Source organism: Melospiza melodia, chromosome 6 (genome assembly GCF_035770615.1).
Source record: "Melospiza melodia melodia isolate bMelMel2 chromosome 6, bMelMel2.pri, whole genome shotgun sequence".
NCBI classification, from domain to species: domain Eukaryota; kingdom Metazoa; phylum Chordata; class Aves; order Passeriformes; family Passerellidae; genus Melospiza; species Melospiza melodia.
Window position 1 is genome coordinate 18,083,833 of NC_086199.1, and position 72,089 is coordinate 18,155,921.

The 72,089-nt window shown below is 39.7% G+C and overlaps 1 protein-coding gene across 3 annotated transcripts; it reads left to right on the plus strand.

Moving 5' to 3' along the window:
* The first annotated feature begins 3,244 nt into the window (after positions 1-3,244).
* Positions 3,245-57,751, plus strand: KCNK10 (potassium two pore domain channel subfamily K member 10). Of its 3 annotated transcripts, XM_063160153.1 has the most exons (8): positions 3,245-3,316; positions 4,179-4,236; positions 27,173-27,513; positions 32,902-33,019; positions 35,983-36,143; positions 48,097-48,283; positions 50,329-50,471; positions 52,693-57,751. In XM_063160153.1, the coding sequence occupies exons 2-8, from the start codon at positions 4,185-4,187 to the stop codon at positions 53,323-53,325; spliced, it is 1,635 nt and encodes a 544-aa protein (XP_063016223.1). In that variant the 5' UTR covers positions 3,245-3,316; positions 4,179-4,184; the 3' UTR covers positions 53,326-57,751. The 3 variants fall into 3 exon arrangements, with proteins under 3 accessions (XP_063016223.1, XP_063016224.1, XP_063016225.1); XM_063160154.1 differs by lacking the exons at positions 3,245-3,316; positions 4,179-4,236 and adding an exon at positions 15,233-15,379; XM_063160155.1 differs by lacking the exons at positions 3,245-3,316; positions 4,179-4,236; positions 27,173-27,513 and adding an exon at positions 31,568-31,999.
* The last annotated feature ends 14,338 nt before the right edge of the window (positions 57,752-72,089 follow it).

Consider the following 72,089-nt stretch of genomic DNA (forward strand, 5'->3'; position numbering starts at 1 on the left):
AAATTATAAAAGGTTTCTACACTGGATCACGTCCAAATTAATACTACTGCAGGATGGGTCAATAGAATATAAAGAAAAGGATGCAATTCACTTGAGTTGCTCTCCTGGTCCCAGTGTAAATAACAGCACTCCTGTGCCAATCAACTGAAAGAAGAATAATCTTCACAATTAGAAACACCAGATTTCAAACAACTATATAGATAACCATAAACTGAATATTTATATACACAAATGAGTACAATGTTAAGTCTAGAACAAGACTGTCTAGGCTTCCATCTAGCCCTGCCTCATTTCTTCAGAGCTTTTAAGAAATGGAATGAACAAGTTACACATGATTTCTGTCTACTATCAAGGATCAAGTTATTTTCTCATTCCTGCTCATGAGATTTAAGTAGGTATAAGAGGTATTTATTCATCTGTTTTTCTGTGGCTTTCTTTGAATTACACCAATTTCACTTCTAAATCACTCACCACATTAATGAACAGTAAAAGGGCACTTAGCATTTTATTCTTTTGTCAATGAGATGGCTTGTAATAGAAGGCCTTTTATCTTTTCTGTTGTGATTGTCACAGGCCCTGTCCTGTAGAGTGCTGATTTTCAACTAACTTCAGCTCTGAGGATTTTGAGTCTGTACAATAAACCCTGAATGAGAAGTAAGAATTTAGGAAGCCTAGTCAAATCCTGAAAATTCTTGTCCAGGTACTAAAATAGGTTTATTTTTCTTGGTGATCTTTCATTTAAACATTAAATACTATTGAATCCACTTAGCTTATAAAAGTTGACAGAGTAACAGCTTGAAACATTATAGCTTCAAGGCACCAGTTCTCCCTGTCATAAGAATATGACATCACTGAGAGGTGAAAGGCCTTTTATTTGCATAAGATAATAGTTACATTTCTATGCAGCAGCTGTGCTGTCAGTGAAAGATGCCAAATTCATCTCTGGAGTAACCCCATTGATTTTAAATGAGTTACTTTGGGAATAAATTGGCCCACTCAATAAAATTGCAGGTTTGAGGCATTGAAATAATTGAGCAAGTTTTCCATGATCATAACATGATTAAAAAAAATTACAAAACAATTACATGATGTCATGCATTTAGGTACCTGATAGACCACAACTGATTTGCCACAAGGTTTCTCAATCATAAAGCTAGAGCAAGTATGTGGACCTTACAGATATTTTTTGGGAGTATGGGATAAAGGGGATACAAGAAACATAAATATGGTATTGTGTCCTTATTGTGTCATTATTATCTATTTAGTTTTACAGTAAGTCAAACAATTGTGACATGTCTCCATCATGTCATTTTCATGACAATTCCTCTTCTTTAGCCAGTAACAATCAGGATGCGTTTCTGGTAATACACCTGAAGAATTCACCTCCAGACTATAGACTTCTTGCATGTCTTAGCAGGAATTTGATGCTGTCAGCTTATCAGTGGACTGCTTCAGTTTGGCTGTCTTAGGTGAGTTCTCAGTGTACAGGTGTCTGTGGCAGAATACACTTCATCAGTTAACTGCTGATAGTTATGGTGGAGGGACAGGGTAGTGCTTGGGTTAAGGTTACACAGCTGAGTGACATTTGTCTTTATGTTAGGTTTTCCCTGGTAATATACAAGGAAGATGCCAGGAAGCTGGAAACTTCTGCATGCTAAGGAAAAGTTATTTACACACATACATATATTATACATGAGTGTGTATAAATACATGCATTGTTCTTTATTGATACATATTTGATAACTTGTCTTGTTGGGGGTTCAGAAAGCTTCTGAAACCTTTTAGGTTACTGTAACCATAATTCAAGTGATTACACAGCACAATTAGCAAAGCCTACCCTCCCTTTTGCTCCCACTCAGTTTGCAGAAGTAACGTCAACAGAAATCCCGAAGTGTGTTCAGAATGCATTGTGGTTTGCTTGCAAAGGAAATACCTTCTGCTACTGATGTCATCATTGCAATCATCTCAAATTCAATCTGACTGAGCAGGCTCATTATCATTCTCACCATGTCCTCCCTTAGAGCAGCCTCTCCCTCCTCCTCCTGTACAGCACAAAACAAGAGCCACAGGGGTGCTCAGATTAGGGGAAGGAGAGACTCCTAGCACCTCCCCCAAGAAAACTTGCTGCATTACTTCCATCTAGTTTCTTCAAACTACATGCTGCTTTACAGGACCTTGCACCCCAACCCTAAATGAAAGCGTGGATTCCCCAGTACTGATTTCCTTTATCCTGTTTGGTGTTGAACAAAGACTAGGAGAAAGCATGGATTTAGTTTCACAATGTGGATGTGAAAAGAGTGTGCCAGTCTTCACAGTAAGAGTTTCCTAAGGAGAGTCACACATTTTGGACTGCTTTGGGTTTGGTTTTTGTTTTTCTTTGTCAGGGCAGATTTCTCCTTTTTGGTCTTACAAGGTTAGCTCAGAGTTAACCTCGAGCAACAGATAGAAAAGAAAAACAGAAAGGGGCAGCTGAGAAAAAAATTACAGGGAAAAAAGCAGAGCACAAATTGTCACAGGCATCAGGTTTAGATCCCAACCACATTTCTTGAAAATTCAGAAGGTCTATGGAACTCTGGACTGATTCTGGTATGGGTCTCTGACCATGACATATGAGAATCTGTGGATCTGTCCACTAAACCATCTCCTGTAGGTGATCCCCTTCACACAAAGAGTTGATTTCCACTGTGAAAGAGAATAGGCAGGACAGGGTTAACTTCACACAGTTTTCCTTCAGGCCCCCAGAGGGGCTGGGGTTTTGTTTTCCTGGCTAAGGGAGGGGAGTTGGGGCATGTATTGTAACTGCAAGTGGAGACCTTTCTGGTGTTACTAGCCTGTTTTGGGTTTGAGGGAAAGCCTGGAGAACGAGGAAGAGGAGGGAGAATGCAGATCTGGAAAGAAGCAAGTGCCTGGTTATTGCACAAGTGTCCTCCGTTTCCCCGAAGGCCCCTGACAGCTTAGGGCAGCTTCGAGGAACATCCAGCCTCCTGCCCCCTCCCTGCAGCCTGGCCGCATCTCTCAGCCCCGCTGCGCCAGGCACTGCCTTGACGCCAAGTGTCTGTCTCTGTCCACAGTGCGGGTCGGGGACAGAAAGGGTGCAGGGGTCCCCTGGCTTTCGGGGTACCGTGTCTTGGTCCCCAGAGGCTGCGGGCGATCCCCTGCCCTTCCCCTCCCCCTGTGCTGCAGAGCCTCTGGATGCTGCCGTACTCCTGCCATGTGCTGCCGCCGCCGCTACTGCTGCTCGTAGCTTATCCGAGCGTGTCTCCGGCTGCAAACTCCGCCAAACAAGGCTGCATTCCCCTCCCGGGAAGGATTCCTCGTGAGTACCAGCCGGAGCCTGCCCCCTCCCTAGGCACCCGCACTGCCTCTTACAAAGGGACTCGCGGGCTCTCCCCACCCCCTTTTTCTGCCAGCGCAGAGAGGGGCTCCGTGAATTCCCTCCAAAGCTGTAGGGTGGCTCCCTCCTCCTCCTTCTCTTCTTCCTGCTCCGGCTCTCCTGGGCGAGCCAAGCCAAGCTGCTGCTGCATTGAGCCGGGGTGGTCCCGGCCTCGCCCCTGCCTCGCCCCAGCCGCGCTGCTGCGGCTCCCGCCCCATGGCTGACTTTTGCTGCCCCTCTAGAGCCCGGGGCTGAACCGAGGTGCGCTCATTTTTGGGGGATGGCTGGGGCCAGGGAGCTTGTGCACGTGTGGGAGGTGTCTCTGGGGGCGTGGGGGGCTGGACGAGTCCCCGATCCCTGCAAGCCTGCGTTGTCTCCAGCCCGGGTCCCCCTCGGGTGGGCGCAGCAGAGGGGCCGCGCTGCAGCGGGGACCCCGCCACCCTGACATCTGCAGGTGGACGGGGCGAAACAGCTGCGGGAGCCTCCCCAGGAGCCAGCAGCGCCCTGGACCCGCTGCCTACCTCAGTCTGCTCCGTTCCTGCTCCTCCAGATTCTCTCCTGTCCTCAGTCCATCCCTTATACGCCTCTCTGTGCTGGGGTGCCTGCAAACCCCTCCACTCCACTCCCCTGCCCGCCCCTCCCCACCTTCTTCGATTTATTTGTGTATTTCTTTCCTTGGCAACCACCAGTTTCCCTCTGTCAAACAGCGCAGGCTCCCTATAATTTGAAATTAATTTGTTTGACTGCAGCATCAGACAGGAAGGTTGGGAATTTATTTAATTCTTTTTACTCCGTTTGCAAAAAGGAAGCGATGAAATTTCCAATTGAGACTCCAAGAAAACAGGTGAACTGGGATCCTCAAGGTTGGTGATTCTCTATTACTATCATTACTCCTGTAATAACAATTATTATTATTGCTTGTGTCTGTTGACTCGTAGCAGACTATCTGATTCCAAATGGGAGGAGGCGTTGGATGTTTGTCTGCTTTCCATGAGCTCTGCTCAGTTTTTCTTGCTCAGTTCTATAGCAGTGCATTAGAAAATGCTGCTGAGATGTCGGGTTGGGTGGCTGCATGGCTAAAACCTCTTCTAGATATAAGTTTTACAGTTTTATATTTGATATCTCTCTTGCCTCGCCCTCTCCCTTTTTCTTGAGTATTTTCAAGGCAAACTTGGCTGGCATGTCAGTGATCTCTGGCTCACAGCATTGTTTGTTTTATCAGTGGCTCCTTTGTTGTTTCTAGTGATCATTGTCTCTGCTAAATGGGTGGTACAGGAGTGGACACAGATGTGAGTGCTTGTTCAGGGCTCCTCGATGGCATGTGTTAGTTGGCAGGAGCAGAATGCCGCAGCAATATCACCTTTAGTGTGGACAGAGCTTTAGTCTGAATGGTATAAAATGACACATTAAATAAGGGAGCCCAAAGGGACCTTTACACTCTTTACTGTGTCCTATTAACAGCTGATCAGCCCAAGTGGACAGTTTGATTAACTACATTGGTACGTTTGGACTCAATCTTAGGAAATGTGTTTGTGTGATGTGGAATGAGATTTACGCCAGTGCAGTGGTTTTCAATAAGATGATCCAAGTAGTATTTAAAAATAAACCATAGTCAAATACTCTCCTTGCCTGACATGGGGAGGAGGTTCATCTGCATCCTACAGAAGTGACTGAAAAAACTCTTTTGGTAATTTGTACACTGGTGTGTCATATTTCTGTGCATTGGTACAGGAGCAGAACAACTTGAAGCCATTGCTCGGGTTTGCAGCAGAACTGCTGGCAGCCAGTTGCTGTACAGCAGTGCTTGCAGGAATTATGAAGTGATAACATGGGCTTTGATTACTCCTCTTTATTCCACAGGTTTGGTTTTAGTGGTCAATTTGCCTGTCATCCTCCATGCCATCACATTTACAAAATGAAACATTAGAAACAGTTTCTCATGTTATAGAATGAATACAGCAGAACAATCTGCTGTACACACAATTCAGGTTTACTTTAAGCCTTAGTATTTCTTTAATTAGGTGAAGGCTGAAATCTATACATCAGCCTCCTCCGCCCTCATCTTTCTAATGAACACATGGGTAGTAGTGCTAACAGAGATTTGATTATTTAAATAACAATATATTCCTTATGCTAGGGTCTAAATTCTTTGTGGTGAAAACTTGGTCTACCCAGGTGCTTTTCTAAATGTGTGTTTGCTGAAGCTTAATTTAAATCCATTTTATGAATTGCAAAATGTCTTTTAATGAAAAAATCTTTTTCCTTCTTTTCTCTGACAAGGCGCATAGGAGGATGTATGATGGCATTCTGTGTGCAGCTTTTTGCTTGGCAATCAGCTTTAAAGCATATGGATCCAACAGGTGGTTGGCCACAATTTACTGATGTGATAAAATCAGGGTACTGTAGCAGTTAAAAGACCCAAACCCAGCAGGTTTCCTCTCCACCTGCTAAAAACTTCAGAATCCTACCAGTTATTTCCCCTCAGTGTATTGACTTTGTTAGGTAGACAGAAAGGATGCTGATGTATTGCTAAGAAGGAAGCAAAAGAAGTTATTTTCTAATTCTCCAAGAGACTCAGAGAAAGTAGATAAGATTTGGCGTAATAGAAAAAAGGCAATTTGGCAAGGAAAAGCTGTCAAAGTCCCAATCCTTTAACCAACAGAGGAACAGTGCAGTGACATTGTACTCACATAGTCCCACTGAAGAATTATGAGTGTAGAAGACAAAGTAGATCAGAATTCTGTTGTTTTTGAAACAAAAATATATTTACGTAGATATAAATGTTACCAATGATCTATGTGAAATAACTAAAAACTCTAAAATGAATTTGATTTACAATCACAATTATAGTCTGTTCTCTGCACATACAAGAATGATGTTATGGTTTGCATCCTGTGTGGTATCTCTGGAATGAAGAGCTGAAGTAGCTTTCCTCAGATACAACAATCAATGTGTAGAAAGTTGGGGTGAAGGGATGCAAAGAGCCCTAAGTATTAGAGCACAGCTCATGTACTAATACCAGGCTCATTTCAGAGCTTATTTTATAACAGTGCCCTGTTCTGTTTGTCAGCCAGAGAACATGCAGTTTCCATACTTTTGTCTGGTAACTGATAACTTGTGCTAACAGTATTTGGAATAGATCAACTGATGCTCCTGGCAAGCAAGATAGCAAGGACATAAGTGAGGGCTATGGCATCTCAAAGACTGTTTAGACTTGATTATTGCAGGCAATATTTTCTAGAAACTATCCACATTTCTAAAGGTTGGGATTCTTTTTTTGGAGATGTGACTGGCTTGGAATTGATGATATTGCTGGTTTGAACCCAGGTCAGAATGATAGTAATTGAAATGAATTAATGCTCAACGCCATAGTGCTGACTGAACTATAAATATTTTCATAGATAAATAGATTAGGTTTTGCTGGTGACTCTCTTCTGGCATAGAACTGGTATTCTCACTTTGCATCAGATCAAAGATCAATATACCATAGGAAGAGGTTGTTGGCCACAAAGTCAACAAAGACTTGGAGAGTGGAGAGAAGGTGTTTAAAAGAATATAATTGACATGAAGAATGGTCTGACATACAGCTGATGGGACACTGATCTCTTAGCCATTAAACTGGTCCAAGCAGGGCTTGGAGATGAAACTGTGACTTTATCATATTGTGTATTATCTTCATGTGTCTTGGGCATAAAGTATATCTCTGTGTTGCATGTAAATGCTGAGTGTATTTTATATATAAATCAAATATTTCATAAATCTGGAAGTGTTAAGTCTGGATTCCTACAGTGAAGTCCTCATACTAAATCAGGCAATCAAACTATATGAACCCCTTAACAAACAGATCAAACTAAATCACAGAAATCATTGGGACTTGGCCTCAACAATCCAATGTGAAATATGCCCTAGAATTTGATATATATTGATTAATATCCATGTAATTCATATTCAGTGAATGAATAGGTTAAGAAATTACTAAAAAAACCCAAGCAGGTACTTCAAGAATGTTTTAGGGAGCACTGGACATGTTGAGTAGGAATAAATGTTATCACAGTACCTGGTCTTACATTTTAAAAAACAAGCTTGCTATTTTGTGTTACTGGTGGAATCAGCATGTATGTACTCAATCAGAAAACATTTGATCTGCCAATATCTTATTGTCACTTCTCACATTTGGTGTAAATCTCATCTATACTTTCCAGAATATAAGATTTGATTTATAGCAGCACATGAAGACTTCAGTTCTCATAATTGTTGTTCATATCTCTCCTTTCTTGCAATCCTCCTGCTGTTTGTTATACCTACCTGTTTTCTGTGCTTGAATTAGCTCATGTCTTTGCACATGTATTTTTATATAGTACCTAAAACAAAGTGTGTCCCTCATCCTGTCTGAGACAGCTGGATGTTACAGAAATATAAATTTTTTTTCCCCTGAAAATTATCTGCTTAAAATTGGTGTTTCTTTGTAGGAAAAAAATATAGATGAGACAGCTTCAAATATGCTTAGAAATTATCCCCAAGTGTGACTATCTTTTAGGGTGAGGATGAGATGTCTTTTTCAAGGGAAGGATGTCTTGTGATGCTCATAGCAGGGAGCAAATGGAATTCAGTCTTGTTTTTTCCTTTGTGCCTGCAGTTTCTGCTCTCATTGTAGTGATATGGATTGTCAGAGCTTTTTGGATATCCAGCTCAATGTTTACCTCAACACTAAAGTTTTGGAACTCTGAAGTTTGCATTCAAGTTCCTGCATCCTTTCACAAATGCACTGTTTGCAGTTTGAAACTCTACAATCATGTATTTATTACCATCCTTACATTTAGCATGGGAGTTAATGGTCTGTGGGAAATAAAAACTGTGGTTGAGAGTCTGGAGTTCCTCTTCAAATTTTGCTACTGACTTACTGTTTAACCTTCAGGAAGCCACTTACCCTTTCTTGTCTTCCCTTTTTCCTAGACTGGAAAACAGGAATATTAATACATCCCTAATGCACAAGGGTGTTGTGAAATATAATTAACTTGTTTGGAGCAATCTAAAATCTGCTATTGAAAGAAGAGCTTATGCATTGCAATTAAATGCTAAAACAATTAGGAGGGAGCAAAACAGCCTGTCATCATACACAGATCGCATCAATTAAGAAATAAGGTTGTCTCTGCACTTTACAACTAGAGGAAACTAGTATCATTTATGCCCCATTAGAAGTACCAAAATACCTTTGATATTCCCCAGCTGCTGCTTTAGAGAAGCTCAAATCTTCCACAGGTCCTTTGTCACTGGTCTTGGGATTTCTCAGATCTGAGACACCTCAAGTAGCAAAGGACACCTATGTGTGGGACAATGAGCTGAGTCTCAAATGCCTTCATGCAGGTATCAGGTATCAAGATTGGACCATCCCTTGATGACTGTTTGAAAAATCTTCAACATCCATGCTCAGTACAAATTAAATTGATGCTGCTGGTGAAGTGTTACAAATTGCTGCAGTACCTGCTTTTTCTGTTCTTTTGTTTGAAGAGACCAATGATGAAGGTAAAGTTGATTAGAAAGGCAGAGATGAGTAGAATAAAGGTGCTTTTTTTTGTCCTCTGTTTTCAAGGAGAGATGTAAAAAGGAGTAGAATGCAACTGTGAGTTAGACAATATCCTTCTGCACTAGCAAGTTGCTTGTTACTAGCTCAGTAGATGAAGGCTGTTCTGGGAAGATGTAATGTATGAAAAATTAGGTCTGATCCCTGCTAATGACCCATGGTCAGAGGGTCCTGACCCTGTGCTAATTGTGCCACAAAATCATATTGGCTACTTACCCCCCCATCTGATAGACTGGGACTGCTGTGCCTGGTAAGTGTGGATTGTAGAACACTGCAGGGAGTTTATTTAAATGAGATATCTGAAGGAGGATATAAACTGGACAAAAAGGAGGACACCTGGAAGTGCAAGGTGTAGGCACAATAGTGCCAAATACAGTAAGGTGGAAAATTTGAAGAGTTTGGAAAACAAATAGAAGAGAATAAAAAAATCAGAACTTTACTGAAGGCTATGTGGAATCTGCAGAGAAGATGGATGAGTACTGTGGATGCCAGTGTAAGATAGAAAGATACAATTTAATTATGAGGAGAGAAAGAAAGACAGCAGACAGCTATTAGTTTTCTCATTGTTGTCTTTAGGGTGCCCTGGTAATGGTAAAATGAAGGATTCAGAAAAGTTAAATTAGTAGTAAGAAAGTGGCAGAGCAAAAGACTTGACAGTAGCTTTCTCAGAGTAGTGAAGAAAGACTGAACTCTAGTCAAGGTAAGAAATATGGAGGGTAGGGGATCATTGAGACGTCATCTGTAGTGTGAGGAAAAGGGAATGAAAAAATCAAAGGCAATAGGAAGCTGTAAGTCTAAGATAGGAAGAGCAATAGAATTGTCATCAGTGGGAGAGGTTAGGACAGGCTTTTGATTTCAGTGAAGAATACCAATGCTCTTTTTTGCTATGTACGTACAAGAGTAATCTGTTAATGGCTTTTGGACAGAAAAGTCCCTTGGGCAACTCTTGAAAAAACTGATGCTACCTGAAGTGATGGAGTTTGCTCTTAGGATGAAGATATATGATACCAGTTGTAATTGGGCAGGTTTTTGTTCAGCTTTTGGCATTTATGTGGATTTATGTAGCTAGTGTGTGGACTATATCAGCTTCAGACAGAAGAGTGCATATAGATGGCGACACAGTTTAATTCTTACCCTCCTTTTTTTATCCAGAGCTAGGACTTCTACCGCTCACTTCAGTGTGAGCAAAATGCAATTTTTCATTTTTAAAGAACTGTGTTGTTGCTGCAGGCTACTAAGAGTAAGGGAGTGCCTGGAATTACTGGGAAAACAGAGGCCCTAGATTTTGTGCTCTAAATAGGGTAAGCACCTGGAGTGCAGAAATGCGAAGGGAAAAATGAAGAGGTCAATATAAGAAAGGGATAAGCAACACACTAGTATTCAAGGTTGATTATTAAAGACCTCAGTGTGATGCAAGGGCCTAACCTTTATTTTATAATAATCTCAGTGTAATAGCAAAGGCCAAAGCAGAGAATATGAATGCTGAATAGGTGTCTGTTTTTTATATAGAAGTTTTATGTAAAAGAAGTGACATTCAGCAAAAGGCTAAATAATACCTTTTAAAATACCTTTTTCATAGGAATATCTCTGGTCTTTGTTTTCTGTAGGAGTTAAAAACATCCTGGGACCTGGCCTTTGTCAAACAGAGGCTGCTTATATCCCAGTTCCTGAGACATTGGTCATACTTCTGTAGTTTGTCTATTATGTAATGGGAAACCTGCTCTATGATGAACCTGCTGACTTTCATAAATGATGTGCCATGCAGTTCTCACTGGTTACCCCAATGAGATAAAATAACAGGTGAGAACAGCATATATCCTACACCCTTGTACTTCACTGTGGTAGTACCAATCCTTTTTAGTCCATGGATCACTATTATCCTCCAAGTTTACTTTCTGGACTGCTTTTCTCACAATCAAATATCAACTCAGAATATTCAAACAAAAATATACTTCAAAACTGAACTATGTATCTGTTATGACATTAGTGAGTCACAGAACTTAAGGACTGTTTCCTTGGTTTGGGAATGCTGAAACCAATAATTCAGATATCATCTTTTTCTTTAATTGCTAATCAATCCATATGCTATTACAAATCTTACTATTGGCAAAATGTCTCAAGTACATGTGTTAATATGGGTTATCCAGTTGTCCTAAAATATGATGAGCATAGGAGAACATTGGTGCAATTTTGAGGTTAGGGTAGAAATTTCAATGTGGGTATATCATGGTGTTGGAAGTTGAAATAACAGCTAGTAGGGTGATAGAATATGTTATCAAAATCTATATGAGAGAATAAAAAGGTGGAAGAGAATGCACAAGCCTGGCTTAGTTTTATTTTTATGCTTTTAAAATGTAAAGGAAACATCCCGCTGGAAACTGGAGTTGTGACAAGAGGTGTGAGATATAGCATATATGAAAGGGATTGAAATATGCTGCACTTAGGATCTGGAGTCCTGAAAAGGACTAGTAATCTGTTGCAAAATCTGGGTGTGGTTCAATTTCTTTTTTGAAATCTAGACTTACTTATTTCCAGCATTTTGTGAGAGTTTACTATTTGAAATTTTAGAAGGTATTTGAAAAGATATAAAGACCTGACAGGGAGAGACAAAATAAGTTGCTTCAGGAAATATGGATTACAGAAGAGTGGGTACAAAGTGTGACAGGGTCAAATCTGCTGACAGAAGTGCAGAAAATGCTGAATGAACAGAGTGTACCTGTGGTAAGGCTGAAAATGCAGTGAAAAGAAAATAAATGTGTAGACATAAAGATGAGTTTGTCTGCCTTCAACTAGAATTCACTGTTTTCAAGCACATGTTATTTCTGACTTTTAGAAGTAAGCATATATCATAGTTCATATTTTAAAAATCCCTGAAATATCTTTGTGTTCTCTATTGGTGCCACAGGCATGTATCAAGCTCTTCTGTGACTCAAACTAAATCACATTACAAATAATCTCATGGACATATTACAAAATATTTTTAGCTCATGAATTAAGTATCTATCTTAGATGATGATCTGTTTATTTCACTGGTCTTTCATTGGAGAAACATGCTTAATGTTTCTTCCTTTTGTTCCTCTATTTTGTCCCCAAATGGATGCATTTAATAGAACTTTAAATTGCCTCAGTTCTTTTTCTAGTAATCTGTGTATTATGCAAGAATGTGTGATACTTTTTTTGCTGAAGACAATAGACTGTTTTGCTAGCAGAGGATGACAAAAAACAACACCCTAAAAAATCTTCTTGGAAAGCAATACAAGTTATTATGGTATCACTGTTCTACAGGATCATCACAGTGCCTTAAGCACCAGGCTTTGAGTACCTAGGTTTGTTAGAGCCATATGTTCATATCTCAGCAGGACTGACTCATCTTTTCTTCCCTGGGAAGAAAAAACAACATGCCACTGACTTTACTGGATGAGGATTTTGGATTTTGGCAACTTCAACTTGTGCCACTGAGTTTTTGAAGATTCAGTGATATGTTGTTGAAGGGTGTTTGAATGATTTCCTACTTGATACTGCAATATAATAATATTAGTGTGATTTGAAAACAGAAAATACATACTGACAGCTTGTCCAGGGCTTTTAACCTCTCAAATTTCAGCTTTTCATCTTAGAGAAACAAAAGACAGTCACTAACTACTGTGTGTGAAAGACCTCATTGATTGAAAGAATTATGAAAGATGGTACTGCAGAAGCTCTGAGCTGAAATGCAGGAAGCAGCAGGAATATCTCAAAGATGTTCTTCTAGGTTAACCCAGATCTATCACCGATCACTTAAATGTTAACATTGCTAAGTTTGGATTGCACAGGAAAGCATTGGGCAGAGAGGCCTTGAGTAGCAGCAACCATGACAACTGCAGAAACCACCTCAGAGTCACCTCCTCATGATCCTACAGCCTGATTTGTCTTCATAGGAAATAGAGTCTGTTTATTGGGTTACAATGATGAGCTGACATGTGACTTGTGACCTGAATTTTTCATTGCTACCAGACATTTTTTTGTTGATTCAGTTTTCTAGAAATAGGCATCTGCTCATATTTAAGGGGCTTTAAGGTAGCTGACATATTTGTATAGGCCTGGTATATGTGATAATAGACATAAGGGTAGATAATAGACTTCTGCCCTTCTGGAACACAGCTTCAGGCCAATTTGGTTATCCCATAACCTCACACTTGGTTGTGGTATAGGCAACTGAATTACACCATTTGAGTATGACTTAGTTGGAGAATAAAACAGCCACATATAAGTAGGTATCTGAAATTCTAGGGTATTCTAAGTTTCTAAGGACCTTCTATGGTTTAGGGAGCTATAGGCAAATCTGGTTATTGGAGCCACGAGAATTTTCAGTTAATGTCTGGTTTAGGGTCAGCAGATTCTCTCTGGGCTGCGCTGATCGATTTGACCACATCTGTATTGACAGATTAATGGCATGTAATCCAAGTTACAGACAAGCAAAGAAATGAGACAAGGGTTGCTTCTGTTGACTAATACACTGAAAGTGTAAAAGAAAAATGTGTATATTATAAAGAATATAGAATAAAAGGATATAAAAATGCCTATGCTGAATAAATATGTTTCAAGCAGCAACTTTTTATTCCTTGTGGAAAATGTTTTTGACACAGATTAATCTTGTCCCATCTATTTTATATGTATTCTTCGTCCTGTTCCAGAATAGGTTTTTAAAGTATTGGGAACCTTTCATTCACTTTAACTAAGAGTATTAATGTATGTAAGAACTTAAGACCACAAAGTAGCTTGAATCCTCAGGTTATGCAAATAGTATAGCTTCAGTTAACTAAGATTTCAGACCATTTCCACATGGAAAGATTCACTTTTATTGGCGTTGCACAGAAAATTTGAGAAATTATCACTTAATTGAAATGCTAATGAGGTTTGCTTGAATTGGAAGTATTTTTCTATAGTTCCTATGCAATAGTCAGACTGGGGGACATGCCACTAGCCTGATGTCCAGTCAGTGATGCTGCTAAAGTCCTCTTCTCATGACTGAGATGATAAATAAATTCCTTCACTCCACTGTAAGGCTGTACCTCTGGCAGACAGCCAGTGTTAACTATATTTCAATGTAGATAGCTTCTTTCTAGGAAGGCCAGCACGAATCTTTGCTTCTTGTCTCTGCCACTTGATTGTTTTACCCCGAAGTTTCTTTTAACAAGAAAATCCCTCCCTTTGTACACAGGCCTTCTTATGCTAAATTCCAAGACTTAGGTTTCCTTGACTATCTGGTCTGGCCATGAGACCATTGGCTGAATTTCTTTTCTGACTCTGTGAGACAGAATATTTGGAAGATTCCAGCAAAATCCCTGACCCTAGATCATCCTGTGAGTACTTTGAAGAGGAACACACTGAAAACCTGTGGTGGGAGATTCAGACTCTTCCTAAATGTTGCTGGAATGCTGGGACACTTCCTATTGAGGAAAACTAAACAACTTGTTTCATACAAAGCACATAATGGTGTAATGAGAAATTTTGGTTTAGGCTGTAAAAAGAAGATTATGGATAAATAGCAGCATCATATTCAATCTGTCTGTTGTTCACTGAAGGGTGAAATCTGCAGAGAGCCTGAGAGCAGCTGTTTATTCTTTGGTGCTTGTACCATACTGACAAAAAATCAGTTTTTCTATATGTTACCTAGTGAGGAAAAACAATGGTATAGTAATTTCTTTTAACAGGAACTCTTTTTCATAAAGTCATCTCTACACCTCAAGATCTTGAGCCAAAAGCACTTGCTTCCTGTTTGGCAGAGCAGAGACCTGCGTGAACTAGAACACTCAATTTTAGCAGGAGCAAGAATTACCAATCTATTGCTAGGGAAACAAGTTTTAGCATGATCTATTGGTTTTAGTCTTATTTCAAGAAGAGAAAGGTGAGAATTTTTCATGGGTTTCTCTGTATTCAGTTTCTCTATAAATAGCCTCATAAAGCTGATAATAGCTCTGCTGCCAATGAGTGTGTTGGAACAAACACAGTCACCAATCTTGAAGCAGGATGGTTCCATATTTGGGACTTGCCCTGTCAATCACTTCTAATCTCCCCTCAGCACTTCCTGTTCCTCACTGTAATGCTCTTCTGCTCAATTTTTCATTCTCCTGAAGTTCATTGTTGAGTCCTGTCACACATGGACATGGGCTCAGGTGTCGGGGGCTGTGGGAAGGGTAGTGCTGAGAAGAGGAACTGAACAGGGAGGTAGGGGTGTGCTACCTCCCACGCTGCCAGCACGGTTGGAAAGAAGTGAGGGACAAGAGCAGATGGATGGATTTGGAGGAGGGCAGGGTAGAAGAGAGGTCAGGAGAGAGAGAAGGCAAAAGCAAGGGAAACAAAATCCAAACAGCCCTCCAGCAGTGAGTGTACAATCCAGCACAAGACAAACCTCTATCAAGTATTCGTCTGGACTTGGCAGCTCTGTAAGTAGTGCTACAAATGGTGTCAGCAGCAGTGCATCTTCCTGCAAATGCCAGTGCTAGCTAGGAACCCCCCTGAGGACTGCTGTCCTGAAGCCAAATGAGAAAAAACTCTGATGCTTTCAGCTATTCCTGGAGTTCATGTCCTGCCTTAGCACATCCATTCTTTTCACCAGTGAGCTGTCACGTATGCATTAGAATAGCGCAGTGCCTGGGAGAGGGAGGAGGGAGGGGAAAGTGTCCCATGACCATGACTTTTGCAGATTTTTTTTTTAATGTCAGTGGATAAGTCCTGGCAGATACCTGCTCAAGCCAGCCTAGGGCTTCCTGTTGTTTCCCTGACATTTGCACAGCCTCAGTAGCAGGAGCTCTAAGGCTGTGTTTGCAGAGACTAACTCTTGGGCACTCTGTTTTCAGTTCACGAGCACGCTCAGACTGCAGTTCTGACAGAGGAGAGGCTGGTTCAGAATCTGGAAGTTCTTGTAAATAATCATCTAGAGCAGCTTACATGTGGTCATCATATAACCAACAAAAGAAATAATCTGGTTTATGGCTGTCCATTAATTTTGTAACAGATAGAACGGCATTCTGTAATGCATAGTGGAAAAGAGGACATCCGCTAAAAGAACTTAAAAATTTGCTAACACATTGATGAAAAATTGTTGTACCTTCTTGATGCACATATGAAAAACAGCTTGTTTAATCAGCTTTTGAAATAACTCTTGAATTTAATTAATTTGCTGAGTTCTCAGTGGCAGTGTTTATGTGAGGCACACAGTGTTGTTTCTTTTCAGTGTCACAGGGGTTTATCTATTATTTGTGAAATGCTATGAGATTTGGCACAACTGATACAAATAGGAATGTTGAGGTGTGATTGACTATCTTACATTGAAAGGAAGGGAAAGGATTTCAAGAGCATTTTCCTGCTAGGAGTTGAGACGATTGAAAAGATTAATTATTTTTATTAATTTATTTTTAATATACCTTTAACATTTCAGTAGTTGGGGGGTTTTAACAGATTCTGGATGTTGAATATGAAAATATTAGCCTGTTTTTCTCTGTTACCCTTCACTGGTAACTTTTCTTGGATTCACAGGGATATGCAGGACATGAATAACACTGACAGTTTCTGGCAGGCGATTTTATGCCCTGTTCTTAGATACTTCCAATAAAGCTCATTTCAATATATTGATGGCTGTTCCCATGCTTAGCTCTCCTTGTAGCTAGACTTTTTTTCTAATATATACTCCCCTACTTCCTTGGTACAGATTAATCAGTTATTTCCTGCGCTGTTCTTAAGAGATCTAGGAAAGAATTTATCACTCTCTTTAGTTACTCAGTGTCTTATTTTTCTTATTTTTGTGAGATTACACTTCACCTTTTTACATATAATCTAAACAGCATTTTCATTTATGTTAAGCAAATACTTTGGAAGCTGCAATGGAAATTGATGTGGGGCGTTGAAAAGATGACTGCATTGACTATTAATAAGAACGTATACAAAAATTAATTTAGGAACAAACTTATTGGCATAGTGAGATTTTCTGGTGTTTATATGATTAAGGGCACTTAGATTTTAGCCCTTCAGACTTCTTATTTTCCTAGACCACCACTGTGAATTTTTCCTTTCCCTGTTTTGAAAGCTCCTGTGAGATGCTTGAACTGGCATTCTTCTGTGCTTTAAAACATTCACAATTAGAAATGGCACTGTCTTTCAGAAATAGAATAAGCATGAAAATGGTATTCAGACCCTCCTCTCTCACTACACTTTCTTGACTAAAATTAAATTTGCTGATGCATACATTTTTCTATCTCTTTAGGGACAGTAGGTTCAGAATTGCTAAATTATAGAATAGCAGAGTTTTACAACAGCCTCACAAAGCACAGGGACATGGCATAGCTCAGGGGAATGATAATTGCATAGACTTTTTAATCTTTTGTATACTTTTTAAACTGATTACAACTAGATTAATAAGTAATCCAACCTGTCAGGTTTACCCAGCACCCAATTTCAAGCCATTTAACATCTACAAGAAGACTGAGGTTTTCTTCCACTTTTTTAGGATTTTCAGAGGCATCACATTGTATTGGTACCTCATTGGTTACGTATGCGTGGACTTCCTGCCAACATGAAAAATTTAATCAATTTGACATTTAGCTTTATGTGAAAATGTATGCTGCTGCCATCCATTTTTCTTAAATGTGTGTAGAAAGTGAGTGAACTAAAATGCTTATGTTTGAGAAGAGAAAACTAGAATGAAAGGTAATAAAAAGTGAAAAATTCAAATCCACTCAACAAGACAAATGAATGTTTTTGTTCCAGATTGACCCAGCTCCAGTAGAGAAGGACAAAAATGCCTTATTGTTGGAAAGATGTTTGCTCCCTCTGTAGCTAACTCCTGTTCATCAATGTTGTTTAAATCCTGATCTATACATTGATGTTCTTAGTGCTTGGACTGATGACTTTTTCACAAAATCCATATGCAAGTAACTGGTGGGACTCAGAGGAAAAGCGTTGCTGAACAATACAGTCTGAGTTGTGTCCTCATCTTTATTGTGCAACTCTCTGTGGTGGGTTGACCTTGGCTGGCTACCAGGTGCCCACCCAGCCACTCTCACTCCTCCTCCTCAGAGATAGAGCCAGGGAGACCAGTTAGAGATTGCCATCACAGGCAAATGAGACTTGTATTGGGGAAAGTTTATTTGATTTGTAGCTAATTAAAATAGATCTGGGTGGTAAGAAATAAAGACAAAGGTTAAAATAACCTTTCCCTGCTTTACGTTTTCCTAGCAACTTTCTTGCTTCGTTCCTGACTGTTCTTCATCCTCCCCACCTCACATGGTGCAGGGGGGATAGGGAGTGTGGGTTTTTGGTGGGTCCATCTCCTCTAGACTGCACCTTTCTCCTTATACTTTTTCCTTGCTCCTGCATGAGTCCATATCGTGGGGCTGCAGTCCTTTAGGACAGACCTCCTCCAGCATGGTCTCTCCACAGGTAGCAGCACTTCAGGAAATATCAACCTGCCCTGGACTGGGATCCTCCACATACTGCAGTGTGAATATCTGCTCTGGTGTGATCCTCTCCATGAGCTCCAGGGAAATACCAAATCCATCATGATCTCTTCCAAATCTCACAGGCTGCAGGAAAAGATCTCCTACAGCTCCTGGAGTGCCTCTTTCTCTTTTGCTGACCTTGGTGTTTTTAGGATTCTTTTTCACACTTTTTTCCTCATGCTCCAAAGTCTGCACAATATTTTCCTTTTCTAAAGTACACTTTCACAGAAGTGCTACCAGCTTCCCTGATGGGCTCTGCTATTTTTTGTTGTGGGTCTGTGGGAATCAGTAGGAACTGTCTGTATCCAGAAAGGGGCAGCCCCAGGCCTTCCACAGAGACCACCACTGTAGCCACCCTGCTCCCATCACCTTGTCACCTAAGCCAGGTATTTTTTTCTGTCAGGCACTTGCTGCACAGGTAAATAGGAGCAGTATGTTCTGGTAGTAGGACAGTGGAAATTGGAGAAGATACCCTCAAGATTTGTTCTTTGGAAAAAAATGGTTTCAGATAGGAGTAATATTGTCCCTCAGTGGAAGGTAAAATTCATTCTCATTACTTACTGCATAGCTAAGTTCTTGTCTGACACTAAAGAAGCTCTTTGGGAAGAGACAAGAGGCTTAGGTTCTCCTTAGTTCTGATGATTTACAGTGCCACCAGCACCACCACTATGTGAAGATTCTCATCATTGGAAAGCTCTTTCTAAAGAGATAGCTTAGCTCAGACATACTGATTTCTTAATTTCTACCATGTTCCAATTTAGGCTGCTTAGTTTGTTTTTTTTTTTTTTTTTTTTTGCCTAAACTATAGTTTTCTAATGAAAAAGAATAAAAAACATTATAAAACAGTGCCTTTTTGTTTTCTCATAACAACTGTGTTCCAGATTAATTAAATAGCTGGGGTATTGCAAGAGCTATTAATTTGTAGGTTTCATTTATAACTGATACAGCAGCATTACGTAGATTTTTTTGTAAGCTTACCGAGAATCATTATTTTGAGCACTAGATGGGAATATATGACAAATGGTACAGAAATTACAGAACGCTTTTGGTATGACATACTTCCCAAAGCTGCTGCCAGGGATGACAAAACAATGGCCAAATACAATTCCCTCTGATACATAGTGCTGACATTTCTCTCCCCACCATCAGAGACAAATCAGTATTTTTTTTACTATTATGAACTTTTACTCTATTTCACTAACATTACCCTATAATAGGAAGAAAACGGTGCCTTTATTCCTTATGCAGACTTGCAACCTGACTTACTCCCCCTTTTTCACCACCCCACTCAGGGAAAGGGGCAACTGGGAGGAATCAATGGTACTTTTCTTCTAACAGCACATCCAATCTATTTTGTTTAATGTGCATTGCCCTTTCTGCCTCTACCTGTCTCTCATACTCCATGTAATGCCTTGCTGCTGATGACTGCATTTGCAGCAGACAGCTGAGATGTTGCTGAAGTCAGCAGCACTAATGCTGCATTAGAGAATCCTCTTCAGGGAAAACAGTGTTAGATTTAACCCAGGGGGCTGTTGCTGCAGTGAAAAGCTCTATGCTCTGAGCCACTCTGTGTTTTCCTAACAAACAATATGTGAAGTTTTGCTTTCATGAACAGTAAATGCAATAGTAATGCTCCTTACTTGAGTGGCAGTTCTCAGCAAAAGGCTGTAGAAGCAGTAGGGTGAAATTCCCCTTGTGTGGCAAGCTTGCCATGACTTCCACTGCTCAATTTGTGTGCCTTGGGGATAGGCAGAAGGACCAGGGCCAAGCTGGTGTAAAACCTGTCAGCACTGATAACAGTTTTCTTGATCCACGACAGTATGAATCCCATGGTCCCCAGACAGCAATTCTTTTTATTCTTATTCCTCAATCCAGAAAAACTGCCACAGGGATACCAGTGTTCTGTCCCATATGTGTAATCGTAGCCTGCAGGCAGGATTCTTCTCCCATTTCTTGATCACAGCTGTAATGTCACCTGTTAATTAGCCCACATCATGCAAAGATGCTGCACAAACACAAAGGCAAACATGATCATTTTCTACTGGGATTTTGTTCTAAAAGCCAGACTTTCTAAACCAGCATCAGATTTTTGAATGCCCAGTTATAAAAATTCAACATTCACTGTGCTGGTTAAATGGATGCTCCCTACAAAACCTGTTAGAAAACACAACAGAAGATGAATGGGGGATGAGGGGGAGTGGAATAACCAGCAAATCAGGTAGTGGAAATTATTTACCATATCCTCAAAATGCAAAATTTTGATGGTTTAATAATTTTTTGGTAACACATGGATAGAAACTTCAGTGTTTCAATACTTTCACCTGCTTCCTGTTAGACCATCCAATTCCCTTCATTCACTGATCTGCATGCATTTTCTGTAAGTGACATATTCTTGAGAAGTTCCTATAGGTGATAGCTTAATACACTGATTGCCTCCACTATTTCTCCAACATACTTCTTATACTTGCTATGATGTCCAAGCACAGCCCTGCTATCCTCACTCCAGCAGCCCTTATCTGAAAGAACCTGGGGAGTCTGTGGGAAAGATTTGAGATTGGAAGCAAATGCTAGATGCCCACATCCCCCAGGAATTTCTGTTTGGAGATGAGCAAGAGCCTCGGAGTGAAAGATTAATATTTTATCCACTGGTGGGCTGCTCATTTCCCTGCCTTCTATATTGTTCAGTCAGGAAGTCTTTTAATCTTAAATTCAGTGTGTGGCTATTTCAGAAGAGGAGCTGGGGGAGGAAAAAACCCTGTCCAGTTTAATTGAAATAAATGACTTTAAAATAATTATGGTCAGTGAGGTCCCTTCATCCCCCAGTCCTTTATGGTCCCTTCTAAAGAAGGTGGATCCACCTACTCTTAGTGGTCAGTTCAGGGAAGCTGTAGTGGAGCTTGTTAACACCTCACAGACATTTCTGAGCTTTGGTGCATGAGTGCTCTGTCCTCCAACTTCATAACTTGTCAAAAAAAATCGTATTTCTATATTAGTTCAGGAAGGAATGCTGGCTTATTAAGTAGTGCTACAGGAAGGATGTAGAAGTGCCAATGACCCAATGTAGGATCTTGTAAAAGCTGTAGGGAAGATTATTTGCTCCTGAATTTTCTCAGTGAAACTGGACTACATGATGAGATTATTTTATAATTCTAACTAAATTTCTAGTTTAATATAAACACAGAAAAGCTTCATGGGAAATTTTGGATGTTTGGCTATGAGCACGTCTGAAGAATGCATAATTTTCTTTCTTTGAAGAAACCTCCAGTTGTATTATGAGGATTTTGGGAAAAAAATGTTGGTACGTACCCTTAGACATGCATCAAAAAACCTTTTTACTTGAGCTATTTTGTTTCCTTCCTTTGATGGCACCACTAAAATAGGAGATGAAATGTTGAGTTTCATTTTTGATCAACTAATATTTCAAGCTTAAAGCCTGGGCCTGAGTTTATGAATGTGTAAATGCATATGCCCTCTATGTAATTCTGTGTTGAATCCTATGAAAGCAGCATTTTTATTAGATGTGTCATTAGTGTCTCATTAAAATGCACATACATTGCTGTGTGCCTGTGTAACACAGGAATGTAGAAGAAAATGAGGTACTAAATAAGACACTGTTATACCTGACTTACATTTTTTCACAATAGAAATTGTGACACCAATAACACAGAGAAGGGTGTATTTATTTAAAAAAAAAAATTATTTGGTTTAAACTATTTAAGAAGCTCTCCTGCAAAACCAGTTTTCTTTGTATCTTCTATCTTCTTAGCATATTGAGTAAGATAGTTGCCAGGACAGAGGTCACTGTGGCAATGCCACTTTTGATATTTTCACAGTCAAAAGTCAGTGAAGACTGAGGCAAAAAAGTTGTTGAGCACCCCAGCTTTCTCTTCATCTGCTGTTACCAGTTTGCCAATGTTGTTTATCAGGGGGCTTGTTTGACTTTCCTTTTCTGGTTAACATACCAGTAGAAGCCCTTCTTGTTATTATTGGTGTCCCTTGTGAGGTTAGGTTTCAGCTTTGCCATAGCCTTCCTTACCCCATCCCTTCATCTTTTACCAGGTTATGTGTCCTTGTCTCCACTGTCTGTGCATTCATCTCTTTACCTTTAGTTCGACCAGCAGTTCCCTACTCTGTCTCAGCTACACCAGTCTCTTGCCTTCCTTGTCCAATGTCTTGCTCCTGGGGATTGCCAGGCTGCCTTCCTAGAGGAATTATTGCTTTCAGATATTTCCCTGGTGGCTTCTTTTAGGACTGCCTGGCTCATCTCCCTCAGACTGCCGGTATGGTCCAGGATGGCTGGCACAGTTCAGAGTCACTGCGAAGAGCCCTGCCTAGCACCCTGTCCCTCCATCTGTCTATTTTTATATCCTCTCATGTTTGCCAGGGACAAGCCTCACATTGCACCTCTACCCCCTCACATCTAGTTCAAAGCCTTGCCAGTGAACCCCACTATTTCCTGAGCAAATACTCTCTTCCACCACTGAGAAGGGTGAATCCTGTCTGATGCCAGCATTCCTGGGGCTGTGTAGAGCCATTCCATTGCCAAAACCCCCAAAATTCTGATGATGACACCAGCCGTGGAGCCCCAGACTCAGTTTGCCCATTTCTTCCCAGGTTGCCGCCTTCAACTGTAACTAGAGAGCAGACCATAACCCCCACCCCAGATTGCCTCACCAAACGTCTGAAGGCCCTGAAGTCCTGTTTGATCACCCTTGGACCATGTAGGGGTCCATTTCCTCGCCCCTTCGGTGGCAGAGCGGGACGGGCAGCAGTGTGAGGGCCGTGCCAGGCTGGAGGTGCCCCAGTGATGGCTGAGCCCCAGGCCCCAGGGCCGGTGCGCCCTGCCGTGGGCTAGGCCTGGTCAGCACCCTGGGCCCTTCCCAGGAGGGAATTGCCTGCAACTTTAACCAGTAAAGATGTACTCATCTTGATGAGGAGTGAGAGTTTTGCTTCCTCAATTGCCATCAATTTTAGCAGAAATTTGAGGCATTTAAGCTCCTGACACGTGAGACCTAGCAATGATGTACGCCAATAGAAGAACAGGTAATGTGATGATCTCAGATGTGAACAACTGCATAGATCCTAACATTGCAATTTCACTTGTAACGTTAATATCTTCAGTTGTTTAATTTTGAAGGTTATTTAAAAAAATCAAGAATACACCTTTCTTTGCTCCTTGGCATCCTTTTACTGGGATAAGGCCTATTTTGAAATACTGGAGTGCTCCTTTGAGGGTTCTTGTACCTATGAGATTAGCTATCAGCTAATATAGTGCATGCATATGAATGGATATCTGTCATGGCTTTCACTGGGGCTGATTAAGTCTTCTTTGATATGATTTAACAAACATATGGATGAGGCTCTGTTTGGGGAAAAGCCTGTTCTGATAGCAGCTTGTTTTGAAAAAACATGAACAAATGAAGTAGGGATTGTTCTGCATTTATTGTAAACATGTCCTCTTCTCTTTTGCTCTATGATTGTCCTAAACTGTGGTGTAAACCATCTTTACAAATGCAAGAGTTTATGTAGCCCTTTATTTTTTTAAGCTTTAAGGTATAAACCTCTGCACATTGTTGAATTGCCAGTGTAGTTCATCCTTTCACTTTAGTAAAACTACCTGTTAAACTTCTGGAATTTTATGTAGCCCTTATTTCAGAAATGGACTCTCCCAGGGAGCTTGTAGAAAAGTAAGAACTACTTTATTTTTTGCAGTTGATGACACCATGATTTAAAGGTAAATGGCAGCACTTTTGTGAGAGTTCAGGTTCACAGAGACAGTGAAAATAGAAATTAGGATTTATGACTTCTTACCATGTGCTGAACTAACTAACTTAGTTTGCAAAGAGTAGGATATGATTTAACAAACATATGTGAACTAACTAACTTAGTTTGTGCTGAACTAACCCCACTGTCTTGTAAAGAGTGGGATAGCTCCTAGATGGAGTATCTACAGTGTTCTTCCAATATCTAACTCCTGCTTAAAATCTCAGCAGTATTGACTGCAGCTGTGCTTTGTGCATTGGCTTTGTAAGACCATTTCTGTTACACATCAGTTGCTTAACTAGCTGCTTTAGCACAGTCTTCCTGTGAATTCATTTACATAACATAAAATACTTTAGGATCAACAGTTCTACATTCACTCAGGATAGCTATTACTAATAGAAGAAAATGAAAAACTGAAACAGTTCTCTTCTTTTTAGAGATAAGCAGGCTGAGCACAGTAATCCACTAAGCTCTTTAAGTGACAAAATATTTATAAGAACGTTTTGTGTTCTCTACTGTGAACTTCCCATCTTGGTCTTAAATTAGTACAACACATTCTCCTTAGAAGACAGAATCAAACAGGCCATGATTTTACTGTAAGGCTGTTACTAACACGTTGCCAGAAACATTATTTGAATAAGAAAAAATATTTTTACTAGCAGACAGAAAAAGGAAACTCACTAACACTGTTTTAATGGTACCAGCTCTTTGCTTCTGGCTTCTTGACTTGTGTTATATCAAAGGCAGGCACTGCTTGCCACTAAGAGGCTCACCCAGTTCTACACTGGATCATGCCAGTTGTGGTAAGGTGGATATCTGTTTAAAAAAATCATAGCATTGTCACATGAACTCTGCTCTCTTCTTGCCATGTGAGCCTTGGATCCTGATGCTGAGTAATCTGAAGCATGAAAAATCAGTCCTCAGCCTTGCAGATTTTGTGTTGGTTTACAATATACACGGTAGTTATGGGCTCTAACTAATTAAATGGTATGAATTTTATGGAATCTATGGAAGCTATGCTACACTGAGTTACATCAGCTGAGCCACTTCTGTGAGTACTCAAATTTAGTTCACTAAGGAGATGCTGTGACTCAGGTTTAGGATACTTGTCTATGGAGAAAGGGTAGTTCTAACTGCTTCATGCAACCTCAATATTTTATTTTTCTTCTGCATACTTTTCTGGTGTTTCCTGTTGAAATTCACTGTATTTATTACAATAATACTTTCAGGAGACTTAGAGAATAAATATACTGAAATTCTACAAAAAATGTGACTTTTTTCTAATACTGTCGCTCTTCTTCCTATTGTCACATAAAGTTCTTAATAGTCACATGAAATACATCTGGAGGTAAGAGAAAATATCCTTTTAAGTTTGATATTACTCCATCCTAGTTAATAAGTGTTGGGTACCATAAAGACCTTTTGATGGTCAAACTGAACAGCTATGCCACAGGGTGTTGCAAAACAAACAAAAAAGGAATCAACCACAAAGGCTTTTGCCCTGATCCTGGATCCTTTCTAATCTATTTGGTGTCTGGAACCTCTAAATCATATATGAAATGAAATATTAACTGTAAGTATAAAGCAACTATAGATTTCTGTAGTTTATTGATTATCAAGTGAGCTGGAAACTTACTCCATGCAATGCTTCAGAGTTGTATTGCTTGCAGGAAAATACGACTCTAGTAAATGCCCAAGTCCTGAAATTATTCAGGATCATAAAATGGTTTCTGTTGGGAAAGAGTTGTGGCCCACCTCAGAATCAAGGTATAATCACGTTGTATGTTTAAATTTTAGAGAATGCAGTTACAATGCCACTCTGATGGGATGTTGTAAATCTCTCTGCTTTAATTTCTAAGTGAAACAGCACAGACACATTGTGAATAAGTTCAGAGAATGAACCTAAAGTAGCTGTATTTTAACTGTAATCTGATTTAGGTCTGATATGTAAAAAATTAATCTAGTTTCAAAGAAATAACAGGCCAGTGGCAGCTGCACCATGGCAAGATTACACAGGAATTTGGTTTAAAATGAATCTAGCATCTTCAAATCCTACATGTGGTACCCTTATATCGGTGGATGCTGAGGAACCTGGCCTCATCTTGCTATTGGTAACACTAGCAACACAGGGTGGGGAAGTGTGATGATGGAACACCTGAAGTATTTGGAAGTGACTGAGCTTTGATTTACCTGCCTTGGTAGCTTGACACAGTGGTTGGGCTGTTAAGTCCAGCTGGAAGTCGGGACTGGTTAGCTCTGACATATTGTAGACATCACCTGGGCTTTGCAGTGTCTCAGTCCCGAGGTGAGAGGTCCACGTTGTGCTTGGTGTGTAACTTTGACCTCAGACATCTCACATACTCTGACACATGATTTATACTAAACTTTGTGAAGCTTCCAGGCTTTAAGGACATTTTCATGAGTGATACTTTTGTGAATCCAGATAAATCGTATGGGCCACTTTATGTTAGAGCCAGATAGCACTGTGGTTTGCAAAGCATTTTCCATTTCTGTCAGTTCCAGGTCAGGTGATGATCAGTGTTCATTAGCAGTTCAATTTCTTAGTGCTATGAATACTGTTAGAATTATGATTTAAGTTTATAAATCATTGCCAGGGTCCTTCACCAAACACCACCATGTGTAATTTATATGCTAGCTGGTCAGAATTTCCATGTTCATTTTGCATAAATGGTTTTCTGTATATTTCTGAACTTTTTGCACATGTAACTGGCCTGTCCAGTTCTAGAGGTAATGGGTAAAGTTCTAGAGGTAATGGGCAAAACAAACCCTTGAGGTGTCCATTGAGTAGAAATAGACAAAGAAGATATGGAACTTTCCAGATGAGAAGAATCATATCTATGTGAAGAACACGATTTATGTAAAAGTCTAGAAAATATTATTTAAGATTTTTTAAATGTGAATCAAGGTCATACCTTAAGAGCTTTGATTTTGAATAAGGTTTTTTGCTCTTTGTTTCAGCGGCTGTTCCCCCACCTGTTCCCCCAGCAGTGAGGGCTCGTGAGCCTGACACCAAAACTATCAGGCATTACCCACCTTCAAAAATCGCCGTTTCCACCCAAACCTCTGTTGTTGCTGCCATGGAAGACACTTCTCAAAGCCGGCACGCAGTCATGGATTGGAGAGCAGTGGTGGCCATCTTTATTGTGGTGGTAGTTTACCTGGTGGTGGGAGGACTCGTCTTCCGTGCCCTGGAGCAGCCCTTTGAGAACAGGCAGAAGACCAGCATCGCGTCAGAGAAGGCTGTGTTTCTTCGGGAGCACCTTTGTGTCTCCGAGCCAGAGCTGGAGAAACTCATTCAGGTAGGCCATGTGAAGAAGATGGTACTTCTTGGAAGTTAGGAGAAACAGCTCAGTGGTTTATTGACCAGCTGAGTTGGTGGGGAGCAAAATTGTTCACAGAGACCTTGGAATGGGCAGTGTGAAGCAGGCTCTTTCCCAGTCATTTTAAGGTCTGAGAAGCAGAAACTATGTGTCCAAAATGTTGTAAATATATATAACCATAGATTCATAGAATAAGCTTGGGTTGGAAGGAACCCATCAGGATCATGGAGTCAAAGTCCTGACCCTATGCAGGAGACTTGAGAGCATTATCCAAATGCTTCTTGGACTCTGTCAGGCTTGGGGCTGTGACCACTGCTCTGGATATCTTGATCCAGTGCCCAACCCTCTCTGTGTTAAAAGTTTTCTCCTGATATCTCTCCTGACTCAGATTCAGGTCATTTCCTTGAGTCCTGTCACTGCTCATGAGAATGAAGAAATTGGTACTTGTATTCACTAGAATTATGAAAGGTGTGTGCAAAGAAAAGCAGAACCTAATATCTGGAAAAAAATTTGAGAGAGGTGATAGATTTGCAAGACTTATGCCCTCATCTCTACAAATTTTCAAGTAGTCTTAAGTTCTTAATTCTTTCTTCAAAATTAAACACAGCAACCAGGAGGGCACACAGAACATGACAGGTGGGATTTTTGAAATAAATATTCAGTCAAGAATTCTGAACATACAGGTTTACTGTTGTAATTTTTAAATAAATTAAGGAGGATGAAGTATACAAATCAAAAAATAACTGTCATTTAAAAGCTTTGGAATTTTTACTCTGATGTAGTATGAAAAGTTTTAGAATCAATTTTGAAGGAAACAATTATCGAATATGCAAGGATAAGTGGAAAATATATTAACATGCAAGAAAGGTCTGTCAGGGATAGATTTATCTATCTTTAATTGATTAAAACTCTAGACAAGGAAAGTAAAATGGATCTTACAAGACTTCAGTAGAGTTTCTTTTGGAATTCCACGTAGAAGCCTATCAGTTAGCCTGGATTTATGTAGTCCTGGAGAAAACAAAGATTAGATAAGAAATGCAACATACCTAAGGAATATATTCAAACTTCAGCCTCAGTATAGGTATATAGGTAGATCACTTCCAGGTTGACTGGTTCTTAAAGTCCTTTGTGGGATAGGTAGAAATATTGAAGGAATGGACTTTGAAAGTTGTTACTTTTGATTAAACCAGAAAAAAACTGCTGGCTTTGGTCCTTAGAAAATGCTGTTGTGGAAAAGTGAATATATGTCAATTTATAATGAGGGTACGTAATCACTGTATAAGGGGTGGTGAGAATAAGTAGAGAGGTAAAAAGTTATTAAAGAATTAGTTATTAAAAGCAGTTTGCTAATGAGAAGCATCCTAATAATCCTAATTGAGAAATATCAGAGCATGAAAGGCAATTGAAGCAACTCTTTGTATGCTTGATAGAAATCTGCTTGGAAAAAGAATTGCAGAGGGAGATAATAATTATTGGATTAGAATGATTTGTGAAGAGGAATTAATAGAGCTAGGCAAAAAAAGGACAAGAATTTTCTCTTCCTACCAAATTCCTATCCTTGATAACAAGTAGAGTAGATACATCTTTGACCGTCTCATCACTTGAGAGGGATATTACCCTTATCCTTGAAAAATATTTTTCTTCTTTCTACTTGGGATCTTACTGGAAAAATTACAGAAACATGAACAAATGAAGCAGATAAAAACCTTTCTTCATGGAGAAACCAGAAACAGTCTGTTTTGCTCTTCTCTCTCCTCACCAGCTGCACTGGCTTCCAGCTATCTTGTTGCTTATGTAAGTGGAATTGATGAAGTGTACTTCAGACTGAGATGCAAGTTGGTTTCACTCTCTTTGGGAATACAGGACTCAATTGTCCCAGTATCACCACAAAGGCTGAGCTTCTGCTCTGGGATTTGCCTTCAGTCCCATGCAGATTGTGTCACCACACCATGTCTTTTTCTTCCAGAAGGACTTTACTGTATTGATACCAAAGGGGCTGAGAGTAAAACACACATCTATGCAAGGATGGAGAGAAAACCAGAAAACTGTGATCAAAAATACATGTTTTTAAAAACAAATAATATCAAGTAGTTTTATTTACTTCAGTAGTTTTGTCATTCTCTTCACTCCTACCTGTCTGTTTGCTTTAGCATTACTTGAACATCCAGAAAGACAATTTCTGCCCTTTGAGGTATTTCAAATTATTGCCTTCCCTGAAATGGGTGGCATTTCAAAAGAAAAAGTACAATAGGTTGGTAGTCATTCAGTAAAGAAGATTGGACGTTCAATTTATAAACTACTGAAAAAATACTGTGTACTTGTGTACTGTGCTTGTAGCTCCTCTGCAGAAGGAAAAAGAGATGGGGAAAGGAGCAAGTGTGAAACAGCTTTGGGTACTCTGATGACCTCTCACTGTCAACAATATTTCAACTATAGAAGTAGCTGAAGCTACTAGTTTAAAATATCTTAAATATGTGAGGTTTGTTAGCAAAGTGTTTAGCACTCTGGAAATTAGCTTTTTTCCTACTCTGAGATAACCTGAGGATGCCTCTCTTCGGGTCATTGCTGGAAAACCAATCTGAAGTTTCAGATGGGAAACTTGTAAAATTTCGTGGTCTGTGTGAACTGGGAGAGTCTTGCCAGTAATAGTATCATTGTTTAAATTTTGTGTCAGTTTCCATCTAGCACGATAGTTCTGTGTAGGAGGACTTGTGGTGGTAGTAGTAAGGCATCCTTTTCTCATGCATGAGCTGAAATTGGTTGTTTAAATTCTGTTAACTGCAGGCTGCCGGCTGCTTTGTTTTGCTGCTCTCTTTTTGTCCTCCATCGCTGTATGCAAAATACAATGTATTAAAAGACAGCATTGGGATAGTTGGATATTTATAAATGAATGATGTCAGTGAAGATTTAAAGAAAAAATGAATTTTTTCTGGATGAGAAGGGAGTGTGAGAATCTCAAAGCTATCTAAGGCAACAGCATACTCCTTCACTTCAGGGGTTCGTGCTTGGCCCTGAAAGACTTGCTAAACTGTGTAAACTCAAGTGTAATTTAAGTGTAATTAACTTGCTGACATTCACATACTCATGGGGAGGGCGGACAGCATTCTTTGGCAGAAGTAACCAGGGTAGCTGACAGTGTGTCATGGCCTATTTAAACGGACAACCTGTCTGTTGTGCTGATTTATGCTGTTCTGCATAAACCAACAAATGATCTCTGCTTTCACACCACCTGCAATATGTCAGCAAATGGTACAGAAGCCCTTTCAAAGGGTTTGGTCTGAAACACATCCATTCCCTATATCCCTGATTCTTGAGGTATGGACATGTGCTGAGGAGCCCTGGCTTTCTGCCCACATGAAATGAAACTGGTCCAGCCTGGAGCTTGCTTGTGCTATAGTTTCACAATCAACTTAGCCTGGCATGTAGTAGCTCTACTTCTAAAAAAGGCTGTGCCATACTGATGTCTTTAGATGTAGCTGTCTCTGTTCTTGCCCATACACCTCTTCTCTCACTCCTTTCCCCTTTGTGAGGCAATGTGATGAATAACTAAAGGCTGGGAAGCAGATTAGCTAAAACTTGCCCAGGCTAAAAAAACAGTAGAGGAACATTTATGACCATGAAGTGAGTTGGAAATACAGGCAAAAAATGAGTGAGAAAAATGGAAGTGGAAGTAAGAATCTGGTAAATAAAGCATTGGTGGAAAGAGATTAATGAGGAGGAAAGTTTATCCTGAAGGCTAGGGAGAGAAGGTGTTAAATGGATGTTTAAAAGTCAGTGCTAAATCCATAAGAGAATGTGAGGTTTTAGAGAAGATTAAGAGATATCTTGTAGACATGACCAGGTAAGTAGTGGGGCAATGGCAAAATAGAATAGCTAAACTTGCTTTGCACATGGACAGTATAGGAAAAGGTGAAACAGAAAACCACCCTGACAATTCATAAATCATATGGAAAGAGAACTAATTAAAGAAATGCAATAAGAAAAGTCAAATCTGTGTTGATAGGGGGAAACTCCATTTTGAACATGCCAAAGAAACAGAGGATGCAAGAAGTAGCACTTCGCTTCACTTGTTGAGCCCAGCAGTAAGTTCACTGAAACTACCGAGGCTAAAGATTGGTGGCAATATTTAGGAGGAGGAGCAAATAACAGAAAGAGAAGTAGAAGGTCTGGCAGTAGGGTGAGCAGCTGATAACAGCAACATGAAGTGAGGCTGGACCAGAATGGGAGAAAAGCAAAGAGTTGGAAATTTTAGGAGGAAGAAAAAAAAGAATCTTGGTTCCTCTGCAGTGGTTTTATGGAAATTAGACTTGGGAACATTTGAAAGGGAGAAAGGGAGACATTGCTGCTGCTGTTCAAGAGTGAGGTCTGAATTTCTCTGTGATGAAGAAGACCTTGTATGAGATCTAAAAGCAACTTGAAAATACCTGCTGAAGGGCATCTCAAAAGTCATCTTAGAGCAATTCAGGTGAGTATACTGGATGCTGATGAGATATTTATTTCTGTACTTCGTAGGCTGATGTGTTCAGCTCTGTCTTCCTTTGGACTGTGAGGCTGCAATGAACAGTGAATGTGTATGTCCCCATGATACAATATGGTGCATTTTTAGAAATTCCCAACAAACATTCAGGAGGCTGATATGTCTGCCTGGTTTGATTCAGTATTATGTGGGACACAGGACAGTGACCAGGAAGCAGTGTAGCTACCTCAGCTTCTATCCAGAATATACTTCATTCAAGCACTGTCTGGGAGCCTGTGTATCATGTTGTATTTGTGGACATGAGATCATGTGTAGTGTGGCAACTGGGAAGCTTGAGCTGATCACGAAGTTTATTTATGATGTTTCCATAGATATCTTATTTGTTAATTTCAAACAGGGTATATATAGGCCATATTTATTTCTTTTGTTAGCATAAAATATAAATTACTTAATCAATTACTGATTGCCTTGGAATTTAAATTCTTGGCTGACTAGCTTCAGTTGATTTCACAAACACTATTTGTATTTACCACCTTTCTAGCTGCTTCTAACATAACTGTTCCCAATGAGGAATTTTTCCTTTGGCAGTAGTGGCTACAAGAACAATATTTATGGAAGAATTTATGGTGTTGGTCCTTTACTTCCCAATTGCTTTGTATCTTTTGTCATTTGTTTATGCATTTTATCTTTCTTCTACCTTAATGGGTATTCAGTTCAGTCGTGTGTTCAACTTATGTGTACAGAAGAGGCTACTATACTATGAGCAAATATTAAAAACTTAAATTGAGGCTGTTTCCATGGTCCTAGAAGTTTCCCTTTGGAGCCTATACCGACTGGCATAGGATACAGTAAGGCATGCATGATGCTGATTCTTTCTGTTTTCTTTGCAGCATGCTGTTGAGGCTGAGGACTCAGGAGTCAATCCCGTTGGAAATTTCTCTAACAAGAGCAGTCACTGGGACCTTGGAGGTGCCTTTTTCTTTGCTGGAACAGTCATCACTACTATAGGTATGTTTATTGTTTATTTTTTAAAAAGACACAGTCACACTGAGACATAGATAATGAAATAAATTTGAGGAAGGTAGGTAACAAGGAAATAAAGTAGCTGAAGTGTATTTCTCTGTTAGCAGAAGACATGACTCCAGCATGTGTCAAGGGCACTGAGTCTTTTAGTAGGTGTCAGAAACTGTCTACATAATTAGGGTAGAGTGGCAATGCTGAGCTGAAAACAGGTAAAACTCATGCAGGCTTTATAACTGTTCTTGATATAGATTGAAGCAATCTACAAGCAATTGCTTTAGAACAAGCAATTCTTTTAATATCCTCCTCCTTTCCATAACTGGAAATATATTCTGATAACTACTACATACTTTTAAAAATTCTTACTTGCTTTCATACTAACAATTGAAAGGAATTACACAAATAATACATTGTATAAAAACCTCCCTTTTTTCTTTCTAGAATTCATGGCCTTGATTATGGACACATTTCTCTGTATTAAATGAAGAGTACACTGAACTGCTCCATTCACTTTTCTTGAACCACTTATTTTAACAAGATAATTATTCAGGCCCTTATCATCTCTCTCCCTATGCATTGTGTCCAATACATTTAGTATTAGATCTCTGAATATTGGTTTTAGATATACTAAGGGTTTTAATCTCTCCTCTGTAAGCCAGTTCCTCTTAAGAAGGATGTTCAACAAGCTTGGATTTCAGAAGATGGTCTGAAGGAAAAAGAAAATAAACCAACAGCATTGTTGATATAGTTAATCTACAGACAATTATACAGTAGTTTTATAATTTTAAGCTTGATTTCAGTGCTGCCATAACAATCAGATCAAGAGATCTAATTATTTGGAAGTCACTGGCAAATTGTTGATTTTTATTTGCATTTTCTATGAGTATTACTCTGCTTTCAATATTGTATAAATTGCTTCTCCACATTACAGCTGTGGTGCACACACTGGTGACTGTACAGACAAATAACTTGATAATCACATAACCCTTCAATAAAGTATGAGAATCTGACTAAATTTTGCAGGCTCTTAAAACAGGTAATACAATAACAACAAAAAGAATCCTGTGGCAGTTGAAGACTTGCTGTGGTGATCATCTCTAACAGTAGAGTTAGAGATGTCTTTGGCTCTGCCTTTGCTGTCAGAGTGAGGGGGAAAGAATGATTGTATAGAGTGTTTCTATATATTAAGCTACATTACCACGTATTTTGATGGTAGCATAAAACCAGAGGGTGGCAAGAAAGAAAAGATTTCTGATTCATATGTAAGAAAACACCCTCCATAATATTTGTTTGCTCAATAGACCCAAATTACAGTCTTTTAAATTACTCATTAAATAAATGCCACTATGTAGGCATAGTTCATGCAGGCATATTCATTGACATCTGCTATTTAAATAATTTTGAAAAGACCTTGTATTTTTGCCCATATTTATTGAAATTCTCCATTAATAAGATTTTTATAAATCTCATTCTGCATAAAATCTGTGTATTGTGTCAGGGCACGAACATGGTTTTGGTTTATGCACCAGAGGCCTGTTAGGCCTCCTCTTAGGCAGAAACTCAGATTACCTGGTCAACCTCAGTCCAGTGGCCTATGGAGCCGGGACTTTCTTGGAATTTTAGGAGACATCTGGGATGATAGATGCAGTCTGAAAAGGACAGTAGGTTATGGGACATGCATTATTGTGTGTCAGCATAGTTCTTTCAGCATCCCATGACAGAGAGGTATATCTGGTGCCAGTGATGCCAATCCAGTAGGAATAGGACCTGAGACTTTCATAGATTTCCTCCTCTCTGGATGCTTTATTGATGCCTTAAGATTTAGCTTTCATATTTTCCAGATTCTTTGCTGCATTAGTATGCAACTCTGAACTTCATATAAAGTGCTAGCAAGTTCCCTTCACAATTCAGTCAGGCAAAACAATCCTTTTCCATCCTGAGAACCAAGGACACCCTTGCAGCTTCAGGCCCAAAAAATATAAACAACATAAACAACAGTGAATTGAGGAGAGCAATTTGGAAAGATAGGACTTCATAACCTGAAGCTGTAATTGGACAATTAACCCCAGTATTAAATGGACCAAAACTTATAAAAGTGTGAAAACTCCTGACTCAGGGTCCATCTTGGGTGTAGCCATGGCCAGGCTCTTGTACTGCCCAAGGTGTGTCCTTTGAAGGCCTTTTAATAAATACTTTATTCCTTTGACATGGTCTAGCCTCTGTTCTAGGTAGCCTCTCAAGGCATTATTATTGCATCAGTGGTTTGTGATTATATGGTAATTTTTAAGTAATTATGTATAGTGAAAATCAAAATCTCTATGACATTTCAATTAAAATAGCTGATCTTAAATTAAAAAGGTGCAAATATGACTTTCACAATTCTTGGGGTTTTTTCTCTTTAACATTTTAACAGAAATACCATGTCTACTGGAGTCATAATGCTTTATTGAAAAGAGTTCAAGGGCAGATTTGTGTGGTGTGGGTACAGTTTGGAGGCTGCAGTGTAATTAGTCAGTGTGATGAGGGGCTGAGGAAAGTATGAGCTAACCACTGAAAATGAGCCTTGTTCACTGAAAATGAGTCTTGTCAGGTGAATCACACTCCTGTCAGGAAACCAGTGGCACAGGCCAAGAGGAGCAACAGCATGCAGGCACCAGGCCAACATGGAGGGATTTTTGTGCTGTGGCAACAGCTAGGTTAATTAAGCAAACAGCAATTTTAGAGATACAGAATCTATAGAAAATATGGGTAGCTAAGGCTTCAAGAAAAATGGAATAAAAGAGGGTGGTTTACCCAGGAAATGACATCATGCCATTGAAAGTCTATGAATAGGAATTATAGATGAAACAAAGATATGCCTGCAGGAAGACCAGCTTTTTAAAACGGATTAGTTTGTTTTCTAAAAAGCCATGTATAAGTTCTGAGAGTCTGACAATTGTTTTTCTCCTCAGGGTATGGGAAGATTGCCCCAAGAACTGTTGGTGGCAAGGTTTTCTGCATCTTGTATGCCCTATTTGGGATTCCGCTGTTTGGCTTCTTGCTAGCTGGGATTGGAGACCAGCTTGGAACCATCTTTGGGAAGAGTATTGCAAAGGTGGAAACGGTTTTCAGAGTAAGTTCACTGACAGTTTTTTGCTTGTGTTGTATAGCCTGGTCTTAATTTTGTTGCTATTACCTGCAGCATTTTTTACATGTTGGACACGTGTAAAATGTGTCTTAATTTTGTTTTTATTACCTGCAGCATTTTTTACATGTTGGACACCATGAAACATGTTGAGATGTTAGTTAACATCTGTAAGGATCTGTGGAGAGAAACAGACTTCTCTAGATGATGATGCAGGGAGTATAGATCAGACTCTGAGTCTCCTTATTGAGGGTGTTGCTGGAGAATGTATCTCCTAAGTTAGTTTCCTGACAAGGAATTGTTGTAAAACAGTCTTCAAAACACTGCAAGAGCTTTAGATATATACATCTATTCACTGAAAATGCAAAGAAGGTAATTGTTCACTCAAGGAACAGGGATGTGGTCCTGATTGTGTTACTGATACAGCCAAAAAGAAAAGCAGGAAAGCAGGAAAGCAGGGTTGCTGTTGTGAATGTAAACCTGGGAAGAGAGATGGTTGAGTGATGTGCCTTCACTGCAGGGCAACAGATGTGTTGGTGTAGATCTGCAGCTCAACCACAAAAACTGCTGCAATGCCACTGGCTGAAATCATGATCATTCTCTGCCCTGCCTACCAGGAAGACATCCTACCTTAAATTTTTGTGTAGCCTTGCTCATGTATAATTTCCTTTTATTTTGCCTGTACCCTCTGGTTTTGAGTTTGAATTGCTGTAAGCAGTTCTTTTGCAAGCAGTGCCACAGACCTGGCAAAAGCTGTTTTGCTAACTTGCTAATGGTTCACTTCAGGGATTCTCTCTTTGAGGCAGAACTTCTAGAGGTGACCTGTGTGATACTTCCCTTGGAAGTGGCTAATTGAAGGTAAGTCTGTCCAGGGATGGAGTGGATGAGAAGCTGCCCAAGCTGGTTAGTTTAATAGACATCTATTTCTAAAACATTCCCACAGATGAGAGCAAATTGGTTGTAACTGTTTTTGGAAGGAAGTAATTAAGTATTAGACTGAAGAATGAGCACTTTCCATTTTGATTAAATGACTTTTAGGTGTCCCAGACCAGACATAAATAGTGTATCAGAATAAATGTAGAAAAGTGACTAGTGATTATTGGTGAGTAAGCATGTACATTCCTGTCTGGAGAGCCCTTCAAAAGGCTTATATTTTCATTTAATGAAAAAAATCTTCTTGAAAAGTGTCTCAGTTCAGTTTGGTGAAAACACAACTAAGATCCCTAATTTTTTTTGTCCACCTTTTTATTACACCTGCTTCACTTCAGTGGAATCTCTGAACATTCCAGCCTGCTTCTGCCCAAGAAAAATTAGAGTCTTGAAGTCATGATATGGACTGAGAGTCAGGAAATCTTCCATTAATTGTCAGCTGAGTGTTGTATTTCTGAGTGACATGGACAAGACATTAAACTGTTGATATGATAGTTTATGATTAAAATAACCAGAGAATCACAGAATAACTGGGGTTGGAAGGGATGTCTTGAGAACATCTACTCCAGTCTCCCTGCTAAAACATAATCCATACTCAAAGTATTTTAAGATTCACAGATGAGTGCTGATAGTAATGCTTCATCCAGAATATATCCAGTTGGAACATAATGTGAGTTCTTTTGGTATTCAAAGTATTCCTTAATTTTCTTGAGTCAATTGCAGTTGCTTGTTGCTTATAGCCATCCAAAGTATTGGTTTTCCTTCTTGGTATTTTGTCAGCTTCAAAGGAATTTGGAGATTCTGGTCTTCTTGTTTAGCCAAGATGTGTGTTTATTCCTTTTCTTTTGATTGTCATAAATCCATTACATCTACTATTTTGTGGTTTGGTGAACAGGGCTATACATAATTTCCTTCATTACTCTTACTAATGAGTTTCAGCTATTTCAAATATTTCTGACAGAGTTTAGAATTTACATGCATCTTAGTAAATAGTCTTAATACCAGTGGTTTCACTTCAGTTGATTATTTAACATTTGACATATGCAGAATATGATAATCATGATAATTTCAGTAATTGTTTACTTTATTATCACATTATATTTACATTGTTAGGCTTCATAAATGTTTTTACCGAATCAGATGAAACCTCAAGTAGAGTAAGAGTTCTTGATTTAATGCTGAGCACTGAACAAATTTTAACTCAATGTGTAACTCTTGTTTCTAATTTTATAACTGTCTCCTTAATGAACTGAAATTCAGCATGTTTGTGGGTGTAAAACCACCTGTTACCACCTGTAAAGACAGGACATAAGAATTAGGAGAGTAGTTATTCAAGAAACTAAAAGGAGCAAATATAGGCTAAAAAGACATTGAAAAACATAATAACATGTTGGGTGGTGTGCCTGACAAATCTGGAAGTAGCTGAGAAGTCACCGAGTGCATCAGTGCTCTAGACAGCAGTATCTATCTGTATTATTTGTCCTCACAGGCAATTTGGGACAGTCCAGTTTCTTGTGGAAAGAATGGGAAGAAACTTAGCATGTGTGTAATGCATCAAATTTCCATGTTCATCTGCCCTAGCACTCTGCTCCTGTATGTATCCAGTTGCCTCTGTTTATGGCCTTCACTCTTAGGAATGTTGCAGGGCTGGTGTCAGGGCAGTGAGAGTTCTGGAAATCCTTACAACTATGTCATTGCCTGAACAGGCTGAAGGGACTTGAGGGCAGCTTGATCTTGCATTGTGCTTAGGATCATTTTTGAAGCTAGGTAGGATGCAGTATGCACACACCGACACATGGGAAGGACAGGAAGAATTTTCTGTTGTCACTGCAGTCCTTTCACCAAAAGCATTTCCTTAACAGGTTTCTGGCTCCATCCAACATTGTATCTGTGAGCATGGAGTGCATGCCACACTAGGGACAGCTTGCCTATGGCATTCCTCAGCATATCTGGAAAGATGAAAGGAGGGTTCCTCCCAGAGGACTTGTGCTAGTGCATTTCTGCTGCCTCTGACATGACCTGTGCAGAGCTCCACAAACCTTACCTTAATTAACACCACAAATTAGACCTTAGGAATACCACATTTAGCTACTGCAGTAATCAGCATTCTGTGGGAATTTTAAGAACAATCTGAACTACATAAAGTGAGAAAGAGATCTGATCTTATCAAGTACACACTAGCCCAACAGTATTGACAGAATATTTCAGCAGAGGAGCTGGGCACATGCCACCACTCATCTTCTAATCCAAAATGTTACCATTACTTCAGTGTGTAACTAGCCAGGAAAACAACTACTCATTTATGAGTAGGTAGGGCTGGAGGTACTTCATTGCAAAATAATGCTTTGTAAAAAATAGGATTTTTCATGTACCATTTTAGGAAACAGAGGCACTGGCAGGATGATTCTATCCCAAACACCATGCATTGAATAGTTAATGCCATCTGTCCTACTGGAATGGTTATATTTGGTGCAAGTAAATAAGCATCAACCAGGTCAGAGATGTAAACCAAAGCTTCCCCCACAAAAGCCCTGTCTTCTCAGCTCCTGGTTATTTCTGTATGTTCCATATTCAATAATCTAGAGCAGAACCTGGGTCCCAGTCTGTTTTCACATGCATGCAAGTGTGATTCCCCAGAAAATGAATATGTACAAGGCCAGACACAACAGAAATGAAATATGCATTTCAAGGTGACATAATGCCATAAAAGTTGTATTTTTAACTTTCACAGGTTGTTCATAAGATCCCTCATGTATGCATGTTTCTATAATAAACAGTAGAACAAAGCCCCATTCTCTTGGCATGCTCTGTACACACAGTGTCTGCAAGCATCTAAAGATAGAAAGCACTCCATAGGCAGAGCACACTGTCACAGAACACAGCAGCTGCCATTATCATGAGTTAAATATAGGCCAATTCAGACTGGCTTTTTTCAAACCTTGAACGAGTGTTTAGACTCTCACCAGAAGTAGACAGGTTTAGCATAACCCAAATGATCTTCACTTATCTTGTAGTTTAGTACAGATGCAGGAATTCAGCGGGGGCACAGTGAGTTTCTGAGAGCACTCCAGGATTTTCTGGCTTCTGAGGTGAGGCCACTGTGAGCAGTTCCTGGCCTTGGTTGCTGTTTCACTCCTCTGGTTTCCAGCAGGACACAGAGGACAGGTCTGGCAACGCAACTGGTAGACTGTGAATGGCAGCACTGGGATGTGAGCAAGCAGCCAGAGACATGAGTGGTGGCAAGGCTGCACCACTGACAACACACTGCTTTGTGCAGAAAGGCAATGCCTCTGCAAGCACCTTGTGCTGCACTGAACCAGGGACTTGTCACAACAAACACATCTCCTGCTTCACTTTCAGGTTTTCAGCTCAGGTTTTGCTCTAGTTTTCGGAGACATGCTCTGAAAGTGATCTACACTTAATATTTTTCTGAAAGATAACAATGCACATCACCTAACCTTGGTATTCTCCTAGGAAAATTACTTCTTAATTGGCAAATAGGGATGGGGCTGGTGTAGTCACATTGAACTGGTGGGAAGATTTAACACCTGTCAGAGCTCTACCTTTCCTAAACTTTATAGTTTGTCTTTCTGAATGCATCTGATCAACTCTAGCTACTATTTCACTTAAAGATTCAAGTTCTTTTTAGAGATTTTTGGCTTCTCTGATGTCTTACTGCAAAAGTGACAGGATTTCCTTCCCTGAAAGTGAATGGAAAACACAATCTGGGGAAAAAACTTAGTATAAGATGGTAACTGTGTAGAGGAGCAGCACTTAAAAATGCAGTCTTTCTTCATAGTCTCCCCTCTGTTCATGGATTTGCTCTGTTGAAGACAATCTCTTTTATTTTGTTTAATTACATCACGTTACTAGCCAGCATCACTGTGTTATTACATTAGCTGCTAAAAATCACTGAGCATATTAATACTTTATCTTTTATTTTTTAATATAGTGTTATTCACTGCTAATTTCTGTAAAGAAAAAGCAAAATTAAAAAAATATATAATTTATATATTAAATTTTTATATAATATGTATAAAATTATATACTTTTAATCAGATAAGTTCCACAGAGTAACTGTCTGATGCAGTGATCTATCTGCCATCTGCTGGCATCCTGTCTGAACAGACCTGTCAGGACAGGGTGTGAAATTCAACCTAGTTTTGCACATTCACATTATTATTCCAAAATTATACAAGGTTTATGAGCTGTAAGTTCAGGGTTCAGACCTCAGACTAACAATTTGCTAAGTCATTTCCACCAAAAAAAGGCAAAGAAATAATAAAAAAAAAAAATCAGTGATTAGAAAGGCAATTAACAAACCCAGAACAAATGCATGTAAACAATCTCAGCTCATGATCTGTTCTTTTGCCTGTCACACCTTAAAGGTCCTTCTAAGAGTCCCATTTCCTGAGCAGGGTTAAAATAGGGGTGCTTGTAGGCTTGATCGTGAGGGTTGTGTCTTCAGGTGGTGATTCCTCATCAACCAGAGCCAAATTTGTCTCTGAATTCTGTTTTATGTTAAACCACTGTCTTCCATATGTTGGGTTTATTCTTTGGATCACTTACCCCTTCCATCATATCTGAGCTGCAGAAAAGTATCTTTTTCTGCACAGACCTAAGATAGTAAGCTAGTACTAAAAAATCAATTGGAACACTATGAATCCCAGATTTTGATATTTTAGGCCCTCTAACTTGGTATTTAATTTGCTTAGTGATGCTTACAGCTATTCCATTTCAAGGGATGGAACTTCAGTGTAGCAGACATTTTGCTAATTTTGTTCTTATCCTCTGGTCATTGATGGTGAGTATGTTATACCAGGAATGGCAAGATCAGATCCATTCAAGTACAGGGAAGCTATGTGGAACAATCTTTATTAACCCAGTTTTGCACTCTTTGGGTGGGGGAATATAGGTACAACTCAGACATGAATTGAAGGAGGGAAGAGAGGAGCAACACATTACAAATTTGGCCTCTGTAAAATTGCTGAAGTCAATGCCATCAACTGTTGTCCTTTGTCTCCTCCAGTGTTTGAGAGAACCCTATGTATACATGGATTCTTCTTATTCAATTTGGTTTTTTGCTTCTTTTTTTTTTTTTTTTTTTTTCCTTGGGCTGAATACTGCTCAGCCATAACAAAGGTTTAGGATAATAATTTTTATTTTTGTAATAAGCAACATGCATAAATTAGTGGGTCCATATCAGAAATCCCTCTATGTGCTTTCTAGTGAGAGAAATAAGATTGGAAAAGGGTGTACAAAGTCTAGAAAATGTCTGAGCCAGTGTTTCTGTATTTTCATGACACAGTACTCGCATTATAACTGCAGCAAGATCCCTGCAGAGATTTATAAAAATGACATTAGAGAAAACTACTGCTCTGTGAGAAGCTTGTTGCATATTCCATCTGGGTCTAGACAAACAACCTACAGAAATGTGGTTTTATGGGGAAAACTGATGTTAAAAATAACATAAATCCTTCTTTACTCTGACCTGTGTCTTGTATGAGTTCAGGTTTGTGTCTCCCAAGTTTAATAATAAATGTGACTGCTTACAGCTTTTAATGTCTGTCTCTCCTCTGGTACTGAGTACAGTTACAAAGCAGAGGATGGATTCTGCACCTTTTTGTGCAGCCATAGCAGCATTCTTTATAAAACATGAGAACTAAAATAACACTCAGGCACCAAGAGGTTAGAATGTAGGGGAAGCCCATATCTGGTAGAACGGTTCAACCTCCTTTACATAACCCATGTAATGAGTTATCTGAAATCTCATCTATATTTTAATGTATATTATAACTCTGCTGCTTGTTTTCAAGGAGTGCTGTCTTCTTCACTGCTGTGTGAGTAGGTCCTGGCTGGCAGGAAGCACCCACATGGCCGTTGGCTCACTCGCCTGCAATGATGGAGAGAACATGGGAAGAGCAATGGAATGTTCTCTAAATAACCTCATGGGCCAAAGTAAAGAAAGACAGCAAAGTCACTTACCATGGACTCTCACAGCAAAACAAACTTGACTGTTGAACTTTAAATTAATTTATTGACAATTAGCATAAAAAAATTAATTACTGAGTTGAGTGTTTGGAAACAGAATCCCCACAAACATTCAAAATGCCTTTCTTCCCCATTTTTCAAGCTCAGCTTCACTCCAGACACCTCTCCTCCACCCATGTTGTTTATGTGGGTCACCTTCAGTCACTCTGGTGCAGCAGCCAATGGCAGGGGTCAGAACACAGTGGTTTCTCTGCTGTTCTGAACTCTTTTCCTCTGTTCCTTTGCTGTTCCTCCATGGGCTGCAGACCCTGCAGTACCAGCGCTGTCATGGAGAAGCTCCCACTCACCTGCCCTTGTTATTCCCTTGTTCTCTCCCTTGTCTTCTGCCTGTCCAGCATTCCTGCCCTTTCTGAAACACACTTTCCCAGAGGTGCCACCATGTCATCTCAGTGGCTCAGCTGTGCCCTGAGGTGGGTCTGTTGGAGCTGACCAGAGCCAGCGATGTCAGAGAACAGAGAAGAACAAAATATTGTTATATTTTTCTTAGGTGCTACGTCCAAGTCAGTGATATTTAAAATACATTTAGTTTCAGTCTCATTTTGAACATGAAGGAGCTTGGACAAGTTACAATGAAATCCACAGTGACTGTTTCAGGCAGCAAAGAGGTTGATGTGACCAAATCACTGATGACCAAGGCAGTGCTGTGCCAGTCTTTCCATATAGCCTGTTGAGAAGGGCATCACACCTCACTGTGTGTGCCAGGCTCTGGACCAGGCCTGGCTTGCATTTGGCTGAGCTGAAAGACAAGCAGTGTGAACTGTGACTGCCTGCACCATCCACAATAGCTTTGCAAACATATTTTGACTAAGGACATATCAAATGTTTGTGAGCTGATATATGTGATATTCTGGTTTATGGCTTTGGTACAAAGACTGTCATTCCTAGTGTTAAAATATTTTGGTCTAGAGAAAGTGATTTAGAAGACAAGCTGTTTAATTAGTGCATGGGCAGAGACAATCTGTTCTGAGAATAGTTGGCAGCATGGGGAAGGGCAAAAAGTTAGGAGTAAGTGAAGGGAACAAAAGAAATACTAAAGAAAAGTGGTTTGTTCAAAATATGTTTTCTCTGCTCCAAAATACAGAGCCTTTTGGAGAGATGAGGACAGCATTTTCCATGCAGGTGTATTACATTATCGCTACTAATATGCCAGTGGTCATCTAGCAAAAAAGGTAGCCAGCTTGCCTGGAGCCTTGGGGAGATTTGTCAGGAATTCAGAAAAGGAAAAGTTTGGAAGACAGAAAAACCATCTGAGCTCACTGTGAAGCAGCAAGTGTTCCAGTGCTATTTCTGGTTTAGTAGTACGGTATACTGGAGGAGCTTGCTATGAAATGACGGGTGACACTACAGAATCTTGGAATAAGCTTATATGAAATATGCTGTTCATGGAAATATATATATGTTCTCCATATTTAGCATTTAGTCTAGTCTGATAAATGACTATAGCTTCTTTTGACCCCCAACTTAATGCCTCCTGCTCCTTTTTCATAGGAATATATATCAACTGTGTGGTCTCAGTTTGCAAACTTAAAAACACTGTTTGGTGCTTTTATTGTCAACCCTCAGGTCAGAAAAATTGTACCTCAGTTAATTCAGCTGAAGAAAGCAGAAAATATAAAATAATCCACTACATTGGCTTTGATCTATTGGGCCAGGGAGAGAAAAAAGAAAGTAAAAAACTCCAGGTTTATTTTAGCTCCTGAAATTATTAGGTAAGACCAAAACTACTAAAATCACTGTATATATAATACAAAACGAGGAAAAAGTGAAGCTGCAGTTATTGATGGAAAAGATGGATAAGAACTAAATTCCACTGATAAGGGTGTGTTCATTACTCTGTCTGTCTTTATCCCTCTTGGCACTAGAGCAGATTGACAGGAGGTTGTTAGAATTCATGTAAGCAAGTAATGTATGTGAAGTATTTCATGTAAGCATCAGTAATGTTTGGCCAGTTTAGCACTTAGCCACCTCAAGAATAAAATCAGCACTGTCTGTGGAAAATGGGAATGACCCTGATGGGTGCACAGAAAACTCTCAGTTCTTAGATACTTAGATTACTTCTTTGATGTTTTCCACATTATTTCTAGGTGGATTTAAATTGGTCTCATTAGCCAGCACTAATTTATTTATATTTGAGGAATGTCTTACAAATTATCTGCTTCATCACTGTGGAAAGAACTTGTGGGTAAACAAACTTAAAAATAAAAAGAGTGGAAAACATCTCTTGTAAAGGTGTTTTAATTTTACCAAAACAACTATAAGATAAGCTACCTTTCCTGGAGGAAGAGGTTTGTTGTTTTTTCTTTTAGACACCTATTAAAAATTCTGTATTCATGCCACAAGATGGGTTCAGAAGATTTCTTAGCCTGGCAGAAGTTGCTCAGCTATTTGACAAGGTTTTGCTCCAAGCTGAAAATACTGTATCAAAGAGAAATTTGTGTGAACTTATTCAGACTTCTCAACCCTTAGTGTTATAAAATGTGATTATTTATTTATTTGTTGTAATAATGACTTGGTGTAACACTGCAGTGGATTGAATTTTTGTAGTACGTCATTATTACAAGGTACATATTTCATTACAATTCAGCGCAATTATGCCTTAGCATTTTTATTCATCTGTAGCAGTTAGACTCTACTGTGAAGTTCCTCTGAACGCATGCCTAACAGTAAAACGACCCTCCTTTTCATGTCAGTCCTGCATTTCATGTGTTATTGTTCATTAAGTAATTCTTTTTCTGAGTCCTGCTTTTGTGTTCTTTTCAGCAGCTCTACAAATGCTGTGCCTGATTCGCCATTGCTTTCTACCTTCATTTGTACCCTCAGCTGCTCTGCTTTTGTGTCAGTGACAAAGGTGCACAATAACCATGAGTCAGGCCTTTTACAGATCCTTTCATTAACATTGTTACCATTTCTACTTAAAAAAACCAAAAACCTTTGGCTGAGTTTATCACTCACAGACATGGGGATGTCCTGAACATTTGTTACTCATTTGAAAGCCATTCTTTTCATTCCTGCCTCTCTCATGAGACAATTCTGACACATACTGAAATGAATTTTAATTTTTGCTGGGTGGGGACTGGGGGAAGAGTTATTATGCACTACTTTGATGCCAGGCAGCTCCAAATTACTTTTTGTTCAAGGATATCCAAGAGGCACTTGTCTCCTAAGTTCCACAAGGCAAGGTTTCTGACATTTCATTTTTACATTTTAGGAAACTGAAGCATTTAGTAGAAGTAAACAAGTCACCTTGGTCAAACTAGAAATTAAACCTCAATTTGGTTAAATCCTTATTCTCAATGAAAAAAGGCAGAGGTACCAATGTAGGACACCATGTAACACCCATGTGATCTGTTCTTTTCCTTTCACTACTCATCGAATAAATCTGAAATCCTGCCATTGTGAGGGTGTGTCCATACCTCTTAAAGAAGATAGATTGTCCTTTGGTATTTTAGCAAAATACTCAAAATGGCTCTTTGGAAAAAGAGGCAATAAGGAATGAATTCAGATTTTTTTTTTTTTTTAATATTGTTGCTTTTCCCCTTTGTACTTGGCAGTTTCTTCCATATCTTATATTTGGCATTATATTACTAATCTTATTGAATTATTTCTATTCATCCAGACACAGAAAATAAACACACACCCAAATGAAATATTAAGCATAGGGATCATCTTAAACAGTTTCAGAACTAAAAGTATGAAATATATTCATGCTACCTGGTTCTGAAAGCATCCCAAATCAGAGGAGTACTTAACGAGGGTCTGACACTGCATCTCTAAAAGAAATGCTCCCATTTTAGGGTAGCACAGTATTGCTCACAAGCTGGTTAGATATTAACCAGTTCAGGCAATATCCCTTCTGTATATTACAAAGATAACTTCTGAGATCTTATTTCCTGTCTAGGCAGTGCCTTAATCTGAAATGAAATCTCATTCCTGGGTTAAGGGATATGCTTTATTTGAAAAACTAATTTGGAAATATGACTTACAGTGACCTCCACATTGCTTTTTCAGAATAAATAGAGAATTTACACTACCATTTAAATGAATCTAAAGTAAGGTTTCTAGTAATTTACAGGTTTCTCATGAAACTTTATTGGGTGCTGAGTTTATTCACAGCAGAGAAAATCTGAAATAAATCTGCCAGAGTCAATTGTGTTAATCCAGGCTTGCATCAATATTAACAGAAACAAAATCTAAGTGTATATTAAATAAATTGAGAGTTTATATGATTTAGGAGTGTAAAATACAATTACACTTGCTATATTTAAATTCAGTTTATAGAAGCCAGTAACACATACTCTTTGTTCAAGAGCTTTCCAGTGTGGATTTACATAGGTAATTTTATCTCAGGCTGTTTGGTATTTGACATAAATCCTTTTTTTCTGGAGTAAACCAATAATACAGTTTTCTATTTTTGAAAAGGAGATTTAACCTTCATATTTTTGAATGAAAGCTGGAAAACCTGAGTCTAGAAAACCCAAAGCATGAATTATTTCTACATAAAATTGCACCTTTTCAATGAGGGAAAAGGGGTTTATTTTAATTTTAACCTTGGTCCTGTTTGTTGAATGCTTGGTGCTGGTGAGGCAATGTGGGTGTACACATACTTGTATGGAGGTGTGAATGTGCACTTTTTCTTAGGCATTGAACCTGATATGGAGCATATTGATGCCTTTCTGAAGCTTTGGAATGTTTTTCCAGGTGGTGTTTGTGGTAGATTAGTCACTTCCTAGTGCATAGAAAATGGGAATCATGATAAACTGGGGCCAGACATGGGGATTTACTGTTACCTGGACAGGACTCTCACTAACAGGGAGAGAGGGTTGTATTCCACCCAACAAGCTCACAAAAGGCAGAAAGAGACATACCAGGGGACACCAGCATAATCAGTGTGTCATTCACAAAGAATGCAGTTCCAGAAATCCACTCAAACATTTTTTTTCCTGTTGTTTCCTTTTTCTAGAATAAACAAGTGAGTCAAACAAAGATCCGGGTGATCTCCACCATCGCATTCGTCCTGGCAGGCTGCATTGTCTTTGTGACCATTCCTGCAGTTATCTTCAAACACATCGAGGGATGGACAGCCTTGGAGTCCATTTACTTTGTAGTTGTCACTCTGACCACTATTGGCTTTGGTGACTTTGTAGCAGGTGAGCAGCTTTGAGCCAAGATGCTCTGCACAAGGGCCTTGGCTCTTAGAATTTGCTTTCTGGTATAGAGAGGAGGCTCTTCACAATGTGTTATGTTCCAGTGAAACCATGCCAAGTGTTTCTGTTGGGATTACTGTGCAGTACAACACTACACCAGGCTGATTTAAGGTCCAGGTGCCTTGCCATATGTAGATTGTGAGCCTTCAGCAGTGTAGATAACGGGAGCCTGGAAAGTCCTGATTATCCTTTATCATGCAATGAATTATGCAAAAGTAAAATTGCTTTCCCATTGAATTAAAGATTTGTATTAGACCATTAGTGCTCAGTCTGAGGCTGACTGCATGATGAATGGAAGAAGCTTCTACAAAGGACAACTGAGCCATAGGTCTGTAGAATTCTCTGGTCAGATGCAGCAGTGGGCTGCTACCACAGGAGCTGCAGCATTTCAAAACCTGCATTCTGTTTCCTAACCTTGGCAGAAATGTTGACATTGCAGTTGACCTGCTAAGGAAAACTCTTGTAGGAGAGACAGACTAATGGGGTATGTATCTCAGTACTTGGGGGAGACTCTCCAAGATTAATAGAGTAGAAGCAGGAACTATAAATGTCTACCCATATATAATTTCCAAAGAGGGAATTGAGATAGCTGGCTGGAGAGATAAGAGAGACGTTTTTTTTTCACACAGCTGCTTTGCTAACAAAAAGGTGGTTAAAATAAGTGAATTTTTTCCCATCAGTGCATGACCTCTACTCCTCATTCCTGTCAGTGGTCCTAATTAAAGGGATTAAGTTGTCTGTGTTACAAACAGTCAGATTGTGCTTCTTAGTCCCTATAAACAGAATGAGTTAAAAACATCAAATAAAACTACAAAATTTTCTTTGTTGAAGGACAGTAGACAAGTCTTTTTTGTAGAGAATACTCTAATCTTCCTTTTTTTATGACATACTGGCATAGAATACATGAATTATTGAGGAAAAAAAGTCACTGAACAAAGAAAGACCCAGATATAAAAAAGAAAGTTTTAGGACCATTCAGTTACAGAAGTGATTGTGTGAGCTTTGTCCATTTTAACCACTTAGATGTGTAAAGGAATTAACTGATATTCTTTGAGGTATCACAGTGTGAAATAAAAATAATTTACAATATTTTTCTTAATAATACAACATTTCAGTATTGTTTAATAATGTGATAGTAAAAAAAAGCTGTGAATATTAAATTGTTCTATATGCACATGATTAGGAGAACATAATCCACAGCTGGGTGGCTACTAACAAGAATGATTTTCCAAAAATCATATGGAAGACCCTGAATAAGAAAACTTCAGAGGCATTTTCATTATAAGAGTTTAAGGCAGGTGATCACCAGGACATTTGGGGTTTATTGCTGGTTTTGAGAGAGATTTTCTGCCCCTTTTACTTTCTGTCACTTTAATCTCTCAATATCTCTGTTCCTTCAATAGCAAATCAGAAATACTCTACCTTAATGGTTAAAGCAGTGTCAATGGAGCTATGCTGGCTTATTCCCCTAGAACAAATCCCAGCTCTTGGGAATCTGGGAGGTTTTTGTACTACAGTTGGAAATAAAATTGTGCATGGAGCCTGAAAAAACACAGTGTCTGATAGGCTGAAAAAAGTGGTCTCATGCTTTCTCAGTCACCTGATTACTCTGCAAGATAGATCCAGACAATCTGTTTCCTAGTGAGCTTCCTCAGGGACATGTATGATCAGAAGAGGCTTCTTGTACCATAGCAACAGCAGTCCCTACCTCCTATTGTTTCAGACTCTTAAAGACTGGAAAGAAAGAGTGTGATTCATGCAGTCTATGGGGAGAGATTAACATCCAAACCAATGTTTGGGTCCCTGCCAAGTCTCAAATGTCTGACCTTCCACGGGGGTGTTCTGACAGGCTTTTTGTCTGATTATCAGAATTACAGTGCTGTTGACAAGAGTTAGGAAATACTATTAGGCATTTTTCAGAATTGCAGATATTTTGTAATGATTTTGTCACCTCATGATTTGTAAGCATAATTATATGCTTATTTCAGGAGGAGATGCTAACATCGCATACATGGAGTGGTACAAACCCTTAGTGTGGTTCTGGATCCTTGTTGGCCTTGCCTACTTTGCTGCCGTTTTGAGTATGATTGGAGACTGGTTAAGAGTCCTGTCGAAGAAGACACAAGAAGAGGTATGATCAGTAATTTCTCAGCAGTTTTTCATTTTACATGAGAGATTTAAGAGCCTGATTCCTGCTTGTCTAAATAAGGATGCTGCTTTTCATGACCAGTGCTAAATATGACCTGTGGTTTACTATCTGCCTTTGGTATACAGTTAGCTCTGATCTTTAGCTCCTACACAAAGGAAGAGAAAAAAGCCAAGGAAGCAACCAAGGCTGTTACACCTCTATCAGTACTCAAAAATATACAGAACATGTCGTAGGAAGGGGACCAGGACACCAGCTGGTTCATCACAGGTCCAGTTTATTAAAGAAAGCATCAAACACTTATACAGCAAATACTAAGCTTATGATTATTCTGTAAGCCAAGCAATCTATTGGTTAAACTATACCATGAACTCTTCCTCATTCCTTAGGGGTTACATCTCTCTTTTCTCATGTCTCTTTCACTATTTGTTATCGTACTACAGCTAGGCCCAAGGACACACTATCTAGCAGGTGCAGGACTTGGAGTTAGCCACGGTTTTGTACTTTTCCAGTCTCTATTCAGCCAAAGTCCCAACAAGAACACATCAGTAGGATTGCAATTATGGACTGAGAGGCCAGCCTTTACTCTGAAACTAGCTATGAAATCGTACTAAAAATTTCAGTGTCCTCACCTTAAAAATTAGGAGATTTTCCTGTGTTTTCCTATGCCAGGGAATGTGGTTTTGAATAGAAGTTTAGATCCAGGTCCCTTACTGTGTACTCTGTTTTTAAAAGTTGAAGAAACTGAGTAGTCAGCATCAAGGAGAGCATGACTAAAATCACTCAGAACATGCCCTCCCTGATTCAAAGAGGATGCTGGTCTATTTCCTATTTTTCTATTTTTCTCTTTCTATTTTCCACACTCAAATAAGTGCGGAAAATAAAAAGGCAATTGCCATGCCTCTAGAGCTGAAGCCTGTGGTGGAGGATGTTAGTAATATAATTTCAAATTTTAAGGCAACCCTGCTTTTCTAGGAAAGTTTTCCTGGAAGGGTTAACCAAATAGCAAAATTTGGCAGGGGGGTAGTGCTGTTTCTAATTTTTGAAGGGATCTGCACCACCCAAGGCCTGGTGCATCCCCCATGCATCTCCATTAATAAAGGGGACTGCAGAGAGCATGGCTGTTCCGTTGATCAGCAGGCAGCTACAGGGAGGAGTCTGGTCTCCCACACAGATGCCTTCTGTCACAGTGCTAAATGGACACCTGCACATCTGGCCTGCAGAAAAAAAGATAACTCCTTGTGGGTTATGGGATGCAAAAACTTGAGTTCAGGCTGCAGCAGCACAAACAACTCATTGACTGTGTGGGCTCCTGCAGACACTGTACTCCTAAATCTGTTGCTTAGCTGAACTTTGAGAAAGCCTTGTTTTAATTGAAATATTGCTTGGTCATTTATCTTGATTTTTCTCATTTTGGAAAGCATATTTATTGAGTACAGCCATTGCTTGGTGCTTTATTATTAACCATTATTCCAGCCTCCAGTGCAAAGGAGTAAAACAGAGAAAGACAGCAGGACATTCATATGGTCTTAGTGCCCATACAGAATTTGTGTTGAAAACTCCTCCAGATGGTTTGACAGTGTGGTATTCGGACAGTTGGGCAATGGAAATCTCCATAAAAGACAGCTACATTTGTCCCTGAAAATGAACCCTCGACTGGGGGAGTCAGAGGGCCACTTGAAATTAGCTAATGGGTAATAAAGATTAACTGCTCTGTGACTCTGTGGCTCTAAACAGAACCTTCAGTGGGACTAAACATCTGCATCCATGAGCAATACAGGAAAACACATTTCTGTACTGCTGCACTGGTTGTTGTGTTGTTCTGAAGTGTATTGGTTTAACTGTATGTAATTAACTTTGCCCACTCTTGACCATCTATTGCTGACTTATGAGTCAGGAATTTTGTTCTTAATCAAGGATGGATTAGCATGAACATATCCCACCATGTAACACAGCTATGAAATGTGTGAGGTGGCAAAGTGACACAGGCAGATGAATTCTATGTCACAAAAGCCATCAGTTGGTATGTTTAGAGTTTGCCCAGTGTAAGCCCTTCACTACTGAAGTTTGGGACCAGATGGATGCAGTGGAGATGGGACCTCTTCCCAGTTTCACGCCACAGAATAAAGTGCTTGTGTTACTGTTCTACAGGAAAGATTTTTCTTTAAAAAAAATAAATTAATTTCTCTTTCCTCCTGTTGTGAAGGTTGGAGAAATAAAAGCCCACGCAGCAGAGTGGAAAGCAAACGTGACGGCCGAGTTCAGAGAGACGCGGCGGCGGCTGAGCGTGGAGATCCACGACAAGCTGCAGCGGGCAGCCACCATCCGGAGCATGGAGCGCCGGCGCCTGGGCCTGGAGCAGCGGGCCCACTCCTTGGACATGCTCTCTCCAGAGAAACGCTCCGTCTTTGCTACCTTGGAGACAGGACGCTTCAAGGCCTCCTCTCAGGAAAGCATCAACAACAGGCCCAACAACCTGCGCCTGAAAGGGTCAGAGAAGCTCAACAAGCACGGGCAGGGGGCATCTGAGGACAACATCATCAACAAATTTGGATCGTCCGCTAAGATGACCAAAAGGAAAAACAAAGACATCAAAAAGACCATGCCTGAGGATATGCATAAAATTTATGAGACCTTCAGAAACTATTCTGATAGAATACTGGATGAAGAAAAAAAGGAAGAGGAGACAGAGAAGATGCGTAATTCCAAGAATACTTCTAGCACTGCGGTTCTGACCAACTCTATCCTGCAGCACTCAGACCTGGAAAATGGAGTGATTTCCAATGAAGCCAAAGAAAGGATGCAGAAAAACAAAGTGTTACTTCAAGAGAGAAGTTAAATGTAAAAGATGTTTGACTTGAATTAACAATGTTGGTGTTTTTATATCCATATATATTGAGACACGTGCCTTATACAGACTCCTTATTCAGTCTGAATTATATATCATCCAAGATTATTTCACTGTGCCATAAAGACTCAAGCTTGCTCTGCCAAAACACATCAGGAACACAGCACTGCAGAATGGCAACAGAAAGCTACGCACATGGAAATTTCAGCCTGTATAAGATTACCAGGGCAAGACACAAAGGAAGGTCTTGGACCATGGCAGTATCACCAGAGGGCTCCTGCCATGGTGTGATATTAGACAAAGGGCAGCTATGCAAGAAGGGCCTATGAAAGGGATGAAAAACACTGTATCTTTGTAATGGAGTATGCATCCATAAAGCCTTTCCCTGGTGATTAAAAAAGGAGAAATGATTGGAGTGAACTAGACACTTTCAGTAAGGCTTAGTTTACGTTTTGGCACGTGATCCAAGCTAGATTTTGGTTTTTTTTCCTATACTGGAGTCAGATGCATTACCTTTCTAAATGCCAAAAGAATGTCCATGGACACAGCTAGCAGCTGAGTGCTGGTTGGAAAATCAACATAGACATAACTAAGGATTGGATTGCTCTTTTCAGTAAAAAAAAAAAAAAGAAAAAAAAGAAAAAAAAAAAGAAAAAACAAAACAAAAAAAGCTCTGTGGGTATTTATCTTAAGCAATGAAAAAAAACCATAAAAAAGAAAATAAACAAATGGATTTTTTTTTCTCATGTGGGAAAATTCAATGTAAAGTCACAGCAAGAAAGTGCATATGAAGAAAATACAACATTTCATGTTATGTTGTTTAAAAGAAGAGAAACATCAATTTAATGATATTTGGCTAAAAGTATAAAACAGTGGGCCAAGTTTTTTTTTTTTAAGAATTTCATATTCACACTTTCCACCACTGAAAAAGCCCCTTCTATTTTAACGCTGTAAGACTATAAGGACAGAAGGGAAGCTGTAGCTTTTGCATGTCAGCAAACTGCTGTTCTCTAGCTGAATCTGAATTTTTAAAAATAGACATAAAAGCATATATGTGATTCAAATGAGGGCCAGAGCTACCATAGAATCTCAGGGCTCTCTGTTCCCTTTTGCTGGGTTTGGTTTAGACATAAGCTGCTGTCATAGTCTCAGAAAATAAAAAAAGAAAAAACAAAAAAGAAATTTAGGAAAAAAATATTGTGGTAATCTTTTAAGTGCTTATAGCTTTAAGTGCCATTAATGCTGTCATATTTTTTTAACTTTTTAAACAAGTATTTTGAATTATTTGGTTCATTTTCTTTCAAGTACAATCTTTGTTGGAAACTTGCTATCACTTTTATTGATAAGAACTAAACATGAGCTCTCTGCATTTCTAGACTAAAGTGAAATGTAACTAAACTGTGGGCATTTTTAAAAATCCTTTGTGCAGTCTGGGCATATGAATATGAAATATAGAATTGTGTTTTCAAAGAAGATGCTGCAAAATAATTAATGGGAATTGTAAACATACTAAATTTTTATAGTGTCAGCCTGTGGGCTACTGGGTGGGCCATTGCAGATAAAAGATTATGCATGCTGGAAATGAGATACACATGATTGTACCAGCAATGTTTTCCCCGAGTTTTCACAAAATCCTAACTATTCTTGCAATTCAAACTGTAGGCTTATAGGTAAGGTAAGCATGGATGTTGATTGCAGAGACTCATGCAAGCTAGTCAAACATGCAGGCATCCACAGGTCATGCAGACACAGACTTTTGGAATTGCATGCTGATGTCTACACACACAAAACTGCATGTATGATTCTCTGATACTTCCTGAGATTTTATGCACAATAAGACAACTCAAAACCAAACTGGCCACCAGAATTCAAGATTGCCATGGCTATGAATGGAAGCATGGCACTGTGTATGCAAATTTTGAGTATACATATTTGCATATCTAATAACTCTGCTGAAATTGCAGGAGGGAGCCAAATTCCACTAGTGCAGAGGAATAAAGAAGTTTTTAGTTTGTTCTGTCTGCTGGTTACTTCTCTTGAAATATCATATTTATAAATTCATTATCTGTCTGAAAATCAAGGAAGAAAAAGCAATGTTTGAAAAATTTCAAGTCGTTTGGGATTGCTCTAACTCAATATGATCCAAGATAATTTGTATTCTGCTTACTTCACCAGTGAATCTCTTAAGGTGCAGGGCTGCGCTCTGGCTTCACCTTACCAGAGACAGGGCAGTAATCTCAGACCCTGGAGAAGGTTCCACTCAACTCAAGAGCTGCCATGGCTTCTGGAGACCTTTGTGCCAGACAGACACCTGTGCTGGGTTTCACAAACACGGGGGCTGGTGACCATCTCAGGATCCCATGCTCCTCAAGCCCCAGGCAGACACCAGCAAGGTGCAGGTCTCCTCAAGCTCTGGAGCTCTTTAACCCACCTGTTACTGCTGGTTTTGGGCAGGCCTTGAGTTCCATATATGAGCAAAGTTCTGAAGTCTTATCCATGAGCATCACTAATTCTGTAGTGTCAGGATAGCATATCTGGATATAGCAAGGTTGTTCAGATCTGGTGTTTTATTGGTAGGAGGTTAGAAGTGAAAGCTACAGTTTAGATTTCTGTTTGAATTTCAGAAAAGGTTCAGAAGTGCTAAGATGCATAATTCGGGTCTGAGAATTGCAGTAATTCCTTGTTACATCATCCTGTGCTTTGCATCTGTGAAGGATCTGACACCAAAAACATCTCATCTGACTCTGAAAGCATGCAATCCATTCAGTTTTGCAAATAATTCTCCTTGGTTACCAAATGCCAAGATCAGTATCACACATGCAGTGTTACCTGTTCTTCAGATGAGTTCTCACAAGAAATGCTTGCCTGCAATAGAAGAGTTCTGCACATTCACACAGAAATCTGTAAGGATATGGGAGATGCACTTTCCATATATGAAATATAAAGTTTAGCCATTGCCAGGGCATTTCTTCTGATTGAGGTCAGGAAAAGTAAAGTCTGACTTGTAGGAATTGTCTGTATGAACAGGGAATTGGACAACAGGAAAATCACAGAAAACAAATCAACATGGAAAAGTGAGGAGGCAAAATTTGTTGGGCAAACTCAGAACTGTTTGCTCTGATGCAAGAGAAGGACAATGATATCTTGGCATAGTTTTAATCTTAACTTTCTGAGTTGTCAATCTATCCCCTGTCCATATGCTACATGATGGTGTGTGTGTATCATTCTAGTTTCTGTTTGGCCATGCCATGCAGCAGCCCCTGGCTGACATTTTATCAGCTGTTTCTTCAGCATGCCCTGGTTTGGGATATAATAGTTCAGGGACAAAAGGTGATGCTCAATAAACTCTCAGTGAGATACTGAGCAGAGCATTTGATGACCTTTTATATGAAAACAAAATGTTCTCTTTCATTCCTCTCCATTTCTTTGTCTGTGAAACTTGCTGAGAAAGTTGCCAGGCTATGACAGGAGTAAATATTTTCTGCTAGATGATTGTCTATTAAATACCTCAATATATATAATTTTTATTATAATGTGGGTAGTGCAAATGGTGTATTTCATAGGGGGCCAGACAGAAATATCTGGACACCTAAGATGACATTTTACTGAGCTAAATTGCTTTTACCCTTTTAAAGGGCATCCCTTGGTTTTAATTGTCTGCAACAGCTTGAGAGAGAATCAGTTTAAACATCAAGTGTTTTTATGGCTAAAATTCTCATCTTCTGGCATTTAGTAACACCTATAAAAAAACTTGTAATGTTATTTCTAGTGAGGCTATTCCACCATTATAGAAATTTTTTAGCAAAAGTAGTCTGACCCACATCCAAAACTTCTTTCTCTAAATTAATTTATCAGCTTATTTCCCAGCAGCCTGAAAATAAGGCTGGGTTACTGAAGGGTGAGTTACTGACTTTAACTCTCTGATCCTGCCCTGAGCATAACATGACTTGACATGGGAATTGGGACCTGAAAGAGCAAGGAAACATGGATTTTCTGTAGCTGCAGCCCTCACACACAGAGGATGACTCAGCTGCTGTATCCCTGTAGCTTTCAGCTCTACAGTCCCACTTTCCCCCTCTTTGTGCAGGAGAATTCTGCTACACCCCTTTGGGGATCCTTCTGAACCATTAATCATCATAAGCATTGCTGAACTTGTGCTGCTACTGGTTTTCAAAAGATTCGTAATTTCATTACTACTTAATAGGGAACATTATTTCTAATAAATCCTAGAACTAATAGTAAATAAAATACAATAATCTCCCCTCCCCAGTGATTTATATTCATGGAACCTGACTTGGATTGTGGCCATGAAATTCTAAATCACCCGAGCTTCTGCTGCCTGGCTTTAGGATGTTGCTAGTACCAGTCTGCTTCCTCTAAAGCCATTAATGGACTATGCCAGAGACTTTCTACAAAAATCTCTAACCCATAATAAATGAAATTATGTCTGAGTTCAGGTTATTAAAACCTTGTCCTTAAAAGCCCTTCATTGAAGTATTTGTATTTATGCTGTACATGGGCTGTTTGTTTGCCAGCTTTGGTTTTCTCAGGGGTTTATTTGTGTTGTCAGGTTGCATGATGTGTGCTACTCTCACTTATCCCATCGTCCACTAGAAATAAATTACAGGTAAAGACCAAGCATCATGTTATGTTGTGTACTAACCTAGAGCAGGAAGTCTCCTACTAAACAGATATGAATTTGAAAGGTGACTGTTTCAGTCTTTCCTGTACATTTACTTGTTCTGAGCTATGTTTTGTCTAATCTAGGCCAAAATCTGCCCCTGTATGTCTCTGCAGTAAAGTGAAGCTGCCTTTGTTATTTGGTTATTTTTAAGCTTTTTATAGCAAAGGCCTGCTGTTATAATTAATCTCTACTGTGCAACTTGTACTTACTGGAATGGCATTATATCAATACTAAACACAAATAAGCTGAGCTTCACAAGCAGTTCCCTAGGCATTTAAATATCAATGAAAACACCAGGCAAATTGACACAAATCTGTGAAACTCAAAAAAAGGCTTGTAGATTAATGTATGAAACTGGTTGGCTAAAATATATCACCAAAAAAAAAGTAGATCTGAAAATTCCTTTGGGCTGCTGAAATTTTCCCAAGGTCCCCAACTCCTTTGCTCTCAGTAACAGTTACTGTCCTTAATACCATTGTTAAACTGTACTGTGTTTTTTCCTTCTGCCACTGTAGTTCATAACATTGTTAGTCTCTGTTGACTTGTGCTGTTGAAATCATGGAGGAAGCAGTTGCAAAAGCTAATTTGGAGTTGTCCTGGTGTAGCCAGTGCATAATCTGTGGGCTGGATCATGCTGGGATGGGAAGGTCACCCTAAAGGCAAGCCTTATCCACCCCACTGGTGAGTTCCTAGGAAGCAGCTGAAGAATGGCCCCATGCCAGCACCCCTCTCGTGGCTCACACAACTGGCTCTTGCACACAGGTCTGCTGGTGGCGCCCCCTCGCTCCATGCAGGTGGATGCAAACCTCTTGTGCTCCCTCCTCTCTGGGTGCAGGTCATACCTGAGCTAAGCCTTATCAGCAGGAAATGACAGGGCTGCTGCTTTGGGGGAAAGTGGACATTTCTACAGCATTTAGCCTTTGGAGGCAAAGAGGATCTGCTTTCCCTCGCTGATCTTCAGAGCAAAGCAAAGGCAGGTGATACTTGGCATGTGAGAATACTTTTGTCTCCCAAATACATTCTATCCCCAAAGTTCTTTTTATTGTGAGAGCTGGATGCTCTCAAGAGGAAAGCTTATGGTGCGTGCTGTGAGATGTAAGCTGAACATACCAGTTTTCAGCCTGGTACTATTTTTCAAACCACCTTTCAAACCATTTAGCAGTTTCTCAGATCCTGGATTCATATAGTAACTTTAATTAGAAAAAAAGCAGATTTTGTGTCTAGATCATATCTTCCCAACAATTTAAATTTATTCAGGGCAGTGTATCAATGTAGTTTTAGAGTGATTCTTTTCCAAGTTCTAACAGAACTTGATCTAGATCTTGGACAGTACTGAGAAACCACTATTAGTCATTTTCAGCTTTGTATTTAAAAAAGAAGTTTCTTAAAATTTGGGGAAACATTTTTTTGAGATGCTGTTCTAAAATTTTTACCTGATCAAATTATACTATAAACAATCAGTAAAACCACTTGCAAGGATATTCTATCTACTTTCTTGTCTCTGTCCTTCTTTCACTCTTTCTGTAAGATTCAATGGTGCTTTAGGAAGGCAATCTCAGAAAAATGAAAATTTCAGAAATGTCATTACCAGAGTGCAGAGCAGAATGTGCTTGTACCAACTTGATAAGTTTTGCTGCTATTGTCTTTATTTTATGATGTAATGTTTTGAAAGATTAAAAAAATTGCAACAAAGACCATCCAGATGAAAATATTTTCCTTGTTGTTTTTTTTTTCTTCTCTTTCTGTTGTCTTATCATCCAGCAATGGTAGAGGAACTGTAATAAATCTCTTTTGTGTATCTCTAGAAAACAGTGCGTGCTGGTAATATCACTCTTGCTGGAACTTTGAGCTTGTTTTTGCCCCTTCTGCCTTTTCTCCTTGGTTGATGATCCAACTTCCCATATTTCCTGGGTGTCTAATTTGGGAAGCCATGGTGCTGGACTGATTTCAAAAGAGAGACACAAATTTCCAGCCGTACTTCTATTCATACTTAACCATTTCTGCATTTAGTGACCAGTCAATAGGGAAGCACGAATCAGAACTTGGAGAAGGCTCTGTCTCTCTTTCCTAGTTTCTTTACATAGAAACTATTTGCTAGAATGACTGGAAGAAGTTATGGATGGAGAAATGAGGTGAAGCTTTTTGACGCTGGGAAGTACAGACAAGGTTGGAGTTGTCTTTTACTGTGAATTCTTTTGTCTTCTTGCAGCTTTTTTAATGTCTCTGTTGACTATTTTCGATGTTGGGCCTCAGATTCCCTTACTGCCTTGTTTTTCCTTTAGCTTGGGAAATTGAAACACAGGCCAGTCCACTCTGAGGGTGCAAACTCTTGAGTTATGGTTCCTTTTGTCAGCATATTGGGGTGATAAAAATTTGCAGTAATCATGGTTCATAGTTCTGCATAGTGTGTATAGAAATCCCTCACGGCTCAGCCTTTGCTTGACTTTGAGAATAAAAAAAACCAACCCAACAAACCTTCTCTGAATTGAGCAAAACAATCTCCCTTGTATTTGTGCTACTTTTTATATGCTGTTTGTTCTACTCAGTCCATACTGATTCTGGCCACTTGTTGTGTATTAACTGTGCAAGTCAATGCATATTTCTCCAAAGGTCACCTCCATCTCCAAAATTCTCTCTCTCTTCCCTTATGAGTGTCTTAATTGGACCTACTTTAGCTACTCTGTATCACTCTTATTTTTCATGAAAAAATGGTTATTTGCATTTTCAAGTTTATGCACATTCTGCCTGTCCGCTTGATTTCCAGGTCCAGACTTTATCAAGCTACAGCTGTTTTCTCTGTCTTTGTGACCTATTGCCTGGGATACAGAGATGGTACTTAAGTTTCTGGAGTCCTCCAGCAAACTGAACTATTGAGCAAACTGACCCAAGTCACTTTTCCAAGAGGTGATTGAGAAAGACAAAAAAAGAAGAAGAAATTCCAACAAGCCAGCAAAAACCAAAGGGTGGATGTGTGAAAAATTGTGAAATACCATTTTTTTTTCCTCCAAAATCTGTATGCAGGATGCTGAGGGTTGCAGTAAGATTCTTGCTGAAAAATTATTTTCTCAGTACAGTCTGCTGTTTTGCATAATACCAACTATTTTTGAAACAAATTCTTACATGGTATAAAACCAATTAAAATTGCTTTAAAAACAATAAATTAGTTTATAATAATAAAGCAACATAGTAAAAGTGAATAGCACATTTTTTGGCCTGGCACTTGTCACAGCTTTCTAGCAAAGCTTTAGATCATTTCCACAGGGCACCCTGGAGACTCCCCACTGTAGGAGGCTGCCTCTGGGTCATCCCTTCCTTTCATTCTGGCACAAGGTGCTGATGTTTTTCTTGATGGAGAACTCTTTTGACAGTGCCATTTCTGAAGCAGAGCAATGTAAATGTCATTACCAAACCAAATTTAAACAGGATGGATGGACACCATTGGTTTGACTTGATGCAATTAGCTAAATGGACCCGTGCAACTATTATTCTCTAAGTACAATTATCTGACTGGGAAGAATAAAGCTGTAAATTAAGATTGTATTACGTTCCAAAGCATGTGGTGCCTGTGAATCTTGGTTGTGCACATGAAGACCTTGCTTCCCCTGTGCATGAATATCTGGGCAGAAAAAGACACCAAAAATTCCACAAAGGACAGAGGCTGGGCCTGCACATCTCTTCTTCCTACAAGGGTTTGTGGGGAAAAAAATACCCAGGGCATTCCAGGGCACAAGCTGGGAACATTGTGATTGAAAAAGAACCAAAACAGCACATAAACTGAGGCTGTTTGGCAAAGAGTCATTAAATACAGACAGGAACCTCATGCAATCATTTTTATGATGTCAAATGACAGACCTGAGAGTGACTTTTAAGATGTCGCAGCAGGAAAAACAGGAGCCCTGGCAATCATTGTCACATCTGTTGAAGTGTGGAGAGGCTGGAGCAGGGCTAATCAATAACTCCTCCACAGTGAATAGAGCAGCAGGTGTTTGAGGGATTAAGCACAAATGAATGATGACTGTGTGTTTTGTAACAAGGGAAATAATAGGCACGATCTGAGTAACAACAAGATTTCAGGTGTGCCTTATTTGCCAAAAGATACAAGTTGTGCTGTCAGATTTACACCAAAGTGTTTAATCCTCCAAGCGTGGGTGTCTGTAAAACAACAGCCTACTCAAGTATTTATCCCAGACTCTACTCTAGAGCAGGTCCATCTTGTGGGGAATTCATGCTGTGCTGTGAAGCCAGTTATAGTCTGTCATTTCCATTTCTCAGTCTGATGTAGCACAATTTGGCAAACTAAACATATTTGTCAATCTAAGAAAGAAAAAAAACCCCAACTAAATACAAAATAGCAACAAATATCCCCTTAAAGGCTGCAATTGTAATTTTTCCCCCTTGGATTCCTTCAGCTGCCTGCTGAGAATGATTTATAACAGCATTTATAATGTTGTTTAGAAACAGCAAGTCTTGCTGTCTGAAGAAGGGTGTATGACTGCATTTTTTACGAGAAGGAAAAGAGGAAGAATCTCTGAAATCTGGGCTTTTTTTAAACTGGAAAATAAAATTTTTACTATCACATCCTGTAACGATTACTTCCTTTTTAGCAGGAAGTTATTTTATATTTCACAGCTTAACAAGAGCTTTAAATGAATAATTTAATTCCTGCTTTTGATTGCTTAAGTTTCCTGCCTTGCTAAGCCCTCACTAATCTATGAAAACAGGTGGCTTCCTCTCTGTACAATGGACCTTCCTCCCCCAGGCTGACTACTAATAAATTGGCCCTGCCCACTTGCAATCCTGTATGAAGCAATCTGAGCTTGTTAGCTCTTATTTGGCAGTTTCCAAATAAGAAAATTTAATGCAACAGCAAAGCAGTTCAGGCTGTGCTTGGCAATTTCTCTTGCCCATCATTAGTCACACATCCCTCCCTGGGTTTCTGATTCCTGCTTGTCTGCTCCTCACTAACACCTGTGGTAAGGGACTTGCCTGCAGTAATTTTAATCTGAGTTCTCTGTAAGGGGGTCACTGATGTGTGGTTTTTTTCATGTGTAAGGGCAAGATGTGAAGGCCAGGAAAATGGAGGTGCTTTCTGTAAATATGATAGTGACCATCATGTTTGTGGTCCTCAGGCTCTTTGTCTTAAGCAATGACCATCTCTGGTGTGTGGATCTCTGCGTATTGGTCTAGGCACACTTGCCTGCTATTAACATGTATAGTACAGTTCCCCTAAGTATACAGATGATGGGGAAATGAGTACACTGGGCTGCTATCAGGTGCTGAAAGAAGTTCCAAAGAAATAAAGTATTATATGTTGTTGTCACCTTATTGTAAAAGTTCCATACCTTCTTGGTGATTTCTCATGGGTAACTCCCCACAGCATCACTGACAAACTCCAGCTTTCTTCTCAACTAGCTAACTCACTCTTTTATAGTATTCATCTTTATTGGACACAGTTGTGGCCTATTAGGCTTGTTCTTAATCTTTGGTAATTAGTACAGCTGCAACTCCTCAGGGGTGAGATTGCATTCTGTACTATCTTTATTCTCTTACGTTCCATCCCCCCACAATGTCGCACCTTGTAGCTCAGTAAGAGGGAATATTTGTTTTTTCCTCTTTGTGTCTGGTGGTATTGCTCAGTTATTCAATCAGTTTGTTGGTCAGTCTGTACAAAGAAGTAAAAGGAGACCTACAGGTGCCTATGGGACTTGAAAAGGGACTTTGTTTTACAGTGCTGTGTGGTTTGGAAAGGAGAACTGTCTTATGGGGGAAAGCTCCTCTTTGGAGGAGATTTTCATGTCCATTAATGCAACCACCAATAACTTGCATTGCAATCAATGTGTGTCTGGAGTACAGAAATCAGAAAACGTTGGCTGAAATGCCAGCCTGTCAAGCCACAAATCCAGATGTGTCAGGGTCTCTGGGCTAGGCAAAGATGTGAACTTGTCACCAGCTGTGGGGACACTGCAGGGCCAGCTTTAAATGAGGAGTACTGCAGAGCAGGCAGAAGGGGGCTTTTTTCTGCTGTGGTCAGGGCCCTTCTTTGGCGTCTCTGGTCCATTTAGAGACAGAAGAACTCACTTTGTTTCTGAGTATTTTAACAACCACAACAACAAAGTCTTACCTTTTCTTTCCATTATAACAAAAATTCTGTTGTATCATGATGGGCACTAGGAGTAATTTTTCAGAGAAGCAAACTCTGCTAAATAATAAGACTTGCTTTTTAAAATTTATTTTAGGAAAGTAAAATAGAAATGGATTGGATTAAGGAATGCTGTGTTTGGATCAGATTGGAAATAGGGATTTGATCAAATATTAGAGGCAAAATTGCACAAGGCTAGCAAAATACTATGACAATTTAATGTCATTAGCTCATGACAAACCTGGGCTAAAGACAGACTGGAAAAGAGATGAAATATTGGCAGAGCTGGAGCTCAGAAATACTGATCTTTCAGTTCAAAGATAACCTCTGCAAGAAAAAAAAAAGGCACCATTTTTGGGTCAAACCAAGTTGAAGTAATATCTTCTCAGTAAAATACAAAAACGGTAAAAAATCTCCAGTCAAATTCAATTGGAATTAATTATCTTTTCAATCTGAAAGCAAATGTCACATTTCCATTTAAAATGAATATTTCCCTGAAAGTTAGAGGAGCCATATATTACTTCAAAGGAAAAAAAAAGGCTTATGAAGGAAATAAAAGCCCTTTTTTTCGTCTTTTTTTTTTTTTTTTTTTTCTCCTTTCAGATAAATAACCAACATATAATTCAACTGAATTTGGTTTGTCAACCCAAATGAGAGGTCAGATGGTTTAGCCAGCAGGAGGCATATATGGCTCAAGTAGGAGCAGGCTGGTTCTTTCTGTTGTACACTAAATCTCTGGGCAGCTCTGAAGCCTGCTCTCACCAGTGTGCCTTGAACACAATCACTAAATCACTAGAAAAACCAAGCTCATATTTTGGAAACATAGACTTTTCCCACTAGGAGTTTAATATAAAGAACCAATTTTCAATTGAGCAGCTAATGTTAAGGTTAGGGTATGTACAAACTTGATAATTTATATTATTTTGGTAGCATAGTAAGTGCTGTCTGTGTAATAATTAAATTTTAGACAGAGGATGTTTTTTTCCTTCAGGCTCTTGTTTCAGCTTCATATTTAATGTACTCTGTTGTATTTTTAAAGTCACAGAATTTACATGAAGCATTAGGAAGATAGGGGAACGTGAAGTGCAGATAGAATTGTAGTGTTGTTAGCCATGTGATGATTAATATTTGCTTACTTTTTTTCCCCCAGAGGAACACTTCCTTGCCAGATCTCATGTGCTAGGAAATAGCAATTAATTGTTGTCAAAATACTTAGTAAATATCTTTATTCCTACTTCATAGCATAGGAAATGAATTAGATAATTCAGGTTGCACAAAAGCCTGTGTCCCATCAAGGCTTTTAACTCTAACTTGTTACTATGTGCTCCAGTAGCTGACCAGCCATGCTTCCTTGACTGTACCATGGCTCAGGTGCAGCTTTTCCTAGAAATAAACTGCTGGATTAAGCTTAGAGAGGATACCATGTACTTAAAAAAAAAAAAAAAATTAATTGCTAAATTGTAGTCAGGCTTCCACAAAACTGCTAGATGCCAAAATTGAGATTATCTACACACCTTAATTTCTCCTCTTATGTCTGTTTTATGGGACAACATTTGATTTACATCCCCTCATACTTGTCATGGGGTGTCTGTCTCACGCCATGTGTTCTGATCAGTTGTGGAGTACTTTGTCTGTTCCTTCATGCTCACCACATCAACCCTGGCCTTATTTACTGAAAGATTTTCCACCCACACTTTGTGGATTGATCCTTTCTCATGTGCTTTGCAGCAGTGTTAATCATGAGTGCATCAGGAATGATTCACAAGCACTGACTACCCTTGAGGGGTGCTGCAGGGGGAAAGGCAGTGCTATTCCTCCCCTCAGAGGGCAGAATAAAGGATGAAAAGTGCCTTTCCTTTAACATCATGGTTCAGTCTGAGGAGTTTGGAACCTGAGATTTTAGTAAAGTAATATGTAGCAACTTGGGATATAACAGCTCCAGGGGTAAATGTCCAGAAAATGAGGATGAAACAGATCCTGATCACCTTAAAAAATCTTGGTTATATATCCTGTTCAGCATTTCTAAGGAGACAAAGGAGAAAGAATGCAGTTTTCTATTGTGGCATTTAATTTCCCAAACCAAGACCTTGTCTAGTTTCTGTATCAGAGTTTTTGAAGACATAGCACATCCTGAAAGGACCCAAGTGTTTTCATTAAAGTCTATGCAAAATGCTTGAGGAATGACACTTGAGACTTATTCTTTTCTTCATTCAACACAGAAGCTAGTATTAGGTAAGGCTTCAAGAATGTTTGCTATTACAGCAGCAATCTTTTAGATGCCAAAGAGGTTACTGGATTTGACCTGAAGTTCTTTCTGAGTTCTGAAAAGACCATCAGATTAAAAGCCTTGCATATCTTAACCCATGTTGGAGCAATGGCAAAAGAGGAATATCAGTGCGTGCAGATATTAATCCATCTGTAAAAAGGAAATACAGCCTAGAGAGTTAAAGAAAAGCAGTAGTATAATGCAAATATTTCCCTTGTAAGACAGTGAACTATTGGTGATGTATTATGAATAGCCAGCCTTTCTGTGCCTTAGGGTACCGCTTACTGCTGCTTTGTTCTTAAACTGTGGAGAAAAGTGAAAGTTACATAGAGAAGACCATGGATGTTTCAGAAAATATTTCATGTGTGCAGTTCAATTTAAGTCCTTTTATGAGATCTTAAATTTGCAGAAGTTAGTACATGAAATACAAAAATCTTCACAAACCTATAGTATTTTGTAGTTAATGAAAAGGGCAATTTTCCAGAAAGTCATGGGGTTCTAGATTTCTAAAAGGGCATTGAAGGGAACACTTACATGGATGTGTGACAAGTAGATTCAAAAATAGCACAGCTTGCACTCCTCTTGCTTCAGGCAGAATTTTTATTTTGGCTTTCCAACTACAAGACACCACACTTTGAGGTTTTTGTTCATCTTAAATATTTCATAATTTGCTCATGGATTTGGGTGACTCTTTGATCAAGGATGGAAGCAATGGCTCAGTTTTGGAACTGCCTGTTCCAACTGTCTTCTGCATGGGCAGTGCGCTGAGACCTCAAATTTCTTAACATTGTGTCCCCACTTCCATCAGTTAATGAGAAACGAGAGTAGTCAGTGAGGGAGATCCTGAAATAGGACCCTTCTCCAGAGAGTCCAGCTATGCCAGCATCCAGTCTCCTTCTTGACAGCACTTTTTCTCTTTTTTCTTGCCAAGTGCGATATTTTTTTCAGTACCCCTTTTTTCCCTCCCCCAAGGCAGATGTTAGCAATGCAGATGTTTCCAGTCCTTTCAGCTGTGCCATCTGGTGAAGCTGACACTTGGGAGACGAGGGGTCTCTTGTGTTTGATATGGCCAGTTGTCCTGGCGAGGGGAAAGGAGCAGGAGCTCCAGGCAGAGAGAGAATAGCAGGAGGGATGAGGAATGTCCTCCTGAGCCAGTCTGGCCTGTCAGGAGCTAGGGAGTGGCTCTTCAGTGCACCCCAGTGCCTCTTCTGCTGCTTGCAGGTAGTGGGGGCTCTCATGTTTGTCTCCCATGCTGTCCTTCTGTCCACACTTCGGAGGGCTCTGTGTAGTACATTTTCCTCTAAGCTTGGCACTTAAGGCTATCCTGGAAGCCACTTGTATGTATTGGACCTATCCATATCCACCTTCACCCATCCCAGAAAAGTCCCTTATGAGCAGATACCCTTATGGAAACAGCTTTTCTCTGAGCAGGGATCTCCTTTTCTTTTTCTTCTTTAGTTGTACTTAGCTATAAGCTCAGTTAGACTTAACCACATACCTTTTCTTCTTTTTTCATTCTAAAAAGGAAGAAAAAAATTGTGTTGAAGTTCCAGGGAAAGTATCTTTTTCCCCCAAATCAATCCCCATCACAGATTTTAGTAGGAACTGAATTTAGTTTGCACTTTTGTAATCTGAATTAAAAACTTAAAACAGTGCAGCACATATTGCTTTGAAACTGGGAATCTGTTGCTTGACCTCACTTGTTTATACTTAACTATATTTCCTTCAAGCTGCACATAATTATCTCTAAATAGAGTGGCAATCTGTGCTTTTTCTTTAGTGCATCTTTTCTTCTATAGCCTGTGATTAGTTATTTTGTTATATGATTATTTGATTTTTTTGCTTGTTCAAGTGGCCATAATAATGCCCCGGTTCGAACTCTGGTAACTTTATAAAAATTGCTACTATTTTCAATAGCTCTGGCAGACTGAGGTCTTGAAGTCTTTGATCTGGAACATCACATAGGCATTTCTTTATTTCAATATCTTATTGAAGGTCTGCTTATTAGAGGTCTATCAGCCTTAAGGTTGTTTCCAGCTGAACTTCCAGTCATGGTTGAGCCATCCCATTATCTCAGTGATGCCCAAGTGAAATGCAGAAAAACCTTCGTGCTGTTCCTTGGCTGCATTAATTGTGCTGGGCTAACAGAGGTAAGAAGTAGAAAGTATTTACTCTTGGCACTGCTTTGCCATGGCTTGGAATGCACACCACAACATGGATGGGTTCAATTACCAGCTTTGTACAGCAAGTTGTCAGAGAAGAACCACACTATCAGCCTAGTGTTTACCAGCTGTTTTAGAGATTGAGTCACTTTTGCACCATTCTAGTCCTTTCTAGGGCAAAAATAACATTCCCTAACATAAAGAGGGCAGAACATTTAAGGCTCATCCTGTAACTTTTCAAGGTCTATTATAAGTATTGTAACTGAAAGGATTTAGAATGAAAAAATAATTGCCTTTTTTCCCAGCTTCAAAAGTCTACATTTTGAAAACCTTTATTTCTGAATTCAGTAGCCTGCTAATCATGGAACATAAAGCTTTTCAAAGAATCCCAGTTGTTGTTCCATAGATTTCTATACAGTAAATGTTTAGCTCAATTTCAAATTGAGGAAGTGGCTTTGACATATTATCAAAGGACATTTAAATCCTTTATGAGAAATGTGGAGGGAGCAGGGGAGTAAATCTGAAATTTTACTTCTTGCATAAGTCATTTAAATTTAATGTAAACATTTGTGAACCTCTGAGAGCAAAGAGGGATGGAGACACAGTTACCCTTCAGTTCCATGAGGAAATATTTACAGCCATAAATTGCAAAGACATTGAAGCAGCATTTTCAAAGACCTCTTTATGCTCTGCATTTTCATGTTTAGCTGATGATTGAGCACAGCAGAGCCAGTGTGACACTTGTCAGGGATGGGGACTGGTCTTGGGTACAATGGGGACTTCATTACAATATGGCAATATGTCTCAGAGGACCCTTGCTAATGGTGCTAGATAAAAAGGGCTGTGCATGTCCAGTATCATAAATACATGTTCTCATGCCATGCCACTTCAATGAGTTTATCTGTTTATATATGCATCAAAGGGAGCAAAAAATGTTTAACTTGCTTCAGTGAGCTGTAAGCAGAAAGAGAATAGATGAGAGCTGAAGGGTTTGGAGCACATTGAATTGTATCTCATTCAGGAAATCTTCTGAATTATTGATTATGTTTTCCTTTCATTTTTTTCAGATTTTGAGTCACCACATTTGTATTAGCCAGCCATAGTTTTCTGAGGTTATTGCATTAATTTATAAGTGGATTCTAACCATCATGCTAGTTCAAAGCACCCCACAAAGTGGGGTGTGCCCTTTTTGTCTGAGATGGTCAGCAGCCAGTGTGGAGTGATTAATGTGGATCCCTGCCTGTGCAGAATGGCTTGACAGCAATGCCTCCTTTCTGCTGTCTCCTAAGCAGGTACAAAGGCAGCAAAGACCTTTGCTTAATGAATCAAATTCATATATGTCACTTAGAGCTATGCACATCTGCCTCTCTCAAACAGACCCAAGAGGCTCCTGTCTCCCTCCCCCTCTTGGGACTTCATACATTTTTACTGAAGATTAACTTCAAAAAGGCCTTGTGCTGTTTCATCCAGAGGGTTGTACTGTCACTGTGCCTGGCAGGTGCTGATTTCCTGTCATGGGGACCAAAGCATCCAGAAAGTGAGGTCAGAAATCAGTAACACAAGCCAGGAGAGGGGATGACCTCTCCAGCTGAAAGTGGACCTGGCAGAGGACCTGCTGTCCCTTGTGGCAATGCTATTGTGCATCCCAGATGCTTTGTGGTAAAGTGGTTTTAGGCAAACAAGGGCATGACAAGAGAGGTTCTGCCCTCCATTACTTAGTGTAGTATGTGGCTTCTGGCACCCCTTTCAGCCTTCAGTGCTGATGAGCTGTGGCTCTGAAGTGTGAGATTGCCCAGTACTGGTGAAATAAATGCTGGGATTCCTTCTAAGCTCGGGGGATCCACAGGAGAAAGAGATAAGGAATTATCTCCATGCAAGAGTCACTGGCTCTGTGAGGTCTTAGTGTTCACCTAGGCAGCTGAGTGATTCCTGATCAGCCTGCAGGTGATTCAAAGGACTCTGGAACCCACATGGCTTGGTCTTCTACTTACTTGTTCTAATGCATTTCAGTCTTCACTGCACAGTAAATATAGAACAAGCAGATGGTAGGAAAGCAGAATCAGCTCCTGAGGTGAGATGAAAATTTTTGCATGAATATTCCTTTCCATGTGCTGGGGTGGCTCTGGGCTTTATTGCTAACCCTTGGTGAGAGCAGTCCTGGGTGTCTGTGGGGTGTTCCTGCTCTGACCCACCTTGGGGTGGCAGCTCCTCCCCACCTCTGGCTGCCCCACCTGCCCTGTCTGTGCTGTGTCCTCGTGGCTCCCACAATAAGGACAGAGAAGATAACAGATGCTCTTACAGTCACTTGAAAAATGCCTCTTTCAGTGTGAGGAAAACCACAGCCATTGTCTGAACTCAACAGAAGCTCAACAGTGAAGTAATTGTTCCTTGAACCATATCTTTTAGATTATTTATTTACCTCCTTTTAACATAGCTTTCCAACTATTCTGTTATCAAAATCTCAAGTCAACACAGGTCAGGTTGTGTTGGTTTTTATACACAAGTCTTTGATACTATTTCATGTGTTTTTAAAAGAAGCCCCTGGGAATTTGCTATTAATTCCCTTTATTGTTTTTTTCCTCAGATAAAAAACAGAGAAAAAATTCCTTCTCTTATGCTCTGAATATTTTCTAGAGCCCAGCACCAGTTATTTAAGAATTTCTAAGTGACTCAGCCCACCAGCTGATGGACAAAAGCTTTTTGCCTCAGGCTCCCAAAGCATCTCTGCATACACATTATGTTCTGCTCCTTGCTTCCAATTACATCATGCTAATTGCAGTGCCTGGATAAAGTGCAGCTGGGGAGAGCTGCCCCTAATCCTGGGGCAGGTCCCTGAGCCCCCAGTTGGTGTCGGGCAGAGATCCTGCTGGGGTTACAGGGAGAGGAGCACTGCCAGGATGTGCTTGTGGGCACCCTCCTGGGTAAAACCCACTGTGCTGCTGGCAGTCACCACTGCCTAATTCAGGGAGAGCCTCAGTACCACAAGGCAATGTTGCCAACACTTCTATTCCAGGAGAGGAAAGAGTGAGAGCCTTTCTCAGGCGTTTGGTGGAGTCCTTAAGAGAGCAGAATAATTGATGAGGCTCTATCAGTTTTTTGCCCCAGCCTCAAAGGGCCTGGTGCAGTTTAAGCTGTCCCATCAAAGGGGGAGCAGGATTAGCACATCAAATCAAGTCACATGCTTTGCCTGCTAAAAACTATGAAGACTGAGTCAATAAAAACTGTAGTCTGGGAAATCCAACCCTCAGTGTTCAGCTGAGGAGATTTAACCACTACCAAGTACCTCAGACCCCCTGCAGCAGCACAGAGCACCCAAGCCAGCTGTGGGTGTGTGTGCTGCTGTGCTTGCCCTCCCCAAAGCTGCTGTGCCTGGATCAGCTTGGATGGTCCATCTGATACACTCCGGGCCAGTCGAGGGCTCCTCCTTCAGCTTGGAGAGGAAGGGGGGAATGGCCACAAGGAGAATACCCCCATGCTCGGGGTTAGGAGAGGTGTGTGCTAGGG

Excerpts from the sequence above, each read along its gene's own strand:
- KCNK10 (XM_063160153.1), top strand. The coding sequence starts at position 4,185 with ATGAAATTTCCAATTGAGACTCCAAGAAAACAGGTGAACTGGGATCCT. Across the intron at positions 36,144-48,096 it reads AGGTGGAAACGGTTTTCAGA|AATAAACAAGTGAGTCAAAC; the intron begins GTAAGTTCACTG and ends TCCTTTTTCTAG. Across the intron at positions 50,472-52,692 it reads CGAAGAAGACACAAGAAGAG|GTTGGAGAAATAAAAGCCCA; the intron begins GTATGATCAGTA and ends CCTGTTGTGAAG.